Raw genomic sequence first — 72089 nt, 5'->3', positions numbered from 1 at the left:
CTCTTACTCCTTCTGTCCTTGTTGGCTTCTCAGGGCAGCCTTTGGCCCTCTGGATTCCAATGCCATTAAGCTTGCAAGACAGAGTGTTGTGCCACATGATTGATGCCCTTTGAGCCAGGCAACCTGACAGAGCAGAGTTCTTAGAGCAGATCCAAATGCAGTGATCGATAATCATACACTTAGCAGTTGCCACTCCACTACAACAGCGCTCCAATAATCATCACCAAAATACCCCGGACCTGTCTCTCCCAGCGCGTATTTCTTAAATACTCCTGGAGCCCCCGTTGATTTCAGCAAGAGCTCCAGGCGCCCTGGGTAGCAACGCAGTGGCATATGCAGTACTGGGTGATTTATATTTGCATGGCTTTTGAGCTAATCAGCAAAAAGCGCTCATCAATCTTCTCCTCCTTAGGAAGTTGGATCATGCTATTGTTCTGGTTTTTTGGGTGAGGACACTGAGGGATTGGAGCCTCCCAAAGTGAGGAGATTGGGGGAAAAAAGACATAAAGCTGCTTCTTGATGACCCAAAAGTCATGTTTGACATCTGATCTACCAGAAGGTACTGAGCATTTGGATTGCTCAACAAAATGGCGTTTCATGAAGACACCCATGCCAGGGGAAAACACTACTGCTGCACTGTGAGGTTCTATTTTACTTTCTGAAAAAAAAAAAAAAAAAAAAAAAAAAATGTTTTTTTTTCAGGTAAGGCTTGTTCAGCTAATCGATGTGGAAAGGCCAACGGGACAATTTGTTGCTCGGTGCCCTCTTGATTAAGTCAGAGATGTGCCCAAGGTCATTGCCCATAGGGTGGCCAATACTCAGCCTCTGTAGCCTTGTAGTAATAACTGGCATTGCATGTACAAGAGTGCAGTGTATGCCTTGCTTCTTTGCTTCTTCCAGGGTACGTTTGTGCCAGAATCATTTCCTAGGTATAATAAATTTAGGAGCCTCCCACAGTGGAACTGACAGCAAAGGCAAAAACTGTCAACCCACCTCCCCCCCGTGATGGAAAACGTTTCAAGGTTTTCCCAGCAGTGCATTAGGCAGCTCTGTAAGAACCCACTGTTGTGCGCGTTTTGAGATTTCATGTCTTCCATTAACCAATTCTGAGACAGAAGACCAGTGTCTGTATTTCCCATGTTGTTGAAGTACCTTTACATAGACTTTAACCCAGTTGCTAAATTGCTTGAATTTGTTAAACGTACAAAAGGACCCACTCCCCGTTGATGGAGTAAAAGTAGATGTTTGATTAAGTAGATAGCTAGATGTGCTTTTTTCCCTCCCCATCTGGATGTGTTAAGGGGGTATGTTTGAAACTTAGCACTCAGTTCATGCCTTTCATAAGGGGAGGGAATAGGGTATTTAACAAGGTTAATAATGACAGAGAGAGGAATTGACACCACAAAAGAAAAAGAATCATTCTAGCATTTCATGACAGTTCAAAGACAGATGTCGTTGGCTAAGTGAGCACCTCGTAGACGTGGGGGTAATACACACCTTACATGCATATGCATTAGTGCAAGCAGACTGTCAAGTCGGTGAGTGTAAGGTTGTCAAATAGGAGACACAGCTGCAGAAAACCTGGGGAACCACTTACTATTTATTTCTTCTCTTAAAGACCCAACCCTGTTGTCTTTTCCCAGACAAAAGACCAAGTCCTTTGGAAACTGAGGACCAAGACAGGTCAAGGGTAGGATGGGATGGAAGACTTGGATTGGGGCCTCCTGTGACAGCAATGTTGGTGCTCTATTATCTTTGGAAGTCTGTTTCTTATCTTAATTATATGAACACTGTTCTCTTTTGTTTCTGTAGACTTTAGTTCCCCCAACTGTGCCACATCGAATTCCATCTTCCTGGTATTCATGATGAGAAATTCTAAAATAGCAATTGATGAGACCGCAGATTGAGCAAGTTACCTTCCAGGTCCCTTAGAATTAATTTAATAATGGCAGTCAACTGCGTGGAGGTGATTTTTGCCTCTGCCCTAGCACAAGGTGCTTCTGAGAGACATCCCTGGCCTTCTGAGCTTTGGTAGAGGTTGGGTAGATGCAGAGTGTCACTAGCCACAGATGGATTGGCTTGGTTGGGTTGGGTAGATGAAAGATGTCACTAGTATGAATCAGGAGACCTGGATTGGGTCATGCATCTCTCTCTAAGCTAGGGCAAATTGATCAGTCCACCCCCCCCCCCCAAGCTTTGGTGTCTTTATTCCTGAGATGAGAATGGTTGATGAGATGATCTCTTTGACTTCTTCTAACTGATATCTCATGCCTTGCCTTTGGCTCTGGCAGAGTGTTTCTGTGGGCTAGCAGGGAGCTGGGAATAGCCTTGGGGAAAAGTTTTGCTGGCTACTTCCCATTGTCTCTACGTTGACCCTACCTCTGTATTTTGGTGCCATGCCATTCCAGAATTCCCCAAGCACTGAGGGACAGCTCTGCTGATGGTGGTCACAACTTCTTACAGCCTCAAATACCCACAAACACAGCCATTAATTCCATCACCTACTAACCCATGGTGACTAACCCACTTTGGCCAAACCTGGGGTCTGACCTCAGGACTCTGCAAACGGGATGACCAAGTTAAGGATTCACCTAACCCGAAGCAAGAATAAAACAGATGTGTGCTACAGATAAAGACCCACCCCACTGATGTGTACAGAGAACTGGCCTGCTTCTTGCCAGTGCTAGGATTGTCCTTGGAAAGGCCTTCTGAGTAAAAAAAGACAGGTGCCTGGTAAAGACCAGGACTCTTGGGAAAGGCTCCTCACTGCATAATCAAGGGAGAATCAGGGAAGATGAGTTAATATAGACTAAAATAAATGTATTGATCTTGGGGAAATCCTGAACTCTGTTGTGAGTTAGATGGTTGTGGTAAGTGGGAAGTGCTTTGGGGAAAAACCCATGACTTCCCCAAATGCCTATGTAAATGCCTATAACATGGAAAATTAGCAGGAAGGTCTTGGGGTTTCAGCTCACACTGTCACTTACATTGGAAATATTGAGCTGCTCCTTAGGAGACTGTGAAAAATAAGAATCACAGCCCTCTTTAGGTTCAGAGGCCTCCCACCAACAGATGCTCAGAAAGAAGAGTGTGAGACGTTCAAAGGGAACAGCTGAGTGATGCAAAAATCTTCCGTAGGAAAAGAGAATCTGATAAGAATTATAGAAATGTGGTCAGGATGCTATGCAAAATAAATAGATGAAATTGTCTCTGGTTAAATAGGCAAAAAGGCCTAAAGAAAATGACCTGGGGGGAGGGTCTATTTTGAAATGGTTATATATTATCCAAAGGAGTTTTACGTGGTGTTTGACATTTTCTTAGCATTAAATGTGGGTATATTAGAAAATAATATGTTGTTCTGTGTCAGAATGTCCTCAGTAATAGAGATGCATTCAGATGTGTTATGGGTAAAATGAGCTTTGCTTTAAAATATTCCAGAAAAAAAAAAAAGAAAAAAGAAAAAAAAAGAAAATATTCCAGCAAGGAGTGCCTGGGTGGCTTGGTTGGTTGAGCATCCAACCCTTGGTTTCAGCTCAGGGTCATGATTTCAGGGTCGTGAGATCAAGTCCCAAGTTGGGCTCCAAGCTCAGCATGGAGTCTACTTGCGGATTCTCTCTCTCTCCCTCTCCCTCTGCCCCTCCCCCACCCCTCTGCTCTCTCTTTCTCTCTTTCTGTCTCAAAATAAATAAATAACTCTTAAAAAAAAGAGAGAGAGAGATAAAATACTCCAGGAAAACAACAGCAAAAATAATTATATAAATAAGAAGAACAGTTGAGAGATGGAGGCCGGTTGGCAATACCTTTAATACTTATTGGCTCTGGGTGGTGTCCCTATGGGGATTTGTCATATGATTGTCTCTGCTCTCATACATATTCAAATATGTCTGTGATTGTGTTTTTTGAGAAAGAAAGAAGACGAAGACCATCCTTTTAATATCAGTGATATTTTGAGATAATATTTGCAATGACCATAAAAGAAGGGTTGCATTTGCTCATATACAAAGAGCTTTACAAATTTATAAAAAAATAAAAAGATATAACTCAGTAATGGGCAATGCACAAAGGACCCCATTATATGATTTACAAAAGAAATACAAGAGGCCACTGAATGCAAGGAAAGTATCCAACTTCAGTAATAGTTACGAGCTGAAAATTAAACGGTGTGAAGTGGGTGGAGAACTTGGGACCCATCGAAAGCATTCAGAGGGCAGTTCTGAAAACAGTTAAGACTTACATGTTGATATAAATCAAAGTGTAAATGTGTAAATTTTCCAGTGTAACTTCAAAGAATACATACTCAAGCAAGCGGGGTGGGTGTGTGTGTGTGTGTGTGTGTGTATGTGTGTGTGTTTTATAGTTGTTCAAGGTGTTTAGAAACAAATATTAAAGACAAACTAAATATTCATCACAAGATAAAACAATATTTGGCACATTCATAAAAATGAGTATTTGATCATTGTAAGAGTTGATGATGTCTGTCTATTCTCTGAGATGAAAAGTTATCAGCTACGCACAGTGGAGTGACAGTTCAAGCTGCAGGATCGTTTTAGCATTTTGCAGGTATTTGGAAGGAGCAAGAAAATATTTAAGCAAAGACTATTTTGAAAATTCATTGAAATCTAAGAGAGCCGTGAATCTAAAAGTGCTGGATACAGATATGTTGAAAGCCTGATTTTTAACTTCACAGGGAAAGTGAAAGACTGGGTTTGTTGCACACTGGAAAAAAAAACCCAGAACTAGAGTCTAAGAGTTTCGCAAGGCCTATGGATATGTCTCCAAAGGCATTTGTGAAGAATCTATCACACTCGTCTCAAGCCCCAAGATGTACCACACACATGTGGAGACCAAATTAACTGAAAAACAAAGTAGGTATACTCTCCAACCACTATAACAAACAGAATGTTTTTCCATAACACGAGATAGGAGATGAGGAACATTGTAACTTCCTGCTCCCCTACAGAAGCTTAAAACACAGAATGATTCTATTTTCAAACAATGGAAGCTCTAGTTTCAGAAGTATAATTGACCCATGAAACAAATTTAAATTATGCTTTTGAAGCATTTGTCCTTTTTATTGTTGTAAATTACACAAAACATAAAATTTACAATGTAGCCAATTTGAAGTGTACAACTCAGTGGCATTAACTACATTCACAGTGTTGGGCAGCTACCGCCGCTGCCATCTGCTTCCAGAATGTTTTCATTCTCCCGGTGGAATCCCACATCTATTAAGTAGTGGCTCCCATGCTCCTTCCCCCGACCAGTGAGTAGAGAGGATCACTAATCTGCTTTCTAATGACTTGCTGATTCTAGATATTCCCTATATCTAGATCCCTATATCTAGGAGATCAGACATTTTGTGCCTCATTTCTTGCACTTAGCACAATGTTTTTGAGCATGATGGTCGCCCATGTTACAGTATGTATCAGTGTTTCATTGCTTTTTTAGTGCTGAACAATATTCTATCAAATGGATGTTTTGTTTACCCCTTCCTCTGTTGGTGAGCATTTGGGTCATATCTGCATTTTAGCTAATGTGAACAGAGTTACAGTTGCTCTGTGTTTGTGTACAAGTTTCCATTTGAACACCTGTTTTGAATTCTTTGGGGTAGATTCCTCCATGTGGAATTGCTAAGTTATATGGTAATTCTCTGTTTAATTTTTTGAGGAACTGCTAACCCATTTTCCATAGCAGCTGCACCATTATAAATTCCCACCAGCAATGTACGAGTGTTCCGATTTTTCCACATTCTCACCAATACTCGTTACTTGCCATTTTTTGGCTTACAACTATTCTAGGGGTTGTAAGATGATACATCATTGTGCTTTTAATTTGTATTTCCCTGATGACTAATAATTTAAACATCTTTCCATGTTTGTTGGCCATTTGGATGCCTTCTTTGGAGAAAGGTCGATTCAAGTAATTTACTCATTTTTTAATTGGGTTGTGTGTCTTTTTGTTGTTGAGTTGTTAGTATTTTTTATATATCCTGGATACTTTGTATAGTCTGGGTATATACTAGAATTTTTATATTCCTCCAGAATTTTTTCAGATGCATGATTTGCAAATATTTTGGCCCATTCTGTGGTTGTCTTTTCACTCTCTGGGTAGTATTCTTGATGCACAAAAAGTCTTAATTTTGGTGAGATATAATTTACAAATATAGTTTACAAAGTTTGTTGTGCTTTGGTGTAATATCTTAATGACATTTTCATTGCATTTTTTGATATTCAAATTTATCCATAAGAGGAATGCTTTATAATCCATAATTAATTATTTAAATTTATTTTATTTCCCCCAAACAATTTCTTATTAAATGTCTGTTTCTATTTTGTTGTCGTTGTTTTAAAAAATACATGCTTTTCAAAAAAAAATACATGCTTTTCATCCATTTGGTGAAAATAGAAATGTAGTGTAAAATTAAGACATTGGGAACTTCTCATTAATTTTTATTTTTTTCCTTAAAGAAAACTGAGCTAAAACTAAAGGTTGCTATGTTGGGAAGATGAAACCTGGGCTAGAATTGGAAGGAAAGTGACTAAAAGTGCTTTTGAAAGTGGACATTGATTTTATTCAGTGCAATTAGATCTGATGGTTTGTATTCTGTGATATTTAAGGAATTGGAAGGAGTTATATGATACACCATTACTTATTTGCTGAGGAAAATAAATAAAAACATAGTCTCCAGCTTTTAAAATGGATTCAGGATGATTCTAAAAATGATAACATGTTGACCAATACCAATTCTTGGGCTAGAACAATGGTGACTAGCTGTATCACTAAGGGCAAGTCAAATATTTGAGCTCATTTTATTGTTAGTTTTATAAAATGGGGATGCAATTTTAGTTTTGGAAAAAGTTGATCCGAAGTTAAAAACTAACAAAGAAGCAATTCCAATAATTTCATGCAGAAACCTCATTGCCAGTAGTATAAAAAGGATGGAAGTAATATGAAAAGATATGGACAGATATGGACATGGAAATGCAAATTAAAACAACAGTAAGATACCCCTCCACACCTATATTTGAATGACCAAAATCCCAAACACTGACAACACCCAATGCTGGTGAAGATGCACAGAAACAGGAATGCTCATTTGCTGATGGTGGGAAGGCAAAATGGTGCAGCTGCTTTGGAAAACAGTTTGGAAGTTTTTTGTAAGACTAAGCACATTCTTACCATAGGATCTAACAATCATCATCCTTGGAATTTACCCAAATAATTTGGAAACTTAGTTCCACACAAAAACCTGCACATGGGTATGTGTGACATCTTTATTCATACTTGCCAAAATTTGGAAGCAACCAAAATGTCTTTTAGTAGGTGAGTGTTGAGATAAGGTATGGCCCATCCAGACAATGAAATATTATTTATTCAGCACTAAAAAGAGAGGAACTGTCAAGCCATGAAAAGATGTGGGGGAAACTTAAATCATATTACTAAGTGAAAGAAGCCAATCTGAAAAGGCTACATACCGTATGCTTCCAAAAACATGACCTTCTGGAAAAGGCAAAACTATGGAGACATTAAAACAATCAGCTTGCCAAGAGTTAGCGAGAAGGGAGGGATGACTATGCAGAGTACAGAGGATTTTAGGGCAGTGAAACTACTCTGTTTGATACTATAATGGTGGATACATGTTATTACATGTTTGTCAAAATCCATAGACAATACAACACCAAAAGTGAACCCTAATGTAGACCATGGACCATGGTGAGGACGATATATCAGTGTAGGTTCATGGACTGTAATAAATGTATCACTCTGATGGGAGGTGTTAATAGTGGAAGAGATTGTATATTCATGGGAACAAGAGGTTAAAAAAAAAATCTCTGTACCTTCTAATCGGTTTTTATGTGAACCTAAAAGTACTCTAAACAATAATATCTATAAAGAAGCATACAAGAGGTAGGTCTGTTTAGAATGTCACACAGCAAGATTATTCTAGAAAATTAGCTTGAGAGACTGATAGATTTGGAATTCCCAGAGAAGGTGACAAAATGCCATGTTAAGGCAGTTTGGGCTCCCTATCTTCAAATTAAACCTGATAAAATTACAGGAATTAAGGCAGAATTAACAAGAAAGAACAAAAGTATGTGAATCCCTTCAGGATTCTGAGGGCTATCCTGAACTCGTGGGTGAGGGGAAGGCGGGTAGTTGTAGCTGGTGGAGAGAAGGGTCAGGAATGGCAGCAGGATGGCAAACTGGCAGAAAGACTTTTGACGACTCCTTTTGACTATGCCTACAAGGCAATTTCTGCTTTTTTTCTGTACTTCACAGCTCTTCAGCAAAGGTCCAGACCACTGATGCCACTACCTGTTAGGGGCTATCAAGGCGGAGAAAAGGCTGATTGGTGTGAGATGTTGAAGGCAGTGGATGGATAACTGGGATGACTCTTAGGCATTCAACTCCCTACTGCTCTGATTCTGAGCCCCCAAAGCTAGATCATTGTACGTCCAAGCCTACCCCTCTAGTACTGCTACACTGTCCAGGAGTGGTTCTCAGATTTGAGCATATATCCACAACACCTGGAAGGTTTGCTGAACCACAGGACCCTAACTGAAGAGTCTTCTGGAGTATCAGAAAATAGGTGTTCGGTTCTGTTGCTCTGGACTCTCTCCCCTCCCCTTAAACTCGTGGGACTCATGCAGACCAGAATTGGCCTTTTCCTCAATACACATGACTAGAGTAGCTGGTGTCCCTCCGGGAAAATGAACTCACCAGATTAGACATCCGAAGGTGAAGTATGACTATTTCAGCTGGCCACAACAACAAACCAGATAGCAACACCATCTGAAAACCATGGTTATGTGCTCATGAAATAACGTAAAAATTTCAAATTACACACCTTGTTATGCTCTGAATGTTCAGGTCTCCCCACATTCATATGTTGAAGCCCTCCCCTCCCTGCTGTGATGATATTTGGAGGTGGAGCCTTTGGGAAATAATATGATTTCCATGAGGACATGGGTGTGGTCCTCAGGATGGGATTAGCGCCCTTAGGAGAACAGGAAGAACAACTCCCTTTTTCCTCTGTGGGAGGACACCCTAAGAAGGCAGCTGTTTACAAAGTCAGGAAGCCAGTCCTCTGCAAGAATTAAATCCACCGGAACCTTGACTTTAAACTTCCAGTCTCCAGAACTATGAGAAATGAATGTCTGATGCTGAAATCCCCCGGTCTGTGGCACTCTGTTAAGGCAACCTGAGCTAAGACACATCTCATTTCCTACCAGGGCCACCCCTGCAGGTACAATGAGGTGGTATCTCAAATCTGCTCTCCCTCCTCACGTTTGGGGCACAGCCTCATCTGAACCTGTTTCCTGACCATCCTTCTCAGAGACCAGACTGAACACAGAAATGGGATCTCATCTCTGTTGAACATTGTATAAAGCCCCTTCACTATTTTATCTGATTGTTTGGAGTTCTGGCCACCTTTGGTGTTAGGCAGTGTTTTCCCAGAAGCTAGCCCTGAAGGATTCGGGTGCAGGTGCTTTCCCTGGAGATGAACCAAAGAAGCCCCATGGAGGAGCTGGAGAGAGTCAGGGGAGCAAGGGAAACCAACTCTGGTGCATTCATGAGCACGTGACCCCATGGGCTACTGAAACGGAACCCCAAAGGGACCTCTGGGAGATGATACAATGTACAGCACACTTGTGTTCCACCTGAAAGAGTGTAGGAGATTAAGCCATTGACTCGAATCAATCATTGATGGAAGGCTGCTCCCCAGAGGTAGTCATTTTTGGCACGTCCATCAGTGGTCTCTGTGTGTGTATGTAAGTGTGTGTAGGATCAGTAGGAGCCAAGGGGATGGGAGAAGCTCACCTACATGACCTTTCTACCTTATCTTCTCCCAATTACCCAGAGAGATAACAAGGCTTTCATTCCTACACTTTGAGGCCTGATTCTGATCTAAGAAGCATCTTTCTCCCAACTGGTTATTGATGTCCGATAATACTCGAAGTAGGGTACTTCAATTGGAAAGCAGAAGTTTAAAATTAAAACAAAACAAAACATTGAGCGAAATGATAGTGTCGAGTAGCCCTTGATCAGAGATCTCAGGGCCATGAACCCAGAAACTGCCTGCAACACTGTCTGAATTCGTGTATTTTACTGATCTTTCTTCAGATGTCAGGGCAAGCCTGGGGTGCATCCAGCGAAATGTTCCTCCGGGAAAGGTCAAGAACCCACTGGCCCAAGCTGATCAAACACTATCACACTGAAGTGTAGTCCCTCACGAAAGCAAAAGACCAGCAGCGGTGTCTTTCCTATAGGACTGGGAGAGGATGCACTGGAGACATCAGGCCCGAGGAGAGGGAAGGAGTATACAAGAGGAACAGAGAACTCCCCGAACCAACATTGCATTTGGAACTTTTAGCCCTGGGTCAAGCTTATTACAGCTGGGAGAAAGGCCTCCATTCCACCATCCTGGCACCCGATCTTGGACTTCCAGCCCCCAGAACTGGGAGAAATGGATTTATGTTTTTTATTAGTGACCAGGTCTACAGTATTTTGTTATAGAAGCCTCAAGGGACTAAGACAATGCATGTGCTGAATTCAGACATTATTGAAATCTGGACGTAATTATGGCTTGATATTCTACTGTCCTCCATCATCCATGTGATAATGTACTTTTTAATTTCAAAAAAAAGGTGATACAGGGTTTGGGCTTTGTAATTTTCTTCCAGGTGGTATATGGGTATATAGGGTTGACTGTCTCCACTGTTTTACACACATATTTTTGTGGTCACCAGCACACATTGGGTATGGATTTAGTACTGGTGGTCTCTCTATACCAAAAGACCATGCTCTTACTAAGTGTCTCATCAGTGAACTAATTCATGATCTCTCACCACACCAATCTGCCCAGCTGACAGATGTGAAACACCACTGATCATACCCAGAGAAGACTCAGACACACCCAATATTTTCTCACCTACTGAGATGTACTCCTAACCAAAGTAAAGAATGCCCAGGAAGAATGTAGATGCATCTCTCTCCTCTAAGTTTCCAGAGCTGCCTTTTCCTCATATATAGGGGCATGGAAAAGCTTATTAATTACTATAAGCCTATGAAGGTTATAGCTTTTCTCTATAGTAGATAGGTCTTAGGAGCCCACATAGGTCTCACTCACATAAGGTGGGTAGGCATTGCTATTTCAACCATATTTCAACCATACCCTTCTGAGCACAGTGTATTGAACTAAATTTTATCTCTAAAATGGACCAGTTTATGGTCCATTTAAAATGGACACTCCCAGGAATTTGGACTTGTTCCCTAAGATGCTAGGTGTTATGCAAGAAAGGCAGTGAGGCTAAAGTTAGGGTAGTTATATTTGGTCATCTATGTGCCTCAACAGGGAAATGCATTTTGCAGACTTACAAGAATGAGAGACAGCCAGGGAGGAAGAGAGAAGACCTTGTAAGACCTGATGGAGATGAGAGAGGAACCTAGGAGTCTGGCTGGGTTCATCTTGGACTTTCCTGTTCTCTGCTCCAATTTCTGATAAGCCCTGGGCTACCTCTCTCCCCTTGGGTGCCACAAAGCATCCTCTATTCCTTATTAGGAAAGAAACAAAGAAAGAAGAAAATGAAAACAAATTTCCAATTAAGGCAGCTTGAGATGTATCTGTTGCTTGCAATCCGAAGAACTTGACTAACTGTCCTGAGAGAGAATTTCTCACCAGCATGAGATATTTTCACCATTGCTGATTTTAGGCAGTTGAATTTCTTGAGATAGTCCTCTAAAAAGAGATTACTATGATTAAATGACAGATAAATAGAATCTTCATGTCCATCTGCCTGGTTCTGTAACCCTAGAATATAATGGAAGCATCTGGAGAGAATGAGGAACTGTGTGAAAACAGACTGGGTCACCCTGAGGGAAATTAGCATAAGTGTTCTGAAAGAGAGGAACTAGCTATCAGGGGAAGCAGGAATGTCCCCATCCTGGAGATTTTCAGAAATAAGATAACCAGTTGCTTATCTGGGATAGCTGGAAACATTCAGATGACTAAACCACCTTCAGCTGTCCCTCTTCTTTTGACCCCTTGAGTTTGCACTCTGGGCTTCATGGCCATGTTTTATGTTTGGGGTTGGGGTCCTGCATGATGGGAATTTGTCTCTCTGGCTCTGTGGGCATGTTCTCTGATTTTAGGATCTATGCCACAGATTTTATAAGCAGACCTTTGAAAGTTCCCTACTCTGCAATCCCCCAGATTCTGGTTTTCCAGTAGGCTCATTGGTAATGCCTTAAAGATGGTAGGAGAAACAAATGATTCAGAGAAAACCAGTGAACCCAAATAGGAAGTTGGAAAAAGTGAAATTTTACAATGCATTTTCCTGCCCTTCACTTGTCTCTCTTTCCCGGACAGGATTCATCCTGAGAGTCTATTTTTACCCTGTTCCTGACCCAGCGAAACCTTGAGGTTCTGCAAATCTTACCAGATTTAGATTCCATTTGTGTTTTCTCTGTAACCTCTTATTTCTGGGAAAGACAGGCCATCAGAAGGGACTGCTTCAGCTTATATTCATTTCTCTCCTACCACCCTGAGTGGGCCTTGGATCTCTGTTAGGGGCATCATGTGTAGGGCCTTAGGCTTCCCACTGGGAAAGAAAAGTTTTACAAACTGAAGAAATCAAGGAAAAACAAATTCTCCAAGGACAGCCCTTCTCCAAAAAGGCTCAGGGAGTAGAACACTCCACAATTTCTCAGTTCTTTGAGGCCTTAACCTTGGGATATCAGAGCTGGGTGAGAGGCAAGTCAAAAGTGTGCTTTCTCACTGTGGCTTCCAAAACCTGACAGCATTTGAGAGCAGTTCCTTCTCAGATGTAGATGCATGCTGGTATCCTCAGGAGGAAAAAGCCTGCCGTGGCCAGCTCCTGAAGTGTTGGAGAAAGAACTTTCCAATGCAGAATTTTCCCACACTCAGCACACAGGGCAAGGAGAAACCAAGAGGCACAGGCTGAGCACTGCGGAAATCACAAGACGTGGTCTGCAACTTGGGGAAGAGCGACTACATCTTTTGCCATTCAGGGTTTCTTCTGGCTGGAATATACCCAAACTTAAATCCAATTAACAGAGGATTTTCAGGTGAGCTTGAGTGGAAAGAACAAAGAATATGGCTATCTAATCTTTCTGTGTCTGTCTTTCTGTCTCTATCTCTCAGCATCAAAACAGAACATGCTGCTTTGTCTAACTGAGAGTGAGACCTGAAATCTATTTCTGGTTCTGCCAACTGACTCCCTGGTGACCTCAGTCACTTCCTCTCATAGAGCCTCAGAGTTCCCTTCTCTGAAGAGGACTTTAGAATATTCCTACAACTAGACAGAGCCCCTAAACCTAGAAGATGCCTGTAGACCCAAGTTTTGATGGCTACACTCTGAGTCCCTGTGGATTTGATTTAGCCAGGGACAGATGAGGTCCAAGGAGCATATTCTCTGGTCATGGTCATCCTGGAAACAAGGCATTCAGGTGAAGTAGTTTCCTCCTGTTACTTTCTCTGGTTTCACAAAACTCTGTGGATTAACTCTTGGATTCCATCCAAAGCTGGTGACAGAAGATCCTGGGAGAACAGAAGTGGGGCTGAGGAAAATATTGGAAAGGAACTTCAGCTTCAGGAAAATACTGCCCAAATGAATTCTAGGGCATCAGCCACAGTCTTTGTTAGGCTGCAGCTATAACAAAAGTGTGTAAGTCAGAAGGATGAGGACTGGGCTTGAGGTGTTCTCAGGTCCTAACATAATCTGGATCAAAATAAAAAAAAATATTAGTTAACATTATGCATTAAGTGTGCATATTAAAACTTTTGTGGTGACCACTAAAAATAGGAAGAAGACATACAACTTTCAAAATAGGAGTAAAGAAAAATACACTGAATTCAAAAGGAGAAAAGAAAATAGTATAACAATAAAAAGCAGAACAAACAAAATGCAAAATGATAGAAATAAGTCAGAACATGTTATTACTTAAATATTCATAGGCTAAATTCTCCAGTTGTGATTGAATTGGATTTTGAGTGGATTTTAAAAACAACCCCAACTATATGCTTTTTTATAATGGACATATAACACAGAAGATTTCAGAAGGGTTGAACACAGAACTATGGCAGAACATATAGTAGCCAAATGAAGACTAAAACAAACAAACAAACAAACAAACAAACAGGTGCAACTATGTTCCAACCAAACAAAAGAGATTCTATCATAAAGGGAATTGTAAAGGAACAAGAGGGCTACTATGTCAGTGTCATAAAAATACAACAATTTTAAATTTGTAAAATAAGAAATAGCCTCATAATATCGAAAAATGCACACACAAGAATAGAAGGGAAACATAAATGAATCACCTTCATAGTCTTAAGTACCTAGGGAGATATACCATGTTCATGGATTGAATGGCACACTATTGTAAAGATGTTAATTTTCCAGATTGATTGCGAAACTCATTTCCAAATGAATCTCCACCTATTTAAATAACTCAAAAAGATGATTCTGATGTTCATGTGAAAGAGATGCAAGACTTAAGAATAGCTAAGAAAATCCTGAGCCAAAATGTGGAACCATATGCTTTATCAACTAGCAAGAATTATGAATAACACAGTGACAAAGATGGTCTGTTGTTGGTGCAGAAATAGACAGATTGCTCAGTGGGCCAGAAAAGAGAACCTAGATACAGATTCATACACGTGTGGAAACTTAATTTATAGTGGAAGTAAAATTGCAAATAATGGAGCAGGAAAGATTTTTCAGTAAGTTGTAGTTGGAGAATAGTTTGTTATCCAAAAAGGAAAAACAAATAAATACTAAGCCTTTTTGCAACCCATTCCTCTAAAATCAAACCATTAAAAGCCAAACCGTGAAGCACTAAACTTTTGCTTTCAAAGAAAATACAGAGAAATCTAATCTCAAGGTTAGAAAAATTTGGCACAAAATGTGTATTTAAAAAAGGCGAAGATTAGGTAGAGTACAGAGGATTTTTAGGACAGTGAAAATATCTGCATGATAAAATGATGTTTTTTATTATACATTTGTCCAAATCCATAGAATATATATCACCAAGAGTGCACCCAAACATAAACCATGGACTTTGAGGGAGATTAATGATGTGTCATTGTAGGCTCTTCCTTGGTAAACAAATGAACAAACAAACAAACAAAAAAACAACACTCACCAAGGGAGAGCGATAGTGATGATGGGGAGGTCTGTGCATGTGTGGTGGTAGGGCCTGGAGGGGAAATGTCTGAATCTCCCTCAAAATTTTGTTGTAAATTTAAAACCCCTCGAAAAATTAAGACTTAGGGGCACCTGGGTGGCTCAGTGGGTTAAAGCCTCTGCCTTCGGCTCAGGTCATGATCTCAGGGTCCTGGGATCGAGTCCCGCATCAGGCTCTCTGCTCAGCGGGGAGCCTGCTTTCCCCGCTCTCTCTCTGCCTGCCTCTCTGCCTACCTGTGATCTCTGTCTGTCAAATAAATAAGTAAAATCTTTTAAAAAATTAGGACTTATAAAACTAAATAAAATAATAACAATAATAATAATAATTTAATAAATAGAAAAATATTAAAAATTACAAAGTGACTGAAAAGATAAACCCTGAACTGGGAGATTCTTTCACAATACATACAGTAGTCATTTTCAGAATATGTAAAAAACCTTATACATGGGATTTTTAAGGTCACTCATAAAACAGCAAAATGGTGGATGGTTTGAATAGGCACTTAGAAAGGAGAACATGATGACTTAGGAGCACTTGAAAAGATGTTCGTCTCCATTAGTCCTCAGGTAGATGCAAATTACAACTACATTACCAGGTCACCAGGTCGGAAGAAAAATTAAAATATAGAAAGAGAAGTAGCACTTTTTGTTATAAAGACTGTAAGAAACCAGAAGGCCCACTGGTGAGTATCTGTAAAAAGTGTGGTATATGCTTGCAATGGGATACTACACAGAAGTTCAAATGAACCAGCTAGACGCTGTCATGCATATGGATGGATGTCACAAACTGATTTTTGAGTAGACTTCTGCGGTGCCTGGCTGGCTTAGTCAGAAGAGCCTATGACCCTTGATTTCAGGATTTTGAGTTTGAGTCCCATGTTAAGTGTAGAGTTTACTCTTAGAAGAGTGTATTTCATTCCTGTGAAGTCCAAAGACATAAAAAATAATCTGTTTATGAGTGGTGGAAAAATAGGAATAATTTTCTGAAGAATATAGGGAAATAAACTCAAAATCCCAGAGAGTGATTTACTCTGAGCAGGGAGATGAGATAGGAAGGACCTCAAAGTAATGCTAATTGTTGGTTTTCCTAAAATTCTAAGTGAGTTCATGGCTGCTGGATGGTTATTCCTTATACTTCATGTACGTTTACAGTGCTGTATCTACTCAATACTCAGCTAAAAAGAATTAAAAATGCTGTGAATGATTTTCTGACGTCATATGGTCAGTTCTACTTCATTCTTTTTAGAAATATGTAATATTCTATAATATGGACACATCATTTCACCTTAATCATTTCCCTATTGATATAAATTTAAGGATTTTGTTCCCTAATTTTTGGTTTTTCTCATGTAACAAAATCTAAAAAGGGATCTTAACAGTTAGTAATTTTTTTTTTTAAGGAAGCGTCTTTGTTTAACAAAACAAATACACCCATGCTTTCAAATTCCTCCAAGTAGAAGATGTGATGCCCAGGAACCTGGAGAAGAAGGAAGAGAGAATGTGGTGGGTGGGGGGGGGAGAGGGAATGAGTCACTGTGTGAGGTATGGGTGATCCTGGCTGCCAAGCTGAGTCATATTCTGTGATTTTGACCTATTGCAAAGAACTTTGTCCTCCTTTTTCTCCACAGTGGTGGACTGGACCATTCACTTTACTGAAACATCTTCGCCCCCTCTGCTAACCAAATGCATGATTCTCTGACAAGGGAGTCTCTTATCTGCAAATTGGGCATGTTTTCTTTTTCCCTGCAAACTTGAGGAATGGCATTTGCAAGATGAGTATCAGGGAAATTTAGAAAACGCGAGAACCAGGATCGGGTTGCATAAAGACATGACAAGGAAAAGGCGTCAGAAGTGTAAAGCTCTTTTTAAATGAACTTTTGCAAAGAGACCCAGGTCAAGTCAATCCTGGGCATATAATGGTGCTATGATGCTTCGTGAACGTTTGTTGATTCCTTAATTTGTTGACCATCTAAAAGAAAAAGAAGAATTTATTCCGTTTACAGCTGTTAATAGATGCGTTCCCTTATTATAGACGACTTGGTTATTTTTTTAATAGGTAATTGAAAAGATGGCCCAAGATGCCATTTAAATAAAGATGTTACAGTATGTAATGGGTCACAGAAACCACGAACACAATATCCAAGTAATTTAATAACAGTTAGGAATAAGATTTCCATTAGACATGCCTGGAGTTGGAGCAGAGTACTTTACTGCTTTCCATCAAGAAGACCTCTAAATTCCCAATTTAAAACTGACACGTTTCAAGCTCGTGAATTAGAGTGGGTATCTGAGTAAGAGAATAAATTGGGCCAGAGACTTAGCCATTGTGCTGCTGTGCAAACCTGATTGCTCCTGCGAGGTTATTAAAAATTCTGGGCTAATGTTCTGGAAAGAATGAATTTGCTATTATAGCAATCTTCCTGCATCATGGTACCTCTGCAGTTGAAGAGCTATCTCTAAATTTAGCATATGCTCTAGGAAGGAGATTAATTGAATTAAGAACTATTTATTAGAGAAGAAATAAATAGCTTTTGCCAATTAATGAGATCAATCAGCCCAACCATTAAAGAGGATTCGGGAGCTCTGCCAGAGGTGTTGGGTTTTAAGATATGGAGCCCGATAGGCAATATTCCAGGGCATGGGGAACCCATTCGCGAGCCGTATACATTTAGAAGCACAGAGCAAATGAAGTGTAAGGGAGAGTAATGGAGCCATTGTAAAAATCAGATTAGAAAAATGTATCACCTTTCCCTTCTCTTCCTTTTTTCCCCCCCTCCCAAACATCTCACTTACATAATCCCCTATCTTGACTATCAAAGCAGTATGTATCTAATGATAAGTAGCTGCTTGGAATTATCATCTGATGCTACTTGTCACTATTTGGACATTACCAAAGCACGGAGAGTTATTTTCGAATTTTCTGTTTAAAAAGGAAAACTTAATCCATTTGGACAATCTGAAAATGTATCAAATTTTCACTTTGATTTTATGGGAATTTCAATTAAACAAAGAGGATTCCGCTTTTCCCTCCAATATCCCTCTTTTTTTTAAAACATGCTAATTATGGGCTTATTAGAATTGAGAAGTAATTATTTTGTACTTAAACACATAAAAATTATGTTTTCAGCCGATTCGTTCTATATAAGGCAAAATAAGTTTGCCCAAGGACACTCCTCATTTAACTTCCCAGCGCAAACATATTTTCATTCTGCAAGTGTTCATCAGCTTGCTGGTGCTGACCCTTAAGTAGGGTAATCTCCGCTCCTGGAATAGAGACTGCTTGAGTTGGAAGGGACCTTAGGCACAAGTGGTCACATCGCTGTCGTCTGGGTGGCCTGGATGCTTGTGTCTTCACCAGAATGCATAAGCAGCCTCTCTGCAGGCTCCGAGAATCCACTGGGAGCACTGTAGGGAGTGTAGTGCCTGGTCTTGTCGCACCACGGAATCTTCATTTGTGAAGGACAGACCCGGATCAGGAGAAGTGATCAGCCACTCCTGCTCACCATCTATGTGTGTGTTTTAAAGCATCACTGACTTCACATAACACCCCCTAGGAGACAGACATGATTACCCCTGTTTTGCAGATGAATAAAACCGAGGCTCAGAGCAGCCAGTCAGTTGTGATGTTAGGACTTGAATTCACATATATCCAGAGTAAACTTACTTTTCCTTTTTCCACTACCTGCAGTTCCCTCATCCCTACAGCCCAGCTGAAGGTGCTACAATTTGCCTGTTTGTACACCTGGCAACTGGGGACAGGCTCCCACTGAAGCAGACGCACCCCAGTCCTGCTTCCTCCTGTTCCTGTGCCCGACACCTGCTGCTTCCCCATGTGGGATAAAGCACTGTGATTAAGAGCATGGAGTCCACAGTGAGACCGCCTGGATTTCAATCCTGGCTTTTTCTCCTACTTGCTGTGTGTCCCTGGGCAAATTACTTAGCCTCTCTGTGTCTCCTTTTCTTCATCCATAGGATGGGGCTGATAATAGTACCTGTCCATAGGGTTACTTAGAGGATTAACTGAATTAGTATTTGTAAATTATTTAAAGCATGCCCAGCACACAGTCTGTTCTAAGTCACCGTCGTGATGGTCACAGAGGCATGTAAAAGGATTAGAAGGGTACTTGGCACATGGCAGGCACTTAATTAAACATGTTTTTCTAGGAGAACATAATGTGTTCATTCCTGCACAGCTGTTCTTGTGTTTTCGCCATCTTCAGAGACGAAGGTTTAAACTTTGCTCTGCAGGATGGGAAGTCATGGTCCTTCCAGGAGGGAGCTTTTTGAATCTGTACGCCCCATTCGGACCGCTGCCCCCCATTCGTACCCCTCCCCCATCTCGGTTTAGTCAAGTTATTTTTGATCACTGTCACATTATCTGTTTCTAATAACAGTGTCCTGAAGCTTTTTTCTTCTATACATACACATGTGCACAATAAATGTTTATTGGATGAAAGTTTGAATTCTTATTGCAAAATGGCAGTCCATGCTGGGGACTCAGAAGTCTGCCACTTGGACTCCTTTGTGTGTGTCCCCATGATTTGGGGGGCTCCATTCCCCAATGTCCAGTGGGGTTCATGGTCAGAGGCAGAGGCTGGGAGTTAGCTGCTTAGTAGAAAGGTGGGCCTGGACCCTTTTGGTTCCTACCCAAGGTAGAAAGGCTCACTGTGCTGAACACAATAAAATGGCACAAGTATACGAAGTAACACAGAACTGAATCCAACAATTTTATTTTTGCTTTGACCTTTTTAAATTTTGGAAATCCTGGATTCTCTCCATATTGGGAGTAGAACAGACAGTGATGTTCAGGCAACGTTCTGAGTCTCCCTGCTTTTGTTAAAATACTAGAGAGAAGCTTATATACCTTAAAAGTTATCATTGAGTATTGCAATGTGTCATTTCATGCAGAGTGAATGCTACCTGTGGTTTACTCAATTTAGAAGCTGGTCTTCATTAAATATGCTATTCTAGGAGAACGGATGACAATCAGTGGAGGGCTCTTTTGATTATACGGATAGAAGTAACTCACTAATTTGCAAAGCATCTGACGTGAACCTTCATTCCCACTTTGTTATAGAATTGGTGACGTCCTCAGCTGGGCGAGGTGGAAAGATGTGGGGTCCTGCTGTTTGTCAGCGTCCTGAATGATCAGATCCAAATCATTCACATATGCCTCAGAGTGTCCCCTGGACCTGCCCCACCCCACGTCATTACAAGGGACTCGTCCTGGTGGGAAGCACTTGACCTTGACCAAAGGGGATTCCCAGTCTGTGTCTGCAAGTGATCGATGTTCATATTTGGAGTTCATCCCCCACTGCCCTGTTTAAATAGTTTTGGTTGTTGCTGAGTCTAAGGGAGAGTCTTTCCTCCAGTTTAGTCTCTCTGGAGGGTTCTGGGAGCTTTTTGGTTACATGGGCCTAAGTCCTCTCCTTCCTCTCCCCTGCTTTAGAATGAACTCTCTGAAGACAGACACCTCTGTACTCAGTGTCATGGGACCCAATTCTCCCCCATGGTGAATGTGGTTCACTCTCCCACACTGGCTGTGTCCAATTGGCAAATACCCCTCCCCCACCAATCCCCAGCTGCAGACCTTGGAGGTTTTGCTGTTTAACCATTTCACACCCACAGGCTATGCTGGAAAGGCAATGACCATGTCCCGTTACATAGTAAAATGAGAAGATTTGAGTCACACAAAGCCCTGTCACATGATGCCTAATTCAGAACACGACTCAGGATCTCTCTAGATTAAAATAACTTCTTTAGAAGCAGTACTTCTAAAATAATGCAGAATTTACGGGGGCTGAGGCTGCTCATTTACACACACACACACACACACACACACACACACACTACCCTCGCGTGGAGAAGGGCAGTCCACCACTCACGAAGTTTCTCAGCAGAGGCAGCATAATGGAAATTCTTCTCTTACTTAACTCAGAGTTCATTTTTAGCATGCGTACAGGCGGCCGGGCTCGTTATACATTTATTACTCTGTAATGCACTTGGCAACTCACACAAGATGCCCATAGCTGTCCATAACAGGGAGCAACACTGTTTGAACCAGATCTCCCTCTTCCCCTTGACAGCCGCATTAAGTCAGGGAGTAAATTATTAATTGTGCTGACTAAAATCAAAACCCCAAATGATGCAAATACAGTTAACCAACATTCACTGGAAAAACAGAAGTATTCAAGGTAGCAAAGAGAAGTTTACTATCCACCCCCCCCCCCCCAAAAAAGAAAGCATGTCTTTGAAGTCATCATTAGGTATTGCAATATGGCGTTCTGGGACACCAGGGTCAACTTATTTAAGAATGGAGACTAGAGAATTTGGATACATTGCTATGTAACCAATAGTATCAGCAGACAGTGATATGCAGGCCGAGCTCTGTCAAGAATGCTGTTTTCCGGGGCGCCTGGGTGGCTCAGTCGTTGAGTGTCTGCCTTTTGCTCAGGTCATGATCCCAGGGTCCCGGGATCGAGCCCCATATTGGGCTCCCTGCTCTGCAGAAAGCCTGCTTCTTCCTCCCCCTGCTTGTGTTCTTTCTCTCGCTGTCTCTCTCTGTCAAATAAATAAATAAAATCTTAAAAAAAAAAAAAGAATGCTGTTTTCTTGGTCACCCTACTTTATTTATTGATTTATTGATTTGTTTGACAAAGAGACACAGTGAGAGAGAGAACACAAGCAGGGGGAGTGGGAGAGGGAAAAGCAGGCTTCCCGTGGAGCAGGGAGCCGGAAGCGGGGCTTGATCCCAGGACCCTAGGATCATGACCTGAGCCAAAGGCAGATGACGATTAACGACTGAACCACCCAAGCACCCCCTACTCTTGTTAAAATAACAGAGAAAAGCTTGATCCCGAAGTCCTTGGATTTGGTCAAACAATACTTGTACCCCAGCCAATGTACAGAGGAGTTTGGACTTAGAGACCTAACTCTCTTTGCAAGAATAAATGGCAGATGTGAGAATCTTCTAGAAGCCCTAAGGCCCTCCCAGAGTCCCGCAGTCAGTGGTGGAGGGAATCCTAGCTGTCCACCGGCAGCAGGCGACCACTTTCACTCCTGGGAGAATGTGGGGTGTGGCAGGGGGCTACCATGAAGCCCCTGGCACTGCTCAGTGACAGAACCTCCGCTTCTAGCTTTGTAGAGAGCTTTGGTCCATGGCCTGGTTGAGACGTCTGGGAGGCTTTGGGTCATACACGCTCAGATTTAAAATGGTGTTTGAAAGACTTGTTTGAGAGCCGAGAAGTTTCTTCCTGGGAAAATACTCACCAGTTGTTATTTGATTCTGTATGTTGGGCCAGTGGGGCCTTTCCTGGACTTTCCCAGTAACAGCTGGAGAACAGGGTCATTGGGGGCCTTGGGTGCCATAAGGGGTCAGGCCAGAGCTCCCACATTCTCTTCCACATAGAGACAAGTCTGCCTTTGGAAAAAAAAGTAATACACTGAGATCCTGAAGTTGAGAGAGAAAGAAGGGGGGGCAGGCAAAGAGCATCCCACACCCACCCAAGACTTCCCCATATGCTCATTCTTCCCCTGTTCCCCTCACATCTGCAAACCAGTCAAGCATCTCTTATATAAGTCATCGGCGGTTGTTCATGCCAATTCAAATTGGGTTTCTGTCGTTAGTGACGGAAAGACCACTGAGAACGACCATAAAAGAAGAAAAAATTCAACAGAAAAAAACACAAAAGCCAAAATGAGTATATAAATCCAAGACCTAATCCTTGGGAAACTTCATGGTATAGACAAATTCCAGAAATAAATATAGAAGTAAAATATGTATCAGCAAGTTTTCACAATACCCAAATTTTGAGCCTGTATAAGAAATCAGGAAGGGATCAAATAACACACGTGGGGTATAAGCAATAGGAAGGCCCTACAAAAAAAGTACACGATGGAAAGAAAATTAAAAGGAAAGCAAACTGGAAAAAATTGTCAATAAATACAACATAGATTTATTTGGATTCTCATAACAATTGGTGAGAAAAATATTTGGGCTCCAATAGAATGTTGGGGAAAATGAATGAACAGACATTTCACACAGATTGATTACACATTTCCAATTTGAAAGTTGAACCCCACCCCACAGGAGTACAAATTAATCACATTGTTAAAAAACCACAGAAGAGGAGCAATATGAAGGCAAACTTAGGCCAGTGTCAGCATATTCTTGGCTTTTTGATGGCAGGGTATATTGACCCAACTTTTTTTGAAAACAAGTAAAAATTCTCATTAAATTTCTTTTTTTTTTTTAAAGATTTTATTTATTTATTTGACAGAGAGAGATCACAAGCAGACAGAGAGGCAGAGAGAGAGAGAGGGAAGCAGGCTCGCTGCCGAGCAGAGAGCCCGATGCGGGACTCGATCCCAGGACCCTGAGATCATGACCTGGGCCGAAGGCAGCGGCTTAACCCACTGAGCCACCCAGGTGCCCCTCTCATTAAATTTCTAAGAAAATGATTATGCCTTGCCCAGAAGTCTATTCCTTGAAATGTATCGGAAGGTAACAGAATTTAAGAGGTGTGGTAGGAGACATTGGTTACAAAGAATGGAAATCCAGTTGCAATAAACCTAAACAAATAGAGGACTCCATTTCCTCAAGTAATTGGAGAAGCCAGGGAAAGAGCGGCTTTGTAGGGCTCTGGGTGGGGGCTTTCAAGCAAGGTCCTTCTATTACTGTATCACAAAATGTCATAAAATCTGAATCTTCAGACTATTCCCACTTGTCAGGTCACAGCTCTGTGGGTTAGAAGTCTGGTCGGGTTTGACTGGGTTCTCTGCTCAGGTCTTCCAAGGCTGAAGTCAAGGTGTTGGCTGGGCTGAGCTCTTTTCTGGAGGCTCTACAGTGAGTCTACTCCCAACTCAGTCAGGTTCCTGACAGATTCATTGTTTGTGCTTGCAAGACTCAGATCCCGTGTCCTCCTCGCCTGTCAGCAGGAGGCAGCTGTCAACAACTACAGGCTGCTCATGGTCCCTGCCCCGTGGCCCCTCCATCTTCAAAGCCAGCAGTGGAGAATCTCCCTAATGCCAAATCTCTCTCATGTTTTGACTCTCTCCCTTCCCGCCTCTGACCTCTGGTGCTGGACTGAAAGGGCTCATATCCAACTAGATAATTTGTCTCTTGATAAACTCAAAGTCAATGGATCATCATCCTTAATAAAACCCATAAAATCCTTTTTGTCATATAACACAATGTAATAATGGGAATGGATATCTTATCACCTTCACAGATAACGGCCAATACTCAAGGGGAGGAAATTTTATAAAGGTGAGGGTCACTGGGGGTCAAGTTTGGGTTCTGCCCGTCACACTTTCTGTGTCCTGCTCTGCCCCCCTGTTTGAACTGACTGTTTTTCCAGAATGGGTGTGATGCAAGCTCCAGGCTCACATTCTCCCTCGTGTGCAAACACTCGTAAGAGAGGGTCTTCTCCAGAGAAAGTGCATGAATCACATGGTCCATAGAATTACCCAGGTAATGGGACATCTGTGTGGCTCAGACATTAAGCACTGGACTCTTGATTTTGGCTCAAGCTGTGAACTCAGGGTCATGGGATCGAGCCCCAGGTCGGGGGTCTGCACTCAGCAAGTAGTCTGCTTGAGTTTCTCTCCCTCTGCCCCTTCCCCTGCTCTCTCTCTAAGAAAATCAATCAGTCAATCAATAAATCTTTAAAAAAAAAAGAGAGAGAACCACCCAGGTAACGATTTTGAGACAGTCTCCTTGTCATGTGGTCAAGAAGAGATAAAATTAGTAGTCGACCTCATGACTTAGTAAAAGCGTAAGTTGAACAACGCTAAGATAGAATTTAATACTTACTAAGTCATTAATCCTAAACTTATCTAAACAAGCTTGGCAATGCACTCATTCAAATAATAAGTCAACGGCAGGTCCAGGAAGAGCTGGGTACAGCAGACCAGCAAGGAAATCCGTGACTCTCCGTCTGTGAGGTCTGCCTGCTACCGCGCCCGCCTCACCCTCAGACTCCCTGAGGTGGCCCTCACCCAGATAAGCTCCATGCTCTCGTCCATGCTTCTGGTTCTCAGACACAGCATTTAGAGGAAGGGAGAATGTCTGCCCTTGAAGCTCTTGCATCAGGTACAGTTTCTCTTTCCAAAGGCCCTGGGAAACATCCCTGGCACTGGCTGTCTCCCTGGCTCTGTCTGTCTCCTTGTCCCTGTCCCTGTCCTGTAACTGATTGCTCTGGTTGGATGATGGACCCCACACTCGGCATCAGTCCCTGAAGGCCTCCTTCTGCAGTTGGCCCTGGAATCAGCACTGCTCGCGACGAGCTCCAAGGAGCGTGCAGGAAGAAACTGCATCCACACATGAGGCATGCCCAGCAGAGAGCCAGCATGGAGCCAGCACGGACAGGACAGGGAGGGGACTCCAACAAGGCGTAGAGCCCAGGGAGCAGAGGAGTGGGAGTGACAGCTAGCCGGGACCACTGCCTGCCCGCGAAGCCTGGGTGCTCCTCCTCATCTCAGGCCAGGAAACCGAGCCCCTTCGCTGCCTTGCCCTAAGCGACTGCACTGGTTGCAACTGCCTGTTTGGAGCTCCTGGTTTCCCCTGCACGTGTGGCTCATGGTCTGCAGGCCTGGGCCACACTCGTCTCCCAGAGCAGCCCCCCCCAACTCTGTTTCCAGTAGGTGGGCATCTCACTTCCTTATTTCCGAGCACAAATAATTGCAGATGCAAAATTGCAGCCTAATTTTAGATACAAGGGCAGAGAAGGCAGCTCCTAAATCCTCCAGGAGAACTTTTACCTTTGAGGAGGGTGTGGCCTGACACCCCCCCAGTCCCCCGTTGCTGGCCCCTGAGGCCCTTGGCTTCTGTAGAACAGAAGCTCCAAGACAGGGGCAGGCGGTGATTTCTGTATCCTCTAACACTCAGTTCCATGTTCCCGGGACTTCTCCTCCTCCCACCCTGTTCCTTAGGAACTTTCATCGAAATTACCAGACTGCATGGGGGCCTCTAGGAGCCGATATGTCATCAACAATCTTGGGTCATGGGTACCCAGGCAGAGCCAGACCCCTAATGCTCAGGGTCCCACGCATCTTGAAAATACCAGCCCCTGGTCCAAAAAACAGGAAAGGCATTTTCTCCTTCTTTCGTGGTCTCTCTCTTAACTCATCTTGATGGTTTTTATGTGCTATTTAGGGTCATCTCCTTGGTGCAGGGGGACAGTCATGGGGAAGCGACAGGCCCTCACAGTATGGGGGGCCCAACCCCACGACTGCACACACCTGACCCCGTCTATGTCCCCAGGCACCCCGCCCAGGCCCAGGTCCCACCTCAGGGCAGAGGGTGGCAGCTGTGGCCTGGTAGCGGCATGGGGCAGGTGACCAAGAACCTGTTCCAGGGAGGGGGCAGCAGCCGAAGAGGGGCTGCTTTGCTTGTGCGCTGAGGCTCCTTCTGCGCATGCTCCGTGATCCACGGGCCTTCACCTACGCACCGCACATCCAGGGTGCAAGTCCTCACAACAGCACGACGGCTCCTGGCAGCGGGAGCTCTCCCTGCAGGCCTTGCCCTGCTGCCAGACCTAGCAGGAGGGGAGGGAACCAGAAAACAGAACAGTGCGTTGGGTTTCTCAACTAGCTTCATATTTGTGCTGTTGAGGAGCTGCGGGACCCTGAAAGCAGAGCTTCTTCACCTCCACGTTGCAGCTGTTCCCAGGGCAGCGCCCAGTGGGAAGGGGAAACTGAGTCCTGCAGACTGCAGGGCTGCCTTAGGATGGGGTAGGGCCTCAGCAACGGCCTGGATCCGGAGCTGCGGCTGCTGCAGGTGGGGGGCCCGGCCGGCCCCGCGGGCAGGAAGGCTGGGCGCAGTCGGCCAGGCGCCCGCCGCAGCCCTCGGGGAGGGCCTCACGGAGGCAGCTGGAGCGTCCACCTCGGGTCCCAACCACCTGCTCTGATTTGGAATCGTCCTCCTTTGAGTGCTCTGTCACCAGATGGCTGAGGCACAGTGGGGAAGAGCGTGCCTCCCAGGTCCAGCCCCTTCGCTGAGCTCCGGAGATTAGAGGCCCACAAGGCTCCGTCCCACGGAGCTCAGAGGCCTCAAGCCGTGGCAGAGCCACACAGGGCCTTGAAGGCCGAGGGGAGGCAGAAGGTGGCTGGAGGCAGCGTCAGGGCTGGGGTGAGGTGTGCAAGTCAGGCTGAGTCTGCAAAGGGCACGTCGGGGACAGTCAGGAGAAAGGAACAGAGGCGCTCTGGGCCGAAGGAGGGGGTGCCACAGAAGTGGGGGAAAAGCTTCTCTGGGCTCTGGCTCAAAACCAGGGCAGCCTCTGCTTCCTCATTCCGGGGTCTAGGACATCCGCGCTTCCAAGCGCCAAGTACCAGCCAGGAACATCCCTGTTTGTTTTAGCCCCCCACCTTGTGATGCGGGGTAACACCACAAGACACAGGTGCCTCCTCGGGGCACACCAAACAAGACAGAGCTCAGAGCATGGCAGTGAGGCGTTTTTTGCACCCACCCGGCTGCTTGGGAGGGAGCCCACGACAGGCGTTTGGGAGCAGGGACACGGAGGCCCAGCTCCGGCGTGGCCCAGCACAGAGGCTGCCCTTTCCTGGTCCGAGCTGAGAAATGTGAAAGAAGACGATGAACAACGCACTGAACTGTGTGCATGTGTCACAGAACACATAAAACAGGGGATCTCAGAACCCACAGGAGCCTGCGGTTTCTGAAATTCGGGTGGGTGGCTTCCTGCAGCTGCAAGGCATGCCGGGAGGAGCTGGGATGGTCCGGGCACCACCTCCGCCCGCCTTTGCTGCAAGGTTTTGCTCAGCTTTGCTGGCCTGCCGCTTCTCAGAGGGGAGGGAACCCCAGGAAAGACACTCCCAGGAAAGACAGGAGCAGCCAGAGCCAACAAATCAACAAGGATCCAACAGGGCAAGCGAGGCAGAAACCCATCTCAGGCAAGGGCTGCCTCAGACACGGGGAGACTCGTTTTATTTTGTGCATGCAGACAGGATTGTACTGTTATGTAAATGCAGCCAGCGATTCCTCATCTATCCTGAAATGCGTGTGTCAGGGCTCTGCGGTAGCACACCTTGTCCCTGATAGAAACAAGCAGTGTTTTGATATACGGAATGCTGCGGAAGGCTGGTGATTACTCGCTTCTGAATTTTTTTTTTTCCACTACAAATTTTCAACCGGACAAGCAGAGGCAGTGAAAACAGAGGTGTGACTGCAGGTGCCTGTGAGAAGCAGCTCTGACAGCACCCACCCCCCCCATCTCCCACCCCCGGAGAGGAGGGAGGAGACCGACAGAGGGGCTCCGGGCAGCTGGAGAGGCCAAAGGGAGGACGAACACTTAGAAATGCCCGATATAAAGTGAAATGCACCTGTCCAAACTGATGTGCTAGGGAAATCAAGAGAAGAGGCGTCAGTATCCACTTCTCCAGGAAGACAGCTCTACTGGTCTCGTTTTCCTTGCAAAAGACTGGGTTATCTGGCAGGAGGGAATTTTGCCCCATTGCACAGGATGGTGGAAAATTCATAAATGCGGGTCTGTGCAGGTCAAAGTGGGTGCCACAGGAGCAGCCCTCCACCCCCATGGGGGCGGAGCTGGTGAGCATAGCAAGTGTCTCTCCCTCAGGGCAGCAGATAGAACATCTGTCTGCTTAGTGAGACCCACCACCTTCAGAGACAGCATTTGCCAGGGCGACCAGAGACCAAGTAACAGGATCCTCAAGGTTATGCAATCCTATCCCAATGTTAGGACCGACCAGAAATTCACAAGCCAGGGACCCATTCTCTGCCCCACAAAGACCCCAGAAAGCCTCTAAGACTCGGATTTGGCGGCATGATTTCTTCTCCCACAAGGATTGTTGAAAGAGCCACCTGGGATTAATTATCTTTTTGGCAGCTTTTAAATCAGAGATGTTACAAATAAACTTTAATCCTTAAATGAATATCCCCTTTTGAACTTCGGGGCCAATGAAGGTTATTTTGCCTGATAAGGAGTAAGATTTACTATGATGCTCATTTACTATGAGCACTCTGTGGTGTTCCTTCTTTGTCCTTAGCTTTCTGTGATGAGATGGGAAGGCTTGGAGAGGAATCCATTTGGTGCCCTTGTACCTTTTATCCTTCGTGGGGGAGTCTCACCAGAGGTTTACCTCTGTTCCACCTCTCCATTCCAGGCTCATTGATTTCATTCCTCATCTGTTTTGTTTGCTTGCTGAATTTTGAGTCCACTTTAGGACAATTTTGAAATTAGGGCAGCTGTCTCTGTGGAACTCAACTGGAAAACCTGTGAAGTGTGTCCTCGTGGGAGAAGGCTAGTGCCATGGCCCTTGGGCATTTTTGTCAACTTCATATTTACACACTGCTGGTCGGGGTCAGAGTGACCCCCCGTCCTAAGGCACACAGCTTGACAAAGGAAGTCCAGAGGTGTAGCCAGGAGCCCTGCTTTGGAAGTCCGTGATGATAGGAAAGAAAATAGTTTTGCCCTTAAAAGAAAGAGGACTCACAGATGAATTATCAGCTACTTCCATCTCTTAACCTGGCTTCTTCATAACGCCTAAAACTTCCCCGATCCCCCAGACCAAGGCACTCACCTCTCCTTCGTGTTGCCCTACTGGTCCTAGAGACTCACTCCTCTGAAATAATCCTGGAGCATCCTCCTTACCCCCAAATTCTAAGATGGCCCAGATAGAGTGTCTCGTCTTCCTCCCCACATTCCCACGCCTCTTGCTCAGATGCCTGTCCTTTTCCAGACTCTCGTGGCCCAAACTGCCCCACCAGCTCTTCTCCTGGCCTTTCTGGTCCCCAGGACTCCCTCTCACTCTGCCTCCACCCCACACTCAACCCACAGGCCCTCACACAGCACTGCTTGTGACCCACACAGAGAGAGTGTTTCAGAAGGGCCTCCCCTGTCCATCCACTGACACCTGTCACCAGCCTCTCCACCTGGCCCTGTTACCCATTGATTCTTCACAATGCTCACTGCCCTCTGAAGTGACGTCTTGCTTGCTTGCTAATTGTCTGTTTCCTCCATTGGAATTCAGGTGCCATTAGCAAAAACATCATGTCTCCCTTGTTCTTTTGTTGTATTTCTAGCACGTAGAGGAATGTATTAAGAGAGTCTTAAGAGAATACTTAAGAGAACGAATGAATGAATGAATGAAGAGAATACCTAAGAGAATAAATCCATAAGAGGATGAACGAATGGCTCACTTCGGCAAGGCTCTCAGCATTGTCCCTCTGCGTTCTTTGCACTCATCTCCATTCCTTGTTTTTTTTTTATCTATCTTGTATAACAGCTTGATGACTTTTGCTAGAAGATTCTTTTAACATCCCTTAACCTTCCCTGTTCCCAGCACAGAGCGAGGTCCAAACCACAGACCTCGCTCCTGAAGGACGTCTTCGTTATCTGCATCCAGCACCTCCCATCCAGGTTAGTATTTCTGCTGCCTGCTCCTAGAGCATTCTCCTGCCATTCTCCCTCTGCTGATTCCTTCCTCCTATTTTCCAGTGAGAGAATTCCCACCTAGAGTAAGCAGCGGTCCTTGAAGGGTCTGGAAGATTTGGGTTAAAATTCCGCTTCTGCTAATTTCTGCATTGCCTTATTTATTTTTCTTTGTAAATGGAATGTTATTAAAAGAGAAAGGTCAAGGGCATGGCAACACGACAGCATCCTTGCCTACCTCGCTAGTGTCCACAGCCTATCCCAGGAGGCTTGTGTAGTCTTCCCATCCCCCCAAAGGCAGGCCCTCTGCCCTCATTCTTTGGGTGTGTTTCCATCAGAATCTGCTATCTGCACACTGTAGGTGCACTGACATTTACCTGACACTGTTCTCTGAGTCTCCATATCTATATCATCCCCTGAGCAACTAGATCCTGCCCTCCCACGGTCAGGGGACTTGCTGTAGTTTTGTTTTCTCTTCAGCTTGCTCACTGGAAGGTACTCACTAGATGTTCAATGTTTTAATCAATTCATACCTTTATTTGGTGTTTATGGAGTCCATGCTATGTGGAAGGTAAGATGCTAAGCCCTGTAGTGGGGGCCACATGGACAGGAAAGGCAGATTTGTTCTCAGGGCACGTATGTCCATGGGGTTTCAATCCACTGTGAAAACAGCATTATGGACAAGCACTGGGTGTTATATGCAACTAATAAATCGTTGAACATTATATCACAAACTAATGATGTACTGTAGGTTGGATCACTGAATTTAAGTAAAAAAAAAAAAACAGCATTATATAATTACATTGATCCTCCCACTGGAGAATATGGGGGCTGTTGGCACCATGGTGAACAAAATAGGCATAGTCTGTGTCGTATATACTCACACACTAGATCGTAAGACAGCAACTCCAAAGGGAGCTCAACTCTAATTTTAAGGGCATTTAGAATAAGGAGAAAGGAGAAGGATGAGGATGGTGATCCATATTGAGTAAGGAAGTGTTTCTTACTGAATTTCCGCATTGAAAAAAGAAAAGATCAAAATTGTTATTCTGCGATATCCTGGATTGGCAATTGTCTGGTGAATTTTGTGGTAGAACACTCATCAATTATGCTGAGAGCACTTTGCCATCTTCTCTTGGTCTCTGTAGACCCCTGTCAGGTCATCTCCATCTGTCCACCTTTGGGTGGGTATGCACTTCCTGAACGAGAATCATATCCAGCACTCACTCCTCTAGAGTGCTAGGAAGAGCAGAAGACAAAGGAGGAAGCTCTTCATCCCTCCTCCCATTCTGCTCTGCAATCATTGCAACCAGGGATAATTCTCTTGAGGGGCTCCTGAGGTAGGTATCTCTGTTCCTAATTTTCCAATTGGGAATTTGAGACTCAATGAGTGGAAGGTCTGGGCTGTACTACCTTGCCTCCAAGGAAAGATATAACCACCAGGTACAGTGAAAACTGGAAATTCCCCAACAATGGGTAATGCAGCTGGCTGGGGCAGGGGAGAAGAGAGAAGAGGTGGTTCCTGAACCTTCCATCTGGCTCTCTCCACTCTGCTCCCTGTCAGAAGCAGCTGGACACTATGGAGGCTTTCCTTTTTTTCTTTTTTCAAAGAATTTCTGGCCCCTTCAAAAATCAGGAAGTTCTGGGAATCAGGCAATGAAACTTAATCTCATGATATTTCCTACCCAAACAAGGCACTGAAAGTTCAAAGTTTTAAGATAAGCCTTCAACTTCTTGATGTTTATCTAACCCCAAAATTTAAGCATTCTGAGGTTCATTGGATTCCAAAGCAGAGTCACACCATCTCCTTTTCCTAGGAGTTTTTACCACCTATGCTGCTGTGAATTAGGAGGGGGTGGTGAGCACTCTATTTTTTTACACAGTTTTCCAGGAGTAAATATTGTCCAGAAGGAGTTACTGGAGGGCGGGGGAGGTAAATAAAAAGTTAAAATCCAATCAGTAAAAGATTGACTTTTCAACAGAACATGGTGTCCTACATATCTGAGCACCCACAGATAGAGATCTCTCCCACACTCAGGCCTACATAGAAATAGGGGCCTCAACCAGTCACGCACTGTTTGTAGAAAGAGTTTGCACATGCTTATACAGCACAGTGATTGATTCACAAAGATGTGTCCATTTCCGGAACAGAAAAAGCAAGGCTGAAGCCAATTACTGTTGATTAAAAGTGCTACCATCAATTTGTATAATGGCTGGTGCTTTTCAGAACAAGTTCACTCCCATCATCTCCTTAACCTTCCTGATATGCCCACTGATCCGTGAGAGGCCCATTAAACAGCTGGAAACATTGAGGCTCATCCTGTTGAGTGACTGCTAGGAGGACCTCTAGGAAGTGATGCACAGCAGTTGTTAGAATCCAGGCTATGGTTCCCTGTGAGGAGGCTGTGATCTGTATGTACTAACCCTGAAAGGAAGTTCTGGAAACAGCAGTGGTGGAAACAGACAAGTATGAGATCATGGCCAGCAAGGCAAGTGAGCTTGGTTTCATGAAAACAAACAAACAAGCAAACATCTTGAGCTTTGGAGCTACAAACCTCTTCTATTCCTGCTCTGGCTTCTTACTATCCATGGGATCTTACGCATATCACTTAGCTTCTCTCAACCCGAGTTTCAGTACGTGTGAAATGGTGGGTTTTGTGAAGATTAATGAAATCATGTGTGCATGGTGGGCACAAACTACATGTTAGATTCCCCCTTTAGTCTTCTCCCTCTTGGATTTACCAGAACTAAATAATCACACTTCTGGAAGCTGTTACTACTGGTAAGCTGGCTGCTTCTCCTTTTTCATCCTAGACATTCCCCAGGATGCCCAGACTTTGTGTTATCTTGTGTCCTCACTGATGAGAGATACAGGGCTGAAAAGATGTAACTATTTTCTCTATAGGGCTCAGTGCTTACAGTGTCTTTTTTCCATTCTTTCTTTCTTTCTTTCTGTCTGTCTTTCTTTTTCAGAAAAAAATATCAATTTATCATGTATATAGAGGTGTGAAAACTGTGGCCCATGGGCCAAATTTGGCCAACTGCCTTTTTGTGTTCCATTTATAAGCTAGGGATGACTCTTAGATTTATAAGCAGTTTTCTATGGCTGCTTTCATGCTACAATCAGAAAGCTGAGTAGCTGCCACAGAGATCCTATAGCTCAAGCATCCTAAACTCTTCTCCCTGGCCCACTGGAGAAAGAAAGCACAGATCCAGGATTTATATTCCATCCTAGATGACACCATGAAAGCCCAGGATAGTGTCGCCATGTGGCATGAATTCTTCCTTCTGCTTACTCGAGTTTCGTTAGTTCTCCTTTTTTCTAGTTTCTATTGTCAGAAACTTAGTTATTGAGCTGAGACATTCTGCTTTTGTCATATACATGTTAAAGATGTAAATCTCCCTGTAAGCGGTGTTTGAGCTGTATCCCATAAATTTTGATATCTGTGATTTCGTTTTCTTACAATTAAAAATATTTAAAAATTTCCCTTGTGATTTTTTTCACCCACAGGTTATTTAAAGTTGTGCTGCTTAATTTCCAAATGTTTGGGGTTTTCCCAGATTTCTTTCTGCTATGGATTCCATTTAATTCTATTGTGCTCAGAGAACATACTTTATGTGATTTCAATTATTGAATTTATTGAAATTGTTTTATGGCCCAGAAAACAGTTTATCCTGGATAATATTTCATGAGTACTTGAAAATAATATGTTCTCCACACTCCATGAGAGTGCAAATGTCAAATTAGAAGTGTCCTGTGAGTGTTAGTTGGGTTGAGTTGGTGGAGAATGCTGTTCAAATCTTATATATTTTTTGCTAATATGATGATTTATTGTTCTACCAATTATGGAAATAAGATCATTGTAGTTTCAAACTATTATTGGAAAATGGAATATTTCTCCTTTCATTGCTGTATGTTTTTGCTTTATGTGTTTTTAGCTCTCTTATTAAGTGCATATACATTTATAATTGTTACACTTTCTCGACATATTAACTCTTTTGTCACTATGAAATATCTCTTCTTTTCTTTAACACAATTTTTTTCTTGCAGTTTATTTTATCTTCTCCTAGTAAAGTCATCTCATCATTTTCATGGTTATGTTGGCATGTTACATTTTCTCTCATTCTTTTGATTTCCCATATATGTCTTTGAATCTAATGTGTATTTTCTGTATATGGCAGATATTTGGGTCTTGTTTTTTTTTTTAAATCCGGCCTGACAATCTGTATCTTTTGACTGGGGCATTTTGTCTATTCACATTTAATATAATCATTCACAAGGATAGATTTATGACTTCCAGTTTTGAAGATCTGTTCTCTGCCTGTCTCATGTCTTTGTTGTTCTATTTCTCTTCTACTGCCTTCTTTTGTGATATATATCACAAAAGAAGATATAGATATAGATATAGATCCACTTTATCAATGTTGGAGAGGTGGGGAGGAGACCTGGAAGAATACATGGGGCCAAGTGACCATAGATGGGCACTGGGCAGGTGTTGAGGCCTGGTCACTATTACTGGTCAGGAAAGACAGAGTTGCCACTGAATGCACAAGGGATGGACAGCTGCCAGTAATCCAGGGGCAGGTGCCACTCCACCAGCACATACAGGGAGACTTGGTCATTGACCAGGTCTTGACATTGCATCAGAAGTTCCAGGTCCTCTGGCCTCATAGCCATGCAGCCAGCATGCATAGCAAACACCTCTAGGTCATCACAAAGACACTGGAAATACTTGTTCAGGCACTTTTCCACCATCTCAAGAGCTTTATTCCCCATGGGCATCTTAGTGCAGAAGCTAAAGAGTTTCACATAGTGCCTCAATCCAGTCTTATGGGGATCTCCATGGGGCCCGAGACCAGGGGTTTGTGCCCTGAGAGGAAACCTGGTTGATAGAGTCTCTAGAGGCTCTGAAGGTGGAACTGCAGTGCTAGGCAGTGGGGCCAGCTCAAGAAACTGAAGTCATCTGACCTGAAGAAATTCAGTAGTGCTTGAGGTCACCTCTGGACTTGTGATCCTACCAGAGATGACCTCATCCCCTGAGGATCCTTCTGGCTCCTTGGCGCCCAGGATATTTCTCTTCTGTCATTTCTGTTGTCCCTTTGGCTTTTCTGTTCTGACAGATTCTTGTGTTCCTATTGTATCCTTTACTTTGCTTCCACTCCAAATTTCCTCCATTAGATAAATATTCCCTTTTTTTTAAGATTTTATTTTATTTATTTAACAGAGAGAGAGAGATCACAAGTAGGCAGAGAGGTAGGCAGAGAGAGAGGAGGAAGCAGGCTCCCTGCGGAGCAGAGAGCCCAATGCGGGGCTTGATCCCAGGACCCTGAGATCATGACCTGAGCCGAAAGCAGCGACTTAATCCACTGAGCCACCCAGGTGCCCCAAATATTCCCTTTTTTTAAGTTCATTTATTTAAAATCTCTGTACCTAATGTAGGGCTTGAACACATGACCCTGAGATCAAGAGTCAAATGATCTACTGACTGAGTGAGCCCAGAGATGAATATTCTTAATATACTATTTTAACTTCTCTGTCTTGTACTACATTTTAAAATTTTATTTTCTTAGTGATTATACTAGGAATTACAATATACACATCTCCTTTTACTCATTCCTCCTTTTACACTATCTAATGTCTATTAGAAAAGTTAAGAAAAGTAATGAGAAAATTATGTTTATAGAGTGTTTTATATTTATCCAAATATTTATGATTTCCAGTGCTTATTATTTTGTCCCATTAGAGTTACTTTCTGGTGCTACTTCCTTTTGGATGGAAAGATTTTTAAGCTGTTCTTGTAAGGCAGATCTGCTACCAACACATTCTTGCAGTCTTCCTTTGGCTGAGAATGTTTTTACTTTTTTTTTTTTTTTTAGATTTATTTATTTGACAGATAGAGATTACAAGTAGGCAGAGAGGCAGGCAGAGAGAGAGAGAGAGGAGGAAGCAGGCTCCCCCGCTAAGCAGAGAGCCCGATGCGGGGCTTGATCCCAGGACCCTGGGATCATGACCTGAGCTGAAGGCAGAGGCTTTAACCCGCTGAGCCACCCAGGCGCCCCTTTACTTTTTTTTTTAATATTTTATTTTTTTAGGGATAGTTTTACTGAGTGTGTAATCCTTGGTTTGACAGTTTTTCTTTTAGGACTTTGAATATTTCCTTTCATTGCTTTCTGACCTCTGTTATTTCTGATGAGAATATAGCTTTGTTTATTTTTCTCTTGTACATAAGTCCTTTTTCTCTTGATGTTTTTAAAATTCTCTTCATATTTGTTTTTTAAAAATTTAATGTTTATAAGTGTGTATCTCTTAATGTTTGTTCAACTTGGAATTTATTGAATTACTTGGGTCTGTAGATAAATACTTTTAATCAAATTTGGGGAGTTTTTAGCCACTATTTCTTCAAATACTTTTTTTTTAAAGATTTTATTTATTTATTTGACAGAGAGAGATCACAAGAAGGCAGAGAGGCAGGCAAAGAGAGAGGAGGAAGCAGGCTCCCTGCCAAGCAGAAAGCCCGATCCAGGACTGGATCCCAGGACCCTGAAATCATGATCTGAGTCAAAGGCAGAGGCTTAACCCATTGAGCCACCCAGGCGCCCTCTTCAAATACTTTTAATGTTCTTTTTTCCTCTCTCTTTTTTGCCTAGGTCTCTAATTACCTTTATATAGATATACTAGATGTTGTACTACAGGTCTCTGAGAATTTGTTCATTCTTTAATCTTTTATCTTGGTTATATTGAATAATTTTTATTGCTCTGTTTTGAAGATTATGGAATCTTTTTTCTGCCATCTTAATTTGCTCTTTAATTCTTTAGGGAAAATTTTCATTTATGTTATTACTATCTTTTCAAATCCAGAATTTCCATTAGGTGTTCTTTTTTATTTCTTTAATACTTTATGTTTACTTATGGAGATTCTTTCTTTGTTGAGTCTATTTGTTGGGTTGCATGCATATTTCTACCAATATTTTGAAGGCAGGGTTTAGGGCTTATCGACTCTTGCACCCAATTAAATCTACACATTCTAAAAATTGGTTATATCAGTAAAGAATAAGTCTCACACTGTTGAAAATTGGATCAATGATGTGGAGTAGAAAGAAGGAGAACCTTCACTAGCTCTCTAAAGATAGGGGCAAAGAGATGAAAAGGTAGAGAGAAAAGGGTAATTCTGGAAGATAGAGACAAAAGGCTGACCATGTATTATAGGTGTTCTAGGGAAAGAAAACAAAGCAATAGAACAGAAGTAATATATAAAGTCAAAACTGATGAAAATTTCTCTAAACTAATATAAGAGTACATTGATATCCAGGCACCTGAACAGAAATCTACCTGACCTACCTACCTTGGCGAGATGTTTGAATTACAGAGATAATGGTAGCAACAAAAACTCTTGTAAGTATCAAGGGAAAAAAATAAAGAAATTTATTACCCACTAATGTTTAATATGCATCACTATTTTGTAGCTTTTCCCATAGCAGTATTATGAGTCAAAAAAAAAGCAGAAGCAGCATCTATAGAATTCTAGTGCAAAAGATATGACTTTAGAATGTGATGTGCCACTAAGTTTTTTATTCATATATGGAGCTCATAAAAGATGTTTCCAAGTATTCAAAATGTTTTCAAAGAAAATGTACTACTTTCATAACCTTCTTTTAATAATGACCTAAAATTATGTTAGTGAACCAAGAAATGAATCAAAATTAATCAATTAAGAATAAGAAAGTTAAGATATCAAAACCAACCAAACAAACAAAGAACCCATCAAGAAAAAACAAAACAGAAGATATCAAAGGACCAGAGGTGAAAAGTAAATTTAATTTTTATAAAATTGGTTAAATTTGGGGGGCTTGGTGGCCTGGTTGATGCTTAATCAAGAGTCAGTTGAGCATCCAGCTCTTGATTTTGGCTCAGGTTATGATCTCATCATTGTGAGATCAAGCACTGCATTGAGCTCTGTGCTCAGCATGAGTCTTCTTGGGATCTTCTCTCTCCCTCACCGTCTGCTACTCTCCAGTGCACCGCCCCCGCCACAACACACATACACACACTCTGTCTCTCAGAAATAAATAAATATTGTTTAAATTTGAATCCAAACATTAATGTTATTTATGAAATAGAAAATAAAACAATTTAATAACAATCATCTAAGGGACAAACATTGTTGCAAGGATAGCACAATTTTTATCATGTGCATCACTTTTGATCTCTTTCCATGGCTTCCTGTAAAACATGATTGTAAAGAATTCTGAGGCTACATCTTGGATCAAAAGGTAAGGGCTCTGTGATTGATCAGTGGTATTTCCTGTGATTTATCTGTAACAACTGAGTATGAAGTCTCATGTGTCACATTCATGGCACCATTGCATTTCTATAGCCTGGAAAGAGTTAAAGTCAGCATAATTAATAATCTGGACTAATCTTAGTATCAAATATTTATAAAGAGTTAAAATACAAAGCAACAGAATGAACATGCAAAGATTTTATATATATATACACACACACATACATATATATATATATATATATATATATATCTCAGATAGAAACTGTAATATATCAAAGCTTTGCAAGATGGGGATTTCATTTGCTAATGGTTAAAACTAGGAACATAAATCATGCTAGTGAAAAGGTCTGTTGAAACATTTTTTGAATAGTGTCCACAGAATACATGTTCCATGAGATATTAATCTTTATTGGTATGTTAAAAATACAAGTTTTCCAGAACACATAACTGGAAATGTTACACATTAAATCAACATCATGAATATTGACAGTGCATATTGGAGTATTAATGTCTTTAGAAAATTCTGCACTGCAAATCTATAGTAATGCTTAACAAAACTTACCAAATATAAAATGGATAATAGGCTTGGATACCAGCAGCAATAGTCAAAATAATTAATAATAAAATTCTATCCTAAGAATAAAAGATGAATAAATAAAGTATCCATTAATAATCCTGAGGAAATATGCAGAACATATAAGAGAAACTTTATTAAGAGGTATAACAGAAAAATTTAGTAGTGAGTTATGCTGTATTTTTGAATGAAAAGAATCATAAAGACATCATAAAAAATCATAAAAGACATCAAAAATCATAAAGACATCAGTTCTTGATAAATCTCAGCCTAAAACACTATAAAATTATTCTAGTAAACAAATAATATTACCAAGGTTTATTAGAAGGCATTAAGATGTGAAGCTACTACAAAATTTATCAATTTTGAGGGGCACCTGGCTGGGTCAATCAGTTAGGCATCTGACTCTTGATTTCAGTTCAGGTCATGATATCAGGATTGTGAGATTGAGCCCTGCATCAGGCTTCACACTAGGTGAGGCGCCTGCTTAAGATTTCCTCTCTTGGGGCACTGGGTTGCTCAGTGGGTTAAAGCCTCTGCCTTCGGCTCAGGTCATGATCCTGGGGTCCTGGGATTGAGTCCCACATTGGGCTCTCTGCTCAGCAGGGAGCCTGCTCCCCCCTCTCTCTCTGCCTATTTGTAAGCTCTCTGTCAAATAAATAAATAAAATCTTTAAAAAAAAATTTCCTTTCTCTTTCTCCCTCTGCCCCTCCCTACCACTCATGTATGCTCTCTCTCTCTATAAAAAAAAAAGCAGAGTTTGTATAAAAGTAATGCTATTACTATCAACTATTAAAGTACTCAAATGCAAACTGCCTCTATTAGTTTTTGTATATGACGTCTAGCACGAAATATGAAGCTACCAGGAATATTCAGTACTTGAAGTCAAGATCACATGATCAAAAATAGGAGGAATAACAGAGAGTGGAATCAAAATCACAGGGAAATCCAAGAATTAGGGTTATCAAACACTGGCTTTAATTTAATTGTACAACCTAATGCAGGCAAGGAAATAAATGACCAGAAGAAAAACAACAGAGAGAACGGAAAATAAAGAATGAAATGAAAATTTTAAAAATGTAAAATAATTTATTTTATTTTATTTATTTTACACTTAAAATGTAAAATAAAATAACTGAATTTATAAAGATGAATTTAATAGCAAATAGGCAGATATAAAGTGATAACGAGCTAGAAGGAAATAGCCAGATGAAAACTCAGAGTGAGAAGAGGGTAGAAGACATAACGATAACACAGGACACACTTGGGATGTGATGGAGAGGTCACACAGTTATGTAATCAGATTTCCAGAAAGGAGAGATAATGGAGCAAAAGCATTATTTAAAGCGGTAATGGCCAAGAATTTAAAAATTTGACAAAAGGCACCAGCCCAGAGATTGAAGGAGCTAAAAGAAGCCAAATAGTATAAATACAAAAAAATCAAATCTCAGTCAGGCTGCTGAGACCTAAACACCAAGAGAAAATCCTAGGAGCCATTAGCAGCAAAACAAAAATCCTAATTTCAAAAGTGCCTGGAATGTCTGGGTGGAGAAGGCAATCTCAGATCTTGGGGCTCAAGCAGCCTCTTAGGCTGGGCCACCTGTGGCTGCATTGAGGTGTAAAGGGATAATAAAGCAAATCCCCATGGGATGGAGAGTCCCTTCCCCCATCCAGAGATACCAGGCATCCAGGCAACATAGGGGGATCCCACTCCAACAGGCACTGGAAGCAATCTCCCTCCCTGGGGTTTGGAGAGTCCCTTCCTCCACCAGGAGGTAACGGGCATCTCATCTGGGGAAACTCTTTTTGCCCTTGGGCAGCATTGTCAGGGATCACAGGGAGTTCCAGCAGAATCCGATACCAAAGAGATGAAAATAATAATGTCAAGCCTTCAACAACTGAATAGTCACTGGGACATAGTTTATAAAAATAGACCAGGACCTGTGTGCTAACCCTAAATAAGGTGACTTCCCACTTTAAAAATTTAAATAGGACCCTGATTCTCCTAACCTAAGAATCTAAATGTCCAGGACATAATTGAAAATCACTCATTATACCAAGAACCAGGAAATTCACAACTTGGATGAAAAACAGACAATTAACTGATGCCAACAATGAAATCAATCAGATGTTGAAATTATCTGGCAAATATTTTAAATCAGCCATCATAATAATGCCTCAACAAACACATTACAAATTCTCTTTAAACAAATTAAAAATAGAAAATCTCAGCAGAGAAATAAAAGCTATAAAGAAAAGCCAAGTAAAAATCATAGAACTGAACATTTCAATAACAGAAAGAAAAAACTCACTGGATGGGCTCAATGATAAATGGAAATGACAGAAGATAGAATCAGTGAACTTGGGATCAAAGCAATATAGTTGATACAATCTGAACAATAGAGAGAAAATAGACTTAAAAATGAGCAGAGCTTCAAGTGCTTGAGGGACAATAATGGAAGATTCATTATTCATATGAGTAGAGTCCAATAATGACAGGAAAAAGAAAACCCTGTATATGTGTTTAAGGAAATCTTGCTGGAAATTTGAGATTCAAATAATTGGCAGCAGAAAACTCCCAAATTTTGAGAAAGAAATAAACCTACAGATGCAAGAATCTCAAACAGAACAAAATCAAAGAAACCCACACACAGGCAGTCATAATTAAGCTTCTGAAAACTAAAGACTAAGAAAAAATCTTGAACACAGCCAGAGAGAAACAACGCATTCTCTGTAGGGAACATCAGGTAGTGGATTTCTCATCTGGAACCCTGGAGGTGGGATGGAGACCATTTTGTCAAATGCTTAAAGAAAGAACCGGTATCTCTGAATTTCGTGGCTGGGAAAATGATCTCTCAGGAATGGAGAGGATATAAAGACATTCTCAAGGGAATGTCACAAGAAGACCTGCCCTTAAAACATGGCTTAAGGAAGTTCTTCACACAGAAAAGAAATGATGAAAGAGACATCTTGAAGGAATGAAGTAGGAACATGAGAAAGAACAGAAATATCAATGTACACGAGTTTTATAAATGATATTCGATGAGTGAAACAACAACTATAACATACTAAAAATACAAGTTTTCCAGACTTTAATTGGATAAGGTGAGGGCCCTAAGTGGAAGTGGGGTTTCCACACTTCATTCAACGTGGTGAAACGCTGATACTAATGGACTGTCATACGTCGTGTGTGTGTATTGTAATACCCAGAGCCACCGCTAAGAACACCATACAAAGAAATACACTCAGAAACAGTGTAACTAAATCAGAGTGACAATTATATGAAAGAACAGATTTGTGTTGCCAGCGGTTAGGAATGGAGATGAGGTGAGGGTCAGTATAGGAGGGCAGTGGTACAAAAGTCCATGAAAGGGAACCCCTGATGATGAAACTCTACCATTGTGGTGGATAAAACAAAACTATGTATGTGATAGAAGTATTAGAACTAAACACACGTACACACACACAAGTATTATGAGGGAATCTGAATAAGATCTATGTCAACACCTTGGTTGTGATCCTGTACTACAGTTTTGCAAGTTAGTACTATAAGGGGAAATGACAGGCAGGGTGCATAGGATCTCTCCATATTATTTCTTGCACTTGCATGTGAATCTCCAATTACCTCAAAATTGAAAAGTTACCCATCCCCCAGCCAACATGATAACAATAGGAAGGACACTCTAATGTTGCTTAGAAAGTGGTAAAATACTTACAAAATAAGCCCAGGGAAACAGGTTGTAATATCTAGGGTAACTGCTCAAAGGACAGGGAAAGACAAAAACTACCAAGTAAATAGAGGGAGAAGAGAAATGATTTTTTTAAAAAATTATTTCATTAGTCCAAAATGAGGAAAGAAAAGAGAAAAATGAAACACAGAACAGGTGCAACTGCTAGAAAATAAATTGCAAGATCACAGATTTAAACTTAAATATAAAAGTAGTTATAATAATGAAAGCTGCCAATATCACAAATGAAGACTATGTTTATCAGAATTCATTTTAAAATGATAAAAGAAATAAAGCTTGAGATTTATGTCTTACATATAAATAAACAGATACTTGAAAGTTAGGTCTTTGAAAAAGCCAGTCAAATTGATAGATCTCTTGGTCAGACAGTTAAATGAATGAGAAAGAGGATACATTGCCAATACTAAAGATTTAAAAAAGGACACTACTATAGAATCTGTGGATGTTAAAAAGCTAATACTAATAATACTAATACATGTTATTAAAGTTTCATGCCACTAAATGCAATAATTCTGATAAAATGGTGAAATCCCTTGAAAAATACAGCTTTCTAAAACTGAAAAAATAAAATAGAATATTTGAATAATCCTATATCTAATGAAGAAATTGAGTCTATTACGAAATCTTCTCAACAAATAAAAATTCCTCATCCAAATGGCTTCATTGGTATTTACGAATACTTTCCCAAACACTTCCAGAAAATAGAAAAATAAGAACCTTTCAACATTTTGCAAAAACCTTGATACAAAACTTGAAAAGAACATCACAATAAAGGAAAATTGGCAGCCACATCTTTCTTGTGAACCCAGTTGCAAATGTCCTAATGAAAATATTAACTAAATAATCCAGTAATATAATAAAGAAAAATATGTCACAACTAAATAAACTTGGGTTTATTTTAGGAAGTCAAATTTTGTTTAACATTTGAACAGTAACTGGTGGAATTCACCACCTTTACAGATTAAGGAGAAACATGATTACCTCAATAGAAGAAAAAATCATGTGATAAAAGTGAGTATCTGCTCATGATGAAAAATCTTAGGAAACTGGGAATAGAAAGATCCTCTTTTAATCTCATAAAGAGAATCCACAGATACAAACAGAACAAAACTAGATAAATAAAAACCAGTGGTGGTTCCCACTATTGCTGAGTAAGCTCCTACTGGACAAAACCTCCCAGAAACCATGCAAAAACTCTGAGAAAAACACAAAAATATAAGCTGTAGGCACTGGAGACTGAAGGAAAGTAGGCAGATCTTATAACAGAGTTGATACGTGGAAGAAGAAAACAATATGGGGTAAGTTTCCCTTTTGGGAGAAGGGGAGTTTTAGCTGACAGTACGACCTTGATTTGTGCCATGTAGCCCAATGACTGGTATCTGAACCTGACCAGGGTTTAGAAAGGCATCAGTGCAGGGGAAGAGGGGACAATGATGGGAGATGGGTTGCTTCCAGGGAGATTAATTGAATAAATACTTTAAGGATATTGAAAGTCAGTTTCTCATTGTTGGAGAAGGGGTACTCATCTCCTAAATAAGGAAAAGGAGAAAACGGAAAGCCATGGTTCTGGATTGGCACTGGAATTATCTGTGTGAATTCATGGTCTTGTAGGCATAGGTCTACTCATATGTTACCTTTGCATGTGTAGATACACACAGATTTTCCCTAGCTCCGTCCATCAAGAAGAATTAAAAACAGCAGCATTCCAGGGATGCCTGGATGGCTCAGTCACTTACGTGTCTGCCTTTGGCTCAGGTCATGATCCCAGGGTCCTGGGATCAAGCCCCACATCAGGCTCCCTGCTCAGGGGAGATCCTATTTCTCTCTCTACCTGCCACTCCTCCTGCTTGTGCTCTCTCTCTCTTTCTCTGACAAATAAATAAATCTCTAAAAAAAGAAAAATAAACAGCAGCACTCTATAGCAGTGAGCACACCTAGCCCCAATTCTTGGTTTCTATATACCTCTTTCCACCAGATGGAACTATGGCTCCTAGAGCTAACAGTTGATTCCAAGGAGGGGGCTGAGAAAACATGACATGGCCCTGCTATATTCAGAAAATAAGGAAGTAAAGTTTGAGGGGATACAGAGGCCAATTGGAAGGGGCTTCCATTATTCAAATATGGAAAACTTAGAGTATTTAAGTAAATAAGAATTGTAATAGATTACAAGTCATTGAATTAAAGAGGAAGCCATGAGCCCATACTGCTATAAAGGATAAATAGACAAATAAATTATAATTTTGATAAAGTTATAATTATAAAAAAGTAATTATATATATATAATTTTATAATTATAATTATAAAAAAGTAATAATAAAATGGAATACATACATATTTTTAAGATTTTATTTATTTGCTGGAGAGAGAGAGAGAGTGAGAACAATCGGGGGAGCAGCAGGCAGAAGGAGACGCAGACTCCCCACCAAGCAAGGAGTATGACTTGGGACTCGATCCCAGGACTCTGGGATCCTCACCTGAGCTTAACCAATGGAGCTACCCAGGCATCCCTAAAGCATGGGGTATTTACATCGTTTCAAAGTATGAAAATGATTGTTACACAGAAAATGATTGTTAATTTATAAAGGGAAAAAGAAAAAATGATTTTCCAGTGGAGAAACTGGCAGAAGCCACCTCAGTGAAATAATCAGAGTGAACGTCTCCAGTATTGGGACAAATCAAGGTTATGCTTCATATGGTGGACAATCTGCAGTACACGAAGGATTAGGAGATGCTAGGCAAACACCTGTAGGGGGAACTTTCTAGAATAACAAGGCCTGTATTCTTCAAACATGTCAAGAAACTGACTGGGAATTACTGAGTATGTTTTCCAGGTTGAAAGAGATGAAAGGGGAATTACATCTAAACGTGACCCATGATTCTACACTTGATCCATTGGCTATAAGGACATTTTGGGGTCAGTTGGTAATAATTGAATAGGGTTTGTGGATTGAATGATAATAATAGGTCAATGTTTATTTCCCATGTTGATGGCCTTATAGAGAAGGTTTGTAGGGTGATTTCTTTGTTTATGGAAAACATGCTCTGAAACATTTCAGAGTTAAGGAGCACCATGTCAGCAACCTAGCATCATACGATTATGGGAGGAGTTTGAATAATTTTGAAAATTTTCTTGAAAATTTTGAAGATTTTCTCTAAGTAGAAATTTTTTTTCCAAAAAAATGTATCATATGATTATGGAGGGAGTTTCCTAAAATTATCATGAAAATAGTCTAATTTTAAATGTCTTCCAAAAAAACCCCACATATATTTAAAAAGAAATAACACGGACAATTTACAAAATCACATATATGTCAATGCATTTGGAATATCAGCTCCATTTGCAGAAATAGTGGGGGCAAAGAAAGAGACCAAATGATCCATCTCTTGGATGTTTTAGGATTTTAAGGGAAAGAGTATCAGCATTGCCAGAGCTTAGCAGAAGGTTTAATGAAGAGGGCTGAAACCCATTCAAGAGACAGAGTGACATGAGGCAAGTAAGTGACAGGCTGTCTGATCAGGACTCAGGGAGCCATGCTCAAGGCCATGGGTTCCGTGGCCAGTGCTCTTAGAACCCAGCCAGAGAAGGTGGAGGGGAAGGGTCAGGAGGAAGCGAATCCATAGCAGAATGAGGAACATGGGGAGACGAAGACGTGGACACTTTGGTAGATACAATGGCCACGATCTCGAGTTGTTCACACCTCACATGCCTGAAATATGTTCATTCCTAAATAATTTAGAGAAGCAAAATTCTGTTGCACAAATGTATAGAGGTGTCCCCCGCTGCATCAGGCCAAGCCTGTCACCAGTCAGGCAGACATGAAGCAGAGCCCGTGGTCGGGACAGTCTGAATGGGGGAGAGTTGGAGAGAGTGCATGTTTGATGTCTGTCTGTGCTCGTGGTATTTGCAGGAGGTCTTGGGAGCATGCCAGCAAGGCCCAGGGTAGCAGCTGTCTAACGGCATTCCAAGGAGGTAGGTGCCCGAGGGCAGAGGTGTGCATCCAATTCTGAGGAGCAGAGGTGAGGCTGGATGACCAGAGTCAAGGGCCTGGAGGGCCCACACAGGCAAGGAAGGGAGAGGGAGTGCGGGCCAATTACAGAGCTGCCAGGGGTGGGCTGATGTACCACCTGCTCCAATGGGACTCTCCTTGAGCCTGCTCTGTGGATGTCTGTCTTGAAGTTTATCAGGGCAGACATGGAGACAGGCTGGTCAGGAACACACTGAGGGCTTCTCTGTTCCAAGAACTGGCCAGGCATTTTAGGGACATTGTGTGCTTTATCCCTGCAACAAGCCCACTGGGAGGGCTTTATCTATGTTGAGCTTATAGATAATAAGCCCAAGGCTGAGAGAATTACAGTAAGTTGCTTACATGGGAAATTCAGCACTGCCTGACTCTGAAGCCCTAGAATTTACACCATAAACACTTGGCTCAGATTTACAGAAAAGCAGAAAAATATGTAGAGAGATGGCAGAAAAAGCATGAGAGAATATAGTCCTTCTATAACATAGTATTATAAAGTTCAGTAGGTAACTGAGAAACCTTGCTGTCTTGCCACAATCAATGGTGCCTTCCAGAATTTTAGAATTTCAAGACTGGCTGGATTTAGTTGCCAGTTTATACGCCTCCCTCCCCCTTTTTTTAACCTCCAAAAGTGGGGCAAATTTGCTAGGACATGGATATTAAAGCTCAGAAGGAGCTATTGAATTTTGTTGAACAAAACAGCAAAGCTTTGGTTACCTCTCTCGATGGTGTTCCGTCTCTTTCATAAACCCATCATGACACAGAATGCAAAAAAAAAAAAAAAAAAAAACCAAAACAACTTCCACAAAACAAAAAGACCCAAACAAACACACACACACACACACACACACACACCCTGGCATATGTTTTTAAATACTACTCATAACGTTTCATAAACTCATTTGTGACTTACAGATCATAAGAAAGCATTTCATAAATACTGGCTTCTTTCGTAGTCATTAGCTTAGTGGTTTTAACAATGGCATTAGCGACAATATTTATTTTGTGGTTTTACAAAAGATGTAGCTCTCCCCATGATGGCAAAAAGAAGTGGCAGTTGGTTTGCACATTTCTGTGGTTCTGTGATTGGCATTATTATTACTGAATTTTGGTCATGAATTTCAGGTATGCCAAATGAATATGTGAAAAATTCAGTAAGTGTGGTTGGTTTTGCCTTGACTGGGGGGACTCAGGAGCTTAGCACCACTTGGGGCTTCTTCCCCCACTGCTGGTCTTGCCTCTACACACCACAGACACATCCTCTCTGTGTCCTGTCCTGCTGCCTTTCCGGCATGGAAAGTACCCACAGACGCCCATTCCACAATGTTGTTAACTCTTGATACTGTCAGACCTCAAAATTAATGCCAGTCTAGTGCTAAAACTAACATTATTATCATTTCAATTGAAGTTGCTTTTGTTAATAGGGAGACTAAACATTTTCATGTATTTTTCTCTCAAAGTGGCCTTTGGAAGAATTTTCCCACTCTCCTGTTGGATCACTTGTTATTTTTGTTATTTTTATACTGGGAGTTTATTTATCTGCTTCAGGAAAAATATTTCCTCTGTGATGTGTGTTGCAAATATCTTGTCCCAATAGGTATTATCTTTTCGCTTCATCTTCGTACCTAATTTTAAGGCCAAATGGCCAACCACTTCCTCAATGGAGTGTGCTCCGGTTTTTTTAAGGGGTGCTCCCCTGTCTAGATCATAGTTGTCCACACTATCCTAAAGTTTTTAGTTCAGATTTTAATATTTATGTCATAAATTTACCTTGAAAATATCTTAGTGTATCATGTGAGATAGGGATGCTAGTTAATTTTCTTTTCTATATTTATAAAAGTACTTTTCTGAACCACTTCCCATCAATCTCCATTGTCCATTGGAATCGGGTTCTATCTTTGTCTAAGTCTGTCTCTGAGTCCTGCCTTCTGTTCCAACAGTCCCTGTGTTATCTCTGCACCAAGGAAGCCTGTCTTAGTCATACTGCATATGATGTGTCTTGATAGATGGTAAAATGCTCTGCAGAAGTGCCGTTCCTGCCTGTCCGTGACACACAAATTATAGAGCCAACCTGATGCAGAAAATAGCCAACAGGAAGTTTGTTTGCATTCGCATAGAACACACAGATCAATCTAAGGTGAACTAAGATCTTTTTTTTTTTTATTTAAAGATTTTATTTATTTGAAAGAGAGAAGGATGGAGCATGAGCAGGGGGAGCTGTAGAGGAGGAGGGAGAAGCACTCTCCCCTGAGCAGGGAGCCCAATGCAGGGCTCCCCAGGACCTTGAGATCATGACTTTAGCACTGAATTAAACCCCCCAAGTGACCCCCCCTCTTTATTTTATTTTCTTCCCATTCAGGTATCTCCTTTTCTTTGTGTGGACCTTCTACATTTATGCATCTTCTATTGTGTGCATTTCTGGGTATTCTACAATTTTGGCTTCTACTGTATATAAAAACATATTTTTATTTGTATATTATTGACTATGACATTGGCCTCTTTGACATTACATTGACAGGCAAAGGTACACAATTATGTACATTTCATTGGGATATACAAATGCAATTGACTGTCTTTTGTCCATTTTGCATCGTTCTTTTACAATTCGATTCTTAACTTTTATAATTCATACACAGTTTCTATCGCTTTACTATAGATGTTATCCACAAATAATAACAGTTTTATTCTGCCCATTAACATTCTCTACTTTTTGTTTCCTTTTTTTTGGTTGTCCTTTCCCATTGGCCACAGCCTCAAGTGCAATTTGAAGGGAAGTGTGGATAGATATGGTTGTCTTCTTATTCATTTTAACAGCCCATGATTACATACAATGTTTTCTCTAGGCTTTTACTGGCCACACCTTTTCAGTTTTAAGACTTTCTTAATTTTCTACTATTCCAAGCCATATTTTGGTGAATGTTGAATTTTGTTATTTTTACCCACTTTCCTATTAATATTTTTTTTCCACTAATGAGTCTTCCGAATCCAAGCTTTGTATCCCTAAGATTACATTCTACTTATCTAGAACATTAACATTTTATGCACTGTTAGATTTGGTTTTCTCCCTGACTCTCTGTCTCTCTCTATTTTTAGAATTATTGAATCTGTATAGATGAGTGAAATTGGCTTATACTTTTCCTTTCCCTTTTCTATGTTGTCTGGTTTGGGCATTTAGGGGAAGCTGGCTTCATTAACTGAGTTGAGTAGCACTCTTTTTTCCATTCTAAAAGAACTGGTGTGAGATTAGAATTCTTTGTTCTTTCAATTTCAGCTGAAATTCACTGACACAATTATCAGGTATGATGTGTTAAAAATATATTTTTTTAGGATTTTATTTATTTATTGGACAAAGAGAGACACAGCGAGAGAGGGAACACAAGCAGGGGTAATGGGAGAGGGAGAAGCAGGCTCCCTGCTGATCAGAGAGCCTGGCCTAGGGCTCAAACCCAGGACCTTGGGATCATGACCTGAGCCGAAGGCAGACACTTAACGACTGAGCCACCCAGGTGCCCCTTAAAAAATATTTTTGGTCACTGGTTCAATTTATTTAATGGTTATGGGGCTAGTCCATTTTTTTTTCTAGCTCCTCTTGAGTAATTCTGTGAAGTTATATTTTTCTAGAAATGTATCCACCATATTTTGGTTTACATATTATACTGGAATCAAGTTGTACTTAACATCTTCTGCCTTTTATTGTTTGCAGCGTCCATAGTTGGGCTCCTTTTCTCCTTCAGAAGCTGCTTCTTTGCTTTCTCTTTTTCAAATGTGAAAAATTTCACTAAAGAGTTCTTAAATTCGTGAGACTTGAAAGAATCAACCTAACTCTGTGTTGTTCTCATCGGTCATATATTAGTTTTCTCTTTCATGACTTTCATTTCTTATCTGCCTACCTATTCTGTTATTTCCCCACTGAAATAAGGGTGTTATTTCATTTTTTTTTCAGCTTTTAAGTCTATAAACTTCCTATTATGTATCATTTTAGGTGCATGCTATGTGGTTTATTTTCCAATTATTTTTATTGTGGTAAAACACACATGACATAAAATTTATGGTCTTAAGTTTTTTTTAATAGAAAAGCTGTCTTTTTGAGAGAGAGAGAGAGAGAGAGAGAGAGAGAAAGCGAGCACACATGTATAGGGGTAGGTGGAGAGGGAGAGAGAGAATCTTAAGCAGGCTCCATGCCCAGCTTGGAGCCTGATGCAGGGCTTGATCTCACCACCCTGAGATCATGACCTGGGCCGAAGAAATCAGTAGTCAGCTGCTTAACCAGCTGAGCCACCTGGGTGCCCTAGTCTTAACTGTTTCTGAGTGCACAGTTCAGCTGCATCAGGTGCGTTCTTATTGCTGGGCAGCTTTTGTGACCATCCATCCCCAGGACTCTTCCTCTTGCAGAACTAAAATTTTGTTCCCATTAAACACTAACTTTCCATTCTTCCTGCTCCTCCCACAGTCCCTGGGAACCACCATGCTACTTTCTGTCTCTATGGTTTTGACTACCATAAATAGCTTCTTTTAACTGGAATCATACAGTCTCTGTGTTTTTGTCACTGGCTTATTTCCCGCAGCATCATGTCTTCAAGGTTCATTGGTGCTGTAGCAGGTGTCAGAATGTCCTTCTTTGTAAGAATAAATAATATTCCATTGTACATATACACCACATTTTGCTTACCCATGCATCCTCTGATGGGCACATGGGTTGCTTCCACATTTTGGCCACGGTGAATGGTGCTACGATGGATATGGGATATACAGATATCTCTTTGAGACTCTGTTTCAATTCTTTCCAGTATAGACCCAGATGCAGAGTTGCTGTATCTTGTGGTAATTCTATTTTGAAGTTTCTGAAGAACTTCCATACTGTTTTCTACAGAGGCTGTACCATTTTACATCTCTCCTCACAGTGCACATGGGTTCTGATTTCTCCAATTGCCGGAGCACCTCTTAAATTTTCTTTTTTAAATAGTAGTCATCCAATAGAAAAAATAAATAAATAGTAGTCATCCTAATGGATATGAGATACTTCTATGTTTTCATAGAGAGCTTTTTAAATAATATTTGGTTCAAAAAATGTTAATAAAGTTCCAAAACTCCAGGTAACTCCAGAAGAGTTATTTGGAATTGAGATTTAAATGCCATAAGCCATATACAACTCAGTTATCTTTTTGTTATAAATTGCTTTGATGTCAGTGTTTATTAAGAATTGCTTTCTGCCCATAGTATTTAGGTACTTTTTGCAAAGTTTCCTTTGTAGAGGAAAATAATATGTATTCTCTAGCTGTTGGACACAATGTTTCACATGATTAGGTCATGTTGTTACTTACGTTACTGAAATCTCCTACTAACTTTTCATGAATATTTTGGTCTGACCTATTAATATTTAAGCTGTGTTACAAATATACCACCATTATGATTGATTGATTTCACATTTTCTCCTTGCATTTATGTCAGCTTAGGCTTTGTAAAGTTGAATCCACGGTATTAGATGCATATGGGTCTACCTGTTATATTTTCCCGGTGAACTGAGCTTACTGACTCTCTTTGTGCCTAATAATCCTTTTTTCCCTCCTATTTAATCTCTATTTTGTCTGCTGTTAATAGAGCTTGACCAATTTTCTTCCTTCTTTATTTTTTTAATATAGCTAGAACTATTTTTGTATTGTCCTTTATTTCTTCTCTTACTCTTTTATTTTTGATATCTTTACATTTTAGATAGGTCTCTTGTAAGCATCATATAGCTGGATTTTTTTTCATTATATATTCTGATAATCTTTCGTATTTTAATAGAATGCGTAGTCAAAATTCCCAAAGCTGTTGAGCATGGTGGTGGCTTCTAGCACCATTTTGTTCTTGCTCAAGATTTGCTCTCAGCTACTGAAAGGCACCTCAACCAGGGTCACAGGTTTCCAGGGTAACCCACACCAATGCCTGATCACTCCAGGGTCTTGAAAGTCCAATTTCTCCATGCCTCTATTGTGACATATTTTGAAGGGCCATATGAGTCCCAGAAATTGCTGTGGTTTCAGCTACGTCTTTTGTTGTAACTGTTTCACAGCTAAGTATCTTCTGCCCTATTCAGTTTATTTCATTCCCCCAAGAGCTGGTTTTTGAGAACATTTGCTAGTAGTGAATTTCCTGCATGCAAATCTCTATCTCAGATCTACTTCTTGGAAACTGACCTGTGGCATTAGTGTGTTTACTATTATTTTTATTTTAATGTAGTTGGAGGTATGTCTATTATCTTACTTTGTGCTTTTAATATCTTCCTTCTCTTTTCCTCTTTTTTTGTCTTTCAAATTGATTGAATTTTCAAATTTCTCATTCCTTTTCTATCTCCCCTGATTCTTTCAAAACTTACATATTTTGTATCATTTTTAGTGATGATCTTTGATATTTTAAAATTTTTTAAAAATTTTTAAAATTATTTAAAAATTTTGATATTTTAAAAGGAATAATGAACAAATTATATTTTAGATTAACTGTGCTTTTATCAAGCCCCTAAAATTAAATAGTTGTTGTTATTGTATTATTTTGTCAAATAGTCAGTTGTTGTTTAGACTTACCTGTCAGAATTATCAATACATTTGCCAATTATTTCTTCCTGCAGGTTAAATTATCCATCTGAGTTCACATTCCTCCTTTTAAGATTTTGTTTATTTATCTGAGAGAGAGAGAGTGTGTGTGAGAGAGGAATGTCAGTGGGAGAAACAGACTCCCCACGGAGCTGGGATCCTGATGAGGGACTCAATCCCAGGACTCTGGGATCATGATCTGAGCTGAAGGCAGTCACTTAACCCACTGAGCCACCCAAGTGCCCACATTCCTCCTTTTAGAAGACCATTCTTTAGAGTTTTCTTTAGTGGGTGTCAATAGATCCTTTTTTTCCCCCAGAGAAAAACCTCTATTTTTCTCCTGTCCTTTCCAGGGAGTTTCCCTGGACATACAACTTCATGTTGACTTGTTTTTGCCAGCACCTCAATGATATCATTCTCCTGTGTTCCACTTCTTTCTCAATCATTGCCACGTTGACACGTCAGCCTTCAGTGAGATTACATTTATTTTTAGGTGTTAGTCTTTTCTCTAGTTTTCAGATCCTTATATTTGGTGTTCTGAAACACTGTTTTGTGTTTTGGTATACATTTTATTTTATTTTGTTTGAGATTGGCTGGGCCATGGAAATCTAATGAAAGATGACTTACAATCAATTCTCAAAGATTTTCAGCCTTTGCTACATAAGATATTGGCTAGACAATATCTAGACTCTGAACAAATGTGTGTTAAACCGTTACAGTCTAATATTTCATGTCTGTTAACACATCTTTATATTCAGCATCTAGTTTTCTTTCTGTGTGCAACCTCAATAATTTCTTCAAATTTCATTATCAGATAAATAATTCTGTCTTCAGGTATATCTAATATGCTGGCTATTATTTTATTTTATTTATATAATTTTTAAAGATTTTATTTATTTATTTGAGAGAGAGAGCGAGAGCTCAAGCAGGAGCAGTGGCAAAGAACAGACAGAGGGAGAAGCAGGCTCCCCACTGAGCAGGGAGCCTGATATGGGGCTCCATCCCAGGAACCCCAGGATCATGACCTCAGCCGAAGGCAGATGCTTAACTGACTAAGCCACCTAGGCACCTCTGTGTTTTAAATCTTAGTACTTTAAAATTAAAATATCTTTCAGAAATTCAATATGCTTCTTTCTTTTTTGTAACGTACCTGGTCATATTTTATTGTCAACTAGTTTTTACCCATATCTGATTTCCCTTTCTGGTTTATGATGCTCTTTTGAAATTTATCACTGGGAATTATCTGAGAGATGGGTGAGAATTGAGTTTCCTGGAAATTATTTGTCTTTCCTCCTAGGAAAGTATGGATATCACCAACCTGGGGCCATGTGGATTCGAGTTCTGAGACTTTTCATATTGTAGAGATATCTGGACTGTAAGTTGAAAATGCATGGGAAGGTCAGGCAAGGCTGATTAAATTTCCCCTTCTACAACATGCCAAAGCTCAAGTAGGCAAGTTTCTCCTTTGTTTCTAAATCACCTTACCTTTTCGGCTTTTTTTTTTTTTTTAAGATTTTATTTTTATTTATTTATTTATTTGACAGACAGATCACAAGTAGGCAGAGAGGCAGGCAGAGAGAGAGGAGGACGCAGGCTCCCTGCTGAGCAGAGAGCCTGATGTGGGACTCGATCCTAGGACTCTGAGATCATGACCTGAGCCGAAGGCAGAGGCTTAACCCACTGAGCCACCCAGGTGCCCCAACCTTTTTGGCTTTTGACTTTAAGCAGGTATCTTGTTGGTGCCCCCATTTGGAAAAGAAGTAGACTTTTTGCTTGTCCCTTGTGCTCCGTGTGAAGATACCAAACCAAAACCTTCGCTTCAGTAAGGTTGCATTGATGCTTCTGGGGAAAAAAAGAAAAAAAAAAGAAGCTTAAGTTCTTGCTTACATTCTTGGATTCTTTTTCTACTCCACTATTTGCTTGGGAGCAATACACTAAAATATATTTTTAAAGATGTTTTACACTAAATTGTGTGTGTGTGTCTGTGTATATGTGTGTAAACAAATCTTGGGACAACCAGTCATACGGCCAGAAACGAAATCCAGTTTATTCAAAAACAATTTTCTTGGACTCCAAAAACAGAAGATTTAATTAATCACACTCCTTACTTTAAGACACATTATAACCATTAGTCCACCTCCCTGTCACTGCTCTTTCCCTGCAAACAATCATTCTGATGCATCGAATATAGATTTGGGAGTTTTCTTTCAAACTGTGTGTCAGTATGTCATGGGCATATATTTTGACTTACCCACGTGTTACAATACAATCTGTTTCATTTTCCCCTTTTTCCCCATTAAGCATCACTTGAAAAGATTTCTCTGTGTTTCATTCAGTCCGTTGAACCTGTTTCTTGTTACTATTAAATAGCAGTTTGTATCCACAACATGTATCTGACATATTTTACCTGTCTGCTATTCTAGGATAAATTCTCCTGTGGTGTTTCAGGTCCTTGCCTCCACAAGGAATATTTGTGTGCCCTTGAGAACTCCTGCATTATAACTGGGGAGTGATTATTCTTGACCAACAATGCTGGATTGCCTTCATTAGCCATTAAAATCAGTCTATACTTCTCTTGGCATTGCAGGAGACAATAAACATCTCCCATCTCTACTGATGCTTGACTTTATCTTGCTTTCTAATTTTATCTACTAACTTTGTCCATGGTTTTTGTCATTGCATAGAAATGCTCAATTTGGATATGATCTAATAACAGGTTTGGACTTTTTTTCTTTTACTTAAGTTTTATTCTTTTGCTACTCTTCCAAATCACAAAGGTAGGGCCCCACGTTTTTCTTAATTAACCTTATAGTTTTCTCTTTCACATTAAAATTTTTAATTCATCTAAGTGTCCTGCTAGATGTTGGTATTCAACACTTGAACGGTGACATCTGAGGAATTGACTTTTAATTTTCTTTGTTTTAATTAATTTAAATTTAAAACCAAAGCAGAGAAAAATATTTTCCATCATATTTAAAGTATTGTTTTGATAGGTATATATTTAACTATTGTATCATGTAAGGTATTGTGTTTTGTGGGGTGTAGGTTGGGTACACACATCACTTCTATTATTACACATAAACATATTGCTGATTTATTTGATATCAACCAACTGATTTAGTTCAAATGATTTTTCTGTGCACAGATATAACACTGTAGCATGTTTATTTGAACATGTTATAACACAGCAGGAAGTAGAGGGATACTTGTATAAGCTACAATTATTAATTCATATTATAAAATTATTACTAATTAATGTTTCTGGCTTATTTTTCTAGTGTACAAGTAAGTATTGCTACATTTTTGCATTTATAGTGAAGACAAACTACTGAGGCAGAAACAAGGGAAGGTACAGATCCATGCACTACAAGGAGAATCATTAAAAAAAAAAAAGAAGAAGAGGATAGAAAGATCAGGAAAGCATATGTCACAAAGTTTATGGTAAGTGGAAACTGCAAATTGTTCTAGCAGGGGGAAAAGTAAATTTTAAACATCACAAAAAATTAAAAATAGCTTGGATAATATTAAAATATATTTTCAGCAAAGACATAATGAATTTGATAAGGCATCACTCAAGAAAAAGTTGACAAGAATGAATCACCTGAAATCAGAATTAAATGAGCAACACAAAAATTTCTGATGACATTTAATAGACCGGACATGAAATAGTTTAAATTCTGGCACAGAAAAAAGTTTTTGACAGAAATATGTTAAAAGAAATTACTAAGTTACACAAAATTCGTTAGAAAGTTATGAAGGGAAGACCAAACAGTAGAAAATCCGCGGTTAAGCCACCAAACAATTGCCCATAAAATACAACAGTTTCCTAAGAATATCAAGGATCAGTTGACTCAACATTTGAAAAGCAGTAAGCACATTTTTTAGCTTTAAATGAGTCACCTGAGAAGAGATACTATTCAGCTAATACCTTTGGTGTTTTTTTCTCCAAGGATTTCCACATTAACATAGTTTGTCAATTGACAATCTACAACTTTGAACTTGTGGCATATATACTGGTGAATCTTCTACATTTTTCAAAGAATAATTTGACACACATGAAAAAAATTAGCTCCTATTATGACAGACAACGTTCCAGCTATGCTAGGTGAAAAATCCAGATCATTAGATTTTAAAGTAAGAGATTTGTTTTTCCCTTATTTGCTTCATTTCCATGGCATGATAAATACTGAAACAAGTTTTTGCTTAGTTTTCTGAAGCTTTTATACTTTAATTCAAAGTATCAAAAATATATTTGTTAATATCCCTCAGTATATAAATGCAAACGTATCAACTAATGATTTTGTTATTTGTCAGAACCTGTTGGTGGGGGTGGAAGTATTTTGGAAAGGTTTTCTTTATTGTTAACCACCATTTAAGATTTCTTGAGACAAAACAATGCTTGTCAAATATTCAATAATCGAAGACAAAAACTGGCCAAGTACACATTTTCTTACTGACATTTCTCTGATTCTGAACCATCTGAATCTAAAGCTCCAATGAAAAGAAAGGCATTTTTGTGAATTAGAAAGGAATGAGAATTTCAGTTAAAATAGGTGCTTTCCATCATAGGAATTAACAACAGCAATCTTACATATTTTCCAACGTGGATCAATATATACAAGAATTTAATTACTATCTCCTGCATAATTTAAATTGTCTGCAAAAACTACATGAGAAATTTGAAATAAGCTTTGTGGATATTGATAGATATACAGTTGCCTTGCAAATTATACAATACTCCTTTCAATTCTTTAAAAAAAAAAAAGACTTAATTATTTGAGAGAGAAACCACATGCATGCATGAGCAGGTGAAGAGGCAGAGGGAAAGGAAGAGAAATCCTCAAGCAGACTCCCTGCTGAGCATGAAGCCCAAGGCCAGGCTTGATCTCAAGACCTTGAGATCCTGACCTGAGCCTAAATCGAGAGTTGGATACTTAAACCCTGAGCCACCCAGGAGCCCCTATACAATACTCCTTTCAATTCTATGTAGATGATATTGAACTGATACATGAGTTATTGAATTTCTCTAATTTGGAAAGACAGTAGTAGTACTAATGTGCTTACCTCAAAGTAAAATCAATCCTTATAAAATATGTGAAGCTGTTTTGCCAAAGTAGATGCAAATATTAAGATAAAATGATTTTTTTCCCATGCAAAATTCAGTTGTCAAATACTTATTGTATGTTGGGGACAACCTGTTCATATGAATTGACTTCTTTATCCAAATATTTTCTGAAAAAGGACTATAGATAGACTATTGTAGTAAAATTTATAGGAAGAATTAAAACTTGTTCTAAGTGCAAAATACCCTAGTTTAAGTCTTAGAAAAAAGGTAGTAAAATGTGTCAGTAATTTTCTAAAATTGATTACATGTTGAAATGATAATATTTTGGACACATTGAGTTAAAGTATATTATCAAAGGTAATATGTTTGTTTTTCACTGTGGCAACTAGGAGACTTTAAATTACATGTATGAGCCTCATTATGTGGCTATTGGGCAGAATGGATTTAAAGCCCTCATTGTAGGGGGCTACTTAATTTTTCTCCACATCATGAGTCAGTTTAACCAAAACTATCTTCCGAAAAGCTACCCATTCATCTGATGAGCTACTTTTATTGAAAATATACACATCAATCTTCCTCTGAATCTCTTCTGCTCCATTGACCTAGTTTTCTTGAATTCTGCACTGCTTTATACACATGTCTTTGTAGAGTTTATGTGGAGTATTTATTTACTTAGATCATTTTCTGTCTTACATTAGAGTTCTTGTATTTTCTCTGTAGATGTCTTAGTTGTTTCCTAGACATGTCAATGTTTTTGCTCCTATTGTAGTAGATTTTCTTGTTTTATTTATGTGTGCACACACAGCTGATCCTTGTTATTCACAGATTCCACATGTGCAAATTCACTGCTTTGCTAAAGTTTATTTGTAACTCCAGACCAACCTCCTAGTGCTCTCTGTTACTCACAGATGTACTCGGAGTAGCAAAGAATTTGAATGGCCCTGCACGTCTTCCCAGCTGAGTTCCTATGGGGCCCCTTCCATCATCTTATCTCAGTCTCAGCTGTTGTACTGTAAATAAACATTCCCTTCACAATCTATTCCTGACATGTTTTTTTCACATTTTTGTTGGTGATCTTGCTATTTAAAATGACCCCCAAGTATAGTGCCAACGTGCTATCTAGAATTCCTGCAGGAAAGTTATGATTTGCCCTGTGGGGAAAACCTGGATGTCTGTGGGAAGAGCTCTGTTCAGGCATCAGTTGCTGAGTTAACAGCACTGTTGGCTGTGAGTTCAGCATCAGTGAATCAATGATATATATTAAATAAGATGCTTTAAACAGAAGCACCATAAAACAAGGTTATGAATTGATTGACTAATGAAATGTTAAGAGCAAAACTTGCTGGAGCCTAACCTTGTATTTTCCCTATGAGCAAATGTTCAGTATTTGCTAATCTAGTACTTGTGGTGCCTTTGTAGAACACAACTGTGAATATGGCCATTGACTGCATCTGTAATTGATTTCTGCTATTGTGTAGAAATGCTAAGGAATATTGTAGACTAAGCCTATGGACACCAAACTGACTGAACACTTTTAGTTTTCGTAGCTTATCTGGTGAGTCTGATGCTTTTCCTGAATCACTGACCCTGTCATATGCAAAGAAGCATGGTTCCCTGTCTTACCTCCAGATCTTTCGCCAGCACTCAGTTAAATGAAGTGGTGATCATGACTGGTATTCTTCACTGCCAACTCAAATACAGTGCATCCACATTTCTTCCATTGCATGTTGCTAAGTTTTTGGTGTTTTCTCCATGAAATTGATGAAGTTCTGTCTCCAGCTTCATTTTTCTCCCTTTATTTAAATAATCGTAATGTATTTTTCCTTAATATATAAACATTGCAATTTGCATTATAGATTTTCTGATATTAGCAATACTTGTGTCCCATCATTTTTATGGTAATATTTTAAAGATGCTATTGAATTTAGTTACATATATTTTATTTCAATGTTTGCACTATGTTCACAAGTGAAATGGCCTTATTTGCATGAATCATGTTTGGGAACCAAGAATACACTAACCTCATAAAGTTGATGGGGATTTTTTTTTTTTTAAGTCTGAAACAATTATCTGTTCAAAGTATAGTAGATATGACCCAAATCCAAATTCATAAGCAAACCATGCCAAATATAATAAGAGATGGTGTAGGTCAAAAGCAGTTGTCGGTAGCCTCTATCGATGTTAATGTTGTTGATATTAGTTCTGGTTGTTCCTGAACATTCTAAAACGTTCCTTTTAGCAACTTGCTTTCCTCCAAATAATGTTTTTAAAGCTTTTATTTAAGTTCCAGTTAGTTCACATACAGTGTAATAGTATTTCAGTTGTACCATATAGTGATTCATCTGGTGCTCATCATGACAAGTACACTACTTCATCCCTATCACCAGCTCTCCTCATCCCTCCACCCCTTCCCCTCTGGTGACCGTCAATGTATTCTCTAGAGTTAAGAGTCTGTTTCCTGGTTTGCCTCTCTCTTTTCTCCCCCATGTTTGTTTGTTTTGTTTCTTAAATTACATGTATGAATGAAATCATATGATATTTCTCTCTGACTGACTTTTTCGCTTAGCATGATACACGTTAGCTCCCATCCATGTCCTTGCAAAAGACAAGATTTCATTATTTTTTAAAATTTATTTTTTAGAGAAAGATAGAGCATGCAAGCCAGGGGAAGGACAGAGGGATACAAAGAGAGAGAATCTTTTTCTTTTTTTTTAAAGATTTTATTTATTTATTTGACAGACAGAGATCACAAGTAGGCAGAGAGGCAGGCAGGGGGTGGGCAAGCTCCCTGCTGAGCAGAAAGCCTGATACTGGGCTCAATCCCAGGACCCTGAGATCATGACCTGAGCTGAAGGCAGAAGCTTAACCCGCTGAACCACCCAGGTGCCCCAAAGAGAGAGAATCTTAAGCAGACTCCGCATGGAGCTGAGTATGGGGCTGGATATCACAACCCTAAGATCATCACGTGAGCAGAAATCAAATATCAGCTGCTTAATGACTGAGCCACCTGGTTGCCCCAAGATTGCATTCTTTTTGATGGCTGAATAATATTCCATTGTTTAACTTTATTACATCTTTACCCATTCATCAATCAGTGGACATTTGGTTACTTCCATGGTTTGGCTATCGTTGGTAATGGTGTTAGAAATATTAAGGGTGTATGTATCTCTTTGAATTATGTCTTTGTATTCTTTGAGTAACTACCTCCTATTGTAATTGCAGGATCACAGGGAGTTCTATTTTTAACTATTTAAGAAACCTCCATACTGTTTTCCAGAGCAGATGTATTAGTTTGCATCCCTCTGCCACAGTCCATGAGGGTTTCCCTTTCTCCATATCTTCAGCAATGCCTGTCACTTGTGTTGTTGATTTTAGCCATTCTTATGGGTGTGAGGTGACAACTTTGATTGATTTTTTTCTCTATAGAACATATTTTAATTGAGAAAAATCCTTGGTAGGTCAGAGTGAATTCTGCTAAATGGAGCATATTCTAGTATTTTTTGTTTGTTTGTTTGTTTGTTTAAAATGGTACTTAAGCCATATTTTCTTAGCCTTTATCCTCTTGCCTTTATTCACTAGTACTTTGCTTTAGCAAATATTTGTAAAAGAGAACTCTATATAAATAATTTCTTTTTACGAGTCTTCTTTTTTTAGTTTTGTGGCTTTATTAACACAAATAATGACTTGCACACACGCTGTCTGTCTAGTCACTTTCTTTGCTGTGCAGCCTGACATTGGGATCTGTACTCTGATGGCCAGTTAGGCTGCTCTTTTCACAATGGCTTTCTGGTTCTTGGAGAAGACACTGGGACCCATCTCTGCATAGTGAAATTTGTTGCAAAGTAGCAACATTTCAAGCTCCTTGTGGCTGTGGACTAGGAACTTCCAGATACCACTGGGATGTACATGCTTTGCTTTTTTGTTGCTCCTGTAACCAATGTTGGGCATTAAGATCCCGCCCTTGAATCTTCCACGCATCTTGTTGTCAATGCCTCTGTGTTTCTTCCAGTTGCACTTCATTTTGACATATTGGTCTGACTGGTCTGACTGGTGCTGGGTAAATTTCTTAGTCCTCCTTTTAATGGTCTTGGATTTCATCAAAGGTCTGTGATGCCTTCAAGAAAGAGGCTGAGATGGTGTCCAAGCATCTTGGAGGGGGTCTTACTGCTCAGAGCTTGAACATTGGTGCAGTTCTTCCAGTTACCAGCTATTGAACAAGGTGGGAATGGAGCCTAACCCTATAAATGCCAGACTTGCTTCCCTTCCCATCCCTGAAGATGACTAGCCACTCTCCAGATGCCACCCTGGGAGATCACCTTCTTATGATTCTTTTGAATGTCCTGCGATGGTTCACATTGTGAAACTTCTCCCTTTCATTCCATTCTCGTAGAAAATATGAATGTATCCAAACTAAAAATAAGAGCTGTATCACAATATTGCTTCTATGTATTTAGGCAATACAAAAAACAATATTAGATATTCAAAATTAAGGCCACTCTGTTGTTTGGACTCTCCTAATGTAATGGTCTAGGTCTTTCTTTGCTTTCCATGTTGAGTAAAATACATTTGCTGGATCAGTGCTCATGTTGTATAAGCTTCATTTCCAATAATTCCATGTGTTAAAATATAAAATGCTACAGATATTTAGCACTCCACTGTTGAATATTTTTGGTTACAGATTTCCAATTTATCTTGAATGAAATATCATCCAAATTTACAGCACTTGTTGACAAACTGAATTGCACTATGGTAGGTCCCTTAGTGTAATGTACAGCCATTCCTTAACCTTAAACTATTTTCACAATATGAGTAATAGTGGCACCAAAGAGAAAAAAGCACTGTGCTGCCTAGGGTTTTTCCTCTTGTATGCAATTCAATGTCAGGATTTTGTAGTTGACTTACAATAACACTGAGTATTTTCAATGTGTATAAACCAATTTCTCAACTTGTTAGAGTTGTAGTTATTTACTATTTACATTCCAAAACCAATTCCAAGGTCAGCTCTGTTGCATATGAGCCTTGTTCTGTTTAGCATTTTACTTTATCAGAATTCGCACTCAAAATATTGTTGCAGACCTGTTAGTTTTGTCTTCAATATTGAATACTTATACAGGATTTATAGTAAAATATACCATAATGACAGATATTTCATTTCCAACAATAGAATTTCAGAAACTTTACTTTGATTCTACAAATTATTTTAAGAAATTGAACCATTATTTGAATTTAAACATTTTTTCTATTTGATTCATATGACACACTTGATATAAAGCTCACATCTACCTTATATGTAGACACAGTACTTCTACTAAGGGGCCAGCACATTGAAAAACTAATACTTTGCTTTTGATTACAGACAAGATTAAATCAAAGATAATTGGAATAAATTACAATTAAAGATAAATGGCATAAATTCCAAAAGGGTCATTTGATCCAAATGGAAAGTCAGGTTTCACTGAGAGATATGAAATGCACTTACATTTCTTGACTTTTTTTATCTTCTTGGAATAATTCTTAAGTTTTGAAGTTGATGTTTGAAGTTGATAAGGATAAAAGTCTTCATCAGATTTTTATCTTCTGGATTTCTCATGGTGTTTCATGACACTACAGCTCACGTGGTGATTGGCAAATGTTAACAAATAGTTAGTGTGCTATATAGTCATCATTAAGTTTATTGAGAAATGCGAACTAATTGTTTAACCTTTCTTTAAATATTTACTTTAAAAAAGTCATTCTTGTCTAAATGTTTTATTATAAAATTCAAAAATCATTTCACAATTGTACAGCATTTGTGGAATAACATAACTGTAGGTGTTAAGACAAATTAGTGGTCTAGCGATGTGGGAGGGTGGGTGTGGCTTTACAGGCAGAAGAAATCCTAGGGGTGATGACATAATTCTGTATGTTAATTATGGTGCTAGTCACCATAATGACCACACTCATGATACAACTGTATACATATACAACTGTATAGAGCTGTTCATGCAACACATGAATGACACTCATGGTAATGGATAGATCATCACTAGTTCACTTTCACATTTAAAGTTCAACTTGGTCTGCTAACTGTTGTGTTATATATCCATATGGGACCATGACAAAGTAGATGTCTACAAATTCCCTTGTTGCTAATTTTAATGCAACTATCAATAAGTGTAGTTTTTCAATAAGCAAATGAAAAATCTAAATGGATTTTACTGAATGAGAGGCAGGGACAACAGTCACTAACAAGGACAGCCCTCATATCTATGTTTTGCAGACAAAAGGAGCTTGATGGAGGAAACACCCCATGACCCAAGGAGATGTTTGGACTTGGAGCTGGATGTAGTAACTAGATAGGTCTTCTGGTTGCCTCACTTAGGGAGAGGGTACACATGTTCTTTGGGGACAAACAAGCATGTACCTAGAGTTCTGGGTAACCACGGTAATGATCATGGCAGAGAATACTAGATGGCCACATGCCAACCTCATAAACTTTGAAATTTATGGAGGCTTCTTCTATGGCATGACAGATGCTCTATTTCTAGAGGGTCTTACATGTGCTTGAGAAAAATACTTATTCTCTGTTTCTTGGGTGTAAAATCCTATATAAATCTAAGAGTTGGAGAGTATCAATTGTATTGTTTAGGACTTTTATATCTCTACTTATATTTTCACTGCTTAGTCTATCAGTTCTTGAGGGTCATTTGTTAAAATGAGAGCATTCAAATAAAGGTCAAAGCAGAAAACTTTTTTTTTTTTTTTTAGTAAACCCAGTGGAAAGAGTATGTTAATAAATTCAATAACTGATTCTTTGAAAATAGAAAAAAAAATTGAACATTTTGGAAAAAGTAAATTAAGGGGAAAATAGAAACACACATGAAAGAAAATTGTAATGGAAAACCAGATATAAAAGAGGTACGGAGATATTTAAAATTTAAAAATTAAATTTATTTAAAATTAAAATTATTTAAAATAATTAAAATTCTTTAAAATAAAAATTAAATTATATTTAACAATTATAGAACGTGGTTATACATGTACATTTACGAATAAGAAATGTAGTCATGAGGATAACATGCTAAGAAACTCCGTTATTAACGTTAACTGAACAAGCAGTAGAAATGTCAGCTAAATCAATAGTCAAGGAAGAAGTGGGGAATTTTGTCAAAGAAATTCCACCAAAAACCTGGTCATAGCTATACCTGACATCGTACGTAAATTTTTTTCAATTTTTATTATTTATTTATTTATTTATTTTTAAGATTTTATTTATTTGATGGAGATCACAAGTAGGCAGAGAGGCAGGCAGAGAGAGAGAGGAAGGGAAGCAGGCTCCCCGCTGAGCAGAGAGTCCGACATGGGGCTCGATCCCAGGACTTTGGGATCATGACCCGAGCCGAAGGCAGCGGCTTAACCCACTGAGCCACCCATGCGCCCTTATTTATTTATTTTTAAAGATGTTATTTATTTATTTGAGAGAGAGGAGAGAGAGAGAGTAAACCTGAGTGGAGAGAGGAGTAAGGGAGAGGGAAAAGTAGACTTCTTGCTGAGCAGGGAGCCCGATGCGGGGCTGGATCCCAGAGCCCTGGGATTATGACCTGAGACAAAGGCAGACACTTAACCAACTGAGCCACCCATGTACCCCAATTTTGTTTTCAAATTTTAAAGGAACTTTTCATTCCAATATCGCCTATGATGTTTTAGGACAAAGAAAAAGCTGGAAACCAGGATGATAAGAAAATAGTACATACATAAAGTGCAAATAATCATGCATAAACCAATATCACTTTTAAATACAAGTGCAAAAACTTTAATCAGCTACTTTAAATAGAAGAAACACCACATGTAGTGTTTCTCTAACAGAAACCTGAGAAAGGCTTGATGTCAGGGAATCCTCTGTTACATGTAGTAAGTGTATCACTCAGTCAAATAAGAACTTAAGAAGTGATATACAATATAACTTTAACACCTAACTTTTAAAACTCTTGATACATTAAGTATAGGATGTTTTAACATGAAATCTATATATATTTATTTGCAAATAAATACAAATTAATATATTTATTAAATATATTTATTATTTAACAAATATGCAATAAATAATTATTAAGTAATATTTAATAAATAAACAGTGAGATTATTAATAAATAATATAGTATTATTCATATATACATATATGTATGTGTATGTATATATGTAATGTAATATATATGCATACATATATTTTATACACACACACACACAATGGCATCAGCCATGTCATATTTAAGAGTAATCCACTGGTGGTTACCACATTAACAGAATAAAAAGATGACTCTACCCATCATTTCCCATTATTCTCAGCCAGTAAAGCAAGGAATGAAGCAATAATACAGGACACAAATATTGGAGAACAGAAAAAATGCTCATCATTTGTAGATGATACCACTTACACCTAGAGAATATGAGAATATTGAGTACAAATATTTGCACCAATAAAAGAATTTGGTAGATTGGGCAGACACAAAGGACTTCTTTTAATACTAGCAATAGATAGCTAGAAAATATTCTTAGACGATCCTAGGAACAGGGGCAACATTAGGGCAACCAGAAACGTAAGTTGTGTTGTAATGAATATATAAGAACACAACAAGAACGCTGCAGAAATTTCTTACTGGACGCAAGGGAAGTGCTTCAGTGAATGAACACAGCTGATTGGGAGACAGCAGGAAAGACAAATGGGTAACATCTCTCCTGGAGATGTTCAGGATTTGTCCCAATGCGGACATTTCCCATCTCATCCTTGACCTTGTAGGACCTGTGTGCAAGGAATTATCGTCTAGCCTTTGGAAGTTTTAGCCTCTGACCGTGGGGAAGCTTTCTCTCCTTCCCTGTCTTCCTGACCAGGGGGATGGAATCAGGAGTCCAACTGAGGATTCAGGCTCTGATCTAGTGGTTATTACCTGTGTATGGTAGTGTTGCCTTTCCATTTAATAAGGTGAGCCTTAGTGTCCTATCTCGGGAAGTGGGCCATCATGCTGTAGGGTCACAAACCAAGGACTACCCTCCCAAACCCTTAAGTGCACATTTTGCCTTGAGTCCCAGTGAAGATAAAGATCTACAGAAAAGTAGTCAGGGCATGATGTCACAAGGAAGCCAGAAGAATCTGTTATTGATTTTTTACCCATGAGCAGATTTTTCTTTCTTTTTTTGTTAGCCTCTGTGTTTTCTTACCTCCAGTGTATTCAATTATTAATTCTTTTACCTGATGTTTATATTAGTGTGCCATGCACCAAGTACTGTTAGGTGTGGGGGTAAAATGATGAATGAACACATGCATATTCATATGTTCATATATGCACATGTAGAAATGTATGTGAAACTGTATATTCAAATGTGTGTACATGTCATGCATATGTATGCTATATACATGCATATGTCTCAATTATGAAAATACATATACAAAGGGAAAGGACTACAAAGTATAGGTAACATGATGATTTCTGAGAGGTTGTCACCACTAAAAGTGATTTTAAGGTATTTTCTAGGTTTTTTTCCTGCAAATACTTGTAAAAAGCATGAGTTATAATTTTTCACCTAGGGAAAACATCCTGAGGAAATTTTCAAGAATTTAGAGATTTGAGGGGTGTCTGGGTGGCTTATTTATTTGGGCAGCTGACTCTTCATTTTGGCTCAAGTTGTGACCTCAGGGTTGTGGGATTGAACCCCATGTCAAACTCCGCACTTAGCGCAGAACCTGCTTGAGGTTCTCTCTCTCCCTCTGCCTCTTACTCTTTCTCTCTCAAGATCTAGAATAAATAAATAAATCTTTGAAAAATTGGAGAGATGTGAGTTACTGAATGGCGGTTTCTATGACAATGCCCCAGTACAGGATCCATCCTGACTGTGACATAGACCTCCTCTGTGAGGAGGCACCAACCAGCTGTGGTTCAGTACTTGTGCAGCTGCGTACAGCTGCCAGTGGGTGGCTCTGATTGCAGGCTTAGCTCTTTCATGATGAGATGCTGGCTTCAGGGTAAATTTGGGTCCTGAATTCTTCCCTTGGGTGACATGTCACGGTGAGGGGCTCATGTCCCTTTGCTGCACATCTTATGTCTTTAATGGAGGAGTGCCGTGTTTGAGATTGACGGGTAGCCTTGCTTCTGAAATACCCAATCATCCAGTTGTAGTGGGGTTTCCCTAAAAAGATGCATTAAATGGAGCCTGGAGACAAGGAAGTATATCACAAGATGATCGGAACAGCCCTGGTGGGACATCATCAGGGCCTGAACCAAGACTCCTCCACCGGGGGAGTGGAAGGAAGAGACAGGGATGGGAGATAGGCAGGGGCTAACCAGCAGGGCTCCCTGATGGACTGCAGATGGGCCTCCATGGGAGAGAAGGGAGGGGGGGCAGTGATGCTCAGGCTTCCGGTTAAGGAAATTCACAGAAGGTAAGTGAGAAAGGATGTTGGATAAAAATATTCCCCAAGGCGCCTGGGTGGCTCAGTGGTTTAAGCTGCTGCCTTCGGCTCAGGTCATGATCTCAGGGTCCTGGGATCGAGTCCCGCATCGGGCTCTCTGCTCAGCAGGGAGCCTGCTTCCCTCTCACTCTCTCTGTCTGCCTCTCTGCCTATTTATGATCTCTCTCTGTCAAATAAATAAATAAAATCTTTAAAAAAAAATATTCCCCAAGCAGTTTCAAATGCAACATGGTCCCCGTAGATTATGTGTAAGCACACTCAGATAATTCATCGAATAGAGCCTTGCTCAAATGGACCCAGTGATCTCTCATTCTGATGCCCTTATATTTCTCTAAAGCAAGGTAATTTGTTTCTCTCTATCCTGGGTTCTTTATTGCTGGGGTCTAAGTAATGACCTCGGTTTTCAGTACAAATCACCCTCTTTGCAACCAGGTGCTCCCAGGATGATTGGGTTTTTCCCAGAGTCACGTAATTAATCGTTTTATGTAGAAAAGTTTCCCCCAAGGTGACTTCTGACCCTCAAGCCTAAAAATTCCCAATCAAGCATAAACTTTTCTGAATGCTGTACACTGAACTTTGTTATTTTTCCACCCTCAATGGAATCTGCATTCTTCCCAAATAGTCTCCTTAAACAGGTTTATTTATTTTTATTTTATTTTTTTTTACCTTCCTCATCCATTCCCATGTTCTCCCCTTTACCAAGTCCTGGGGTGTCCAGTTCAACTTTCAGAAATCAATACTGAAATTTGCACCAATGAGAAAAATATGATTTTTACAATTTAATCAGTAACACAGACTAGGATGGGGTAAGGGGGCATCACTGAATAAACAAGCAAAGAAAATGTGAAAGCAAACATTCTGAGCTTCTTAAGACTAAGACACGTGTACTCTTTTATGTCCTCATTCCTGGTGTTAGCTTGCATTTTATAAACTATATGTGGTTAATATGTGTATTTTAATCACATTGTGCATTTTTGTTTTTTGTTTTTTTTTTGTTTTTGTTTTTGTTTTTATTTTGTTTTTAAAGAGGGCATGGGAGGGAGAAGGGGCAGCAGAGGGAGAGGAAGAGAGAGAGAAAGAATCTTCAGGAGGCTCCATACCCAGCGCAGAGCCCAATCCAGGGCTCGATTTCACAACCCTGAGATCATGACCTGAGCTGAAATCAAGACTCCGGCACTTAACTGACTGAGCCCCCCAGGTGCCCCCATGTGATGCCTTCTAAATCAGAAACTTTAACATGTAGGTAATCTGTACAGGTTCTCCACCTTGAATGCTTACAAATTAAATGACAGCTATGGCAAGTTTATAATCATGGCATCCTGGAAGGAAGAAAAGAGAGTACATTTGCCTCATGGTAAGCCCTGTCTTGACAATACATACAAATCAATGTCTGAATGATTGACTAACAGAGTGATTTGAGACCTTGAGTAATGCAGAAGGACCACTCTGTTTGTGACTGTCTGCAAAATTCAGCCACAAGGCAGAGCCATGTCTGGAGCCAATGGGAGATCTCTATTTATATTTTAGGACGAGACTTGCTTCCTTTAAACCCTAAAATACTGCTGAAGATCTAGAGAAAAGAGGAACACTTGTACGTGGAAAGGGTTTGTGTTGTTTTTCTCATTTAATAAGAGCAATTTTGGTGGAAATTTAAAACGAACTATTTAACAAGATAAAGATCAGTTTCTCTTTAACTATAAATAAACACTCAAATACATTCTGGGTCCTGTCTGGAGATGAGACGGGGTGAGAGGGGATTGAGTCATTACGGGAGGAGGCATTTGCTGGCGGCATGTTAGCTATTTTCTTCTTTGAAATAAATGAATTTTAGGGTTATCAACCATTAGCCTTTGCCAAAGAGAATTTCCGCCCTGGCTTTAGTGTCTGCTGCCCACTTCCCACTCACTGAAGTGACGGACAACTTGAAGCTGTCCACAAAGTTCGAAGCTGCTGGTGAAGTGACTCCTTCACACCAGCAGCCAGGAAGTTAGGGGAGCAGCGACCCAACGTGCTGTACTTCAACGGATATTCTTACAGATCTGACTTGTAGTGAGATTATTTCACACATGCAGCAAGATGGGAAAGATATGTTGATTTTGATTCTAACCGAAGCAATGAAACCACACGTACCTTGTGTCACCGTGCTCGGCGCTTACATCAATACGTGGATTTTTCCTCCTCTCTTCCCATTTTTCAAACGAGCAAGTCAAGAAGTGTTATGATCTATGATGGAAAGAACAAAATGGGGAAGGTGACCTTTAGTTGAAAATAGGAAATTAATTCTAAGAACTGCCAGCTTGAAACCCCAATCCTGATTCCCTCCACTAGATAATGACGCAGGGAGTTCCTCTGTACTAGCAGCCGCTCAGATAAGTTGGCTGTTTTGAGAGAATCCCCCCAAATTGGAAACTTTAGTTCTATATAGAAAAAATATTTGGGACTTACCACCCACTTAAGCAAAGAGAGAGCATCCCTGCTCTGCCTTCCCCCACTCCAGTTACCAAGTAACCCAGAGCTCCCTCTTCCAAGGACATCAAGGACATGGGACCTCACAGCCAAGGGCTTGCTTTCCATTAGGTCTGAAGATCCATTTCTGGGAGTTTTCTCTTGTAAGTATAGAAGGGATTATGAAGCATATAATGCTAAATGAAACAAATCAGAGAAAGACAAATATCGTATGACTTCACTCATATGTGGAATTTAAGAAACAAAATAAAAAGCAAAGGGAAAGAAAAAAGAGAGAGAGAGAGAGAGAGAGAAACCAAGAA

The 72089-nt window shown here is 40.1% G+C and overlaps 1 long non-coding RNA gene across 1 annotated transcript; it reads right to left on the bottom strand.

Moving 5' to 3' along the window:
- Nucleotides 1-55530: 55530 nt before the first annotated feature.
- Nucleotides 55531-71516, bottom strand: LOC123951464. The gene is made up of 3 exons (XR_006820471.1): nucleotides 71452-71516; nucleotides 60501-60670; nucleotides 55531-55654 (listed from the first exon to the last, which is right to left on the bottom strand). It is a non-coding gene; the product is annotated as an uncharacterized LOC123951464 (long non-coding RNA).
- Nucleotides 71517-72089: the final 573 nt, after the last annotated feature.

This window comes from Meles meles, chromosome 10, assembly GCF_922984935.1.
Source record: "Meles meles chromosome 10, mMelMel3.1 paternal haplotype, whole genome shotgun sequence".
NCBI lineage: Eukaryota > Metazoa > Chordata > Mammalia > Carnivora > Mustelidae > Meles > Meles meles.
The sequence above is the reverse complement of the archived record's forward strand: the minus strand, read 5'-3'. Positions and strand labels throughout refer to the sequence as shown.